Source organism: Boleophthalmus pectinirostris, unplaced genomic scaffold (assembly GCF_026225935.1).
Source record: "Boleophthalmus pectinirostris isolate CB_2022bp ecotype Guang Dong unplaced genomic scaffold, ASM2622593v1 HiC_scaffold_7, whole genome shotgun sequence".
NCBI classification, from domain to species: Eukaryota; Metazoa; Chordata; class Actinopteri; order Gobiiformes; family Gobiidae; genus Boleophthalmus; species Boleophthalmus pectinirostris.
The window spans coordinates 9,532,024-9,593,005 of record NW_026571473.1 but is presented as its reverse complement, the minus strand read 5'-3'; the positions used below and the strand labels follow the sequence as shown (position 1 = coordinate 9,593,005).

Genomic DNA, 60,982 nt, shown 5'->3' with positions numbered 1-60,982 from the left:
TAGAGCAGCAGCAGCATCGCCGTAGTAAAATGCGGCGTTGAGGAGAGAGGAGGCAGAGAGAGAGCGCGCAGACCGAGTATAAGCAGGCAGGAGAGGGACGCGAGGCAGCGGGCAGGCCACGGGACCGGACCATACATGCCTTAACACACACACACTCACACACTCACTCACACACACACACCGGACATGTGCGTGCATTCGCTGTAGCTTTCCCCGTCTTCGCGTCGTCTTGAGTTTGTGCATCGGTTATGAGCTTGCTGGGGGCCTATAAAAAGAAGAGCAGTTATGACGGTTACGAATCTTTGCAGCTGGTCGATAGCGGAGGGGATAGCTTCGGGATCGGCAGAGGCAGCAGCGGAGGCGGGGGCAGCGTTCTCGGGCTCGGAGGCTCCATCGCGGCCACCCTAGGACCGAAAGCAACCCCGCTGAGAGAGGAGGACTGCAGCACCATGGACAGCTCAGGTGAGGAAGAGCGCATCGGGCTATTACGCATCTGGCGGCTTTTACGCACTTAGCTCACTCCACCGCAAAGGGCTTACACTGAGCTAACCGTGGACAATGTAAACGCTAGCTGGTGGTAGAGTGAAAAGAGATAGGCTAGTCATGTATTGCAGCTCCAGGAGTCCCCCCAAGATCCAATTACGCACTACACGGTTTACCCTGGTTAGTTGGATGCTGCCTCTAGATCTCACTGGCTTTACAGGAATACTAATGTGACTACAGGACATTTATTTACATATACTAGGCTACAGAGGAATTCTATTACTAGGTTGTGTACTGAGAGATAGCCTAATAATACACCATACGAGTGGTTCTCAAACTGTGGTGCACGGGCTATGCTGTTGTTTTCAAAGTAGACTTGTGTAATTGTTTATCGATAGACTAAATATACAGTATTAGGGGAAAGAATACCAAGGTAACTACAGGATATTTATCTAGAAACTCATGTATATTAGGCTATAGATTGATTCTGTTACTAGGCTGTACTGAGAGATAGCCTAACAATGATACAAGTGGTTCTCAAACTGTGGTGCACAGGCTATGCTGTTGTGTTCAAAGTAGTCTTATTTAATTGACTAAATATATAGGCAAAAAACAAAACAATTTGAATACAAATGTAGCTACAGGACATTTATTTAGAAATGTATATGTATTATGTAGTCTACAGCATTGTTTCCCAAAGACTGGGTCACAAAAACATTTCTTTTGGGTCGCCTTGTCACGATCTGCATGTAGGTCTGCGATATACAGTTCTGACACTGATATGCGTGTTGCGCTCTCCTCCTGCACTCCGAACTGGAACGTGCTACAAAAGCGCAGACAGGTCCACCTATCTCATTAGAAATATTGAAATGTTAAGACATGTTTTGTACAATTTCTAATATATTTGTACTTATTTTATTGACTATTTTGCTCCAATATTGCTGGTTCAGTTGAATGTTAGATGAGTTATGGATCCTTTTATTGCTGCTTCAATTACTGTAGTTTAAAATTTGAGCAATACTAATTGTTGAGAGAGAAACCATCACTCACTTAACAATAAAACATCCTCATTAATGTTCAGTAATGGTCAAATCCACCTTTAGTTTGTGATTTACAATTAAAGTGTATTGACTTGGAAAATGAAGGTTTGTGACTTTTAAAATATGGACCCCCAGAAAAAAAGTCTGGGAAACACTGGTCTTCAGCTTTATTCTTTTTTCTAGGTTGTATACTGAGAGATCCTGTTTAGTCCTGTATAATTATCAGTCAATACTGTAAACAAAAAACAAAAATATAGAATACCAATTTATATCCAAACACACATGTATTAGTCTACAGATTAATTCTATTGCTAGGCTGTATACTGAGAGATCTATGCAGTTGTGTTCAAAGAAGTCCTGCTTAATCTTCTATAAATAGGCTAAACTAAAAAGGCAAAAACAAAAAAAATTGCAAATATACCAATGTATCTACAGGACATTTTTTTTCACAAACTGAAATATCAGGATACAACCTTATAATAGAATTCAGCGGTGGTGCACGGGCTATGCAGTTATTTTTCTGTTGCTTATTGCTTGTTTGTCCTGGGGGTTAGGGTCATTACTTAATTACACATTTTCTATAAGTAGGCTGAAAATATAGGGAAAATAACATGTGGTTTAATAACGCTATGATTATAGGTCTTTTTATATGGTGATTTTGTCTGTGTAGAAAACATCAAACATTTTCCTTGATGGACCTTGATAACAGAAGCGTAATAAATATTTCAACTATCCTTCTTATGACTGACAGGATTTATAGGATAATGACACTAATAATTTACTCTAAGTAGACAAGAATTTATAGAATCAAATGGTACAAATTTGACAAATGACTGCATCAATGTTATATTTGATGTAATTGTAGCATCACAAACTTCAATTCATTTGAGAGAAGCCATTAAAGTTATAATGGAGTCATCTGTCAAGAGTCTTAGATTAAAATGACATTAATGAATACAGCTCAGGGGTATACATCTGTTTATTATTTTTATCATTTGTTACATAACTTTATTCTTTCAAACAACCTGGTCTGACACTTACAAGCAATTTATATTCTCAGACTTTAACGTTAAATGTGGTTGTTTAGTCTGGGGCGTCCTGGAAAAGTCCTGGTTTAGTCTTAGTTCATTCCCGGTTCAGTCCTGGTTCAGACTTGGTTTAGTTCTGGTGTAGTCCTGGTGTAGTCCTGATGTAGTCTTCCTTCAGTCCTGGTTCAGTCATGGTTCAATCTTGGTTTATTGCCGTTTCAGTCCTGGTTCAGACCTTGTTTAGGCCTATCTTAGTCCTGGTTGTTTCCTGGTTTAGTCCTGGTTTAGTATTAGTTTGGTCCTGGTTTAGTCTTAGTTCATTCCTGGTTCAGTTCTGGTTTAGTCTTGCTTCAGTCCTAGTATAGTCCTGGTTCAGTCCTAGTTTAGTTCTGGTTTAGTCACGGTTAAGTTCTGGTTCAGTCTTATTTTAGTCCTAGTTCAGACCTGGTTTAAGCCTACTTAGTCCTGGTTGCTTCCTGGTTTAGTCCTGGTGTAGTCCTGGTGTAGTCTTGGTTCAGTCATGGTTCAGTCCTGTTTCAGTCCTAGTTCAGAACTGGTTTAGGCCTACTTAGTCCTGGTTGCTTCCTGATTTAGTCCTGATGTAGTCTTGGTTCAGTCATGGTTCAGTCCTGGTTCAGTCCCAGTTCAATCCTGGTTCAGACCTTTTTTGGTCCTATTTAGTCCTGGTTGCTTCCTGGTTTAGTCCCGGTTTAGTACTGGTTTATTCTTGGTTCAGTCCTGGTTTAGTCCTGGTTTAGTCATGGTATAGTCCTGGTTTAATCCTGGTTTAACTGAGACGGGGTTCAGTTCTAGCTTTGTCCTGGTCTTGCCCTGGTCCTGTCCTGATCCATGCAGAACTGATTTAGTCCTGATTCAGTCTTGCACTAGTCCAGCCTTGGTTCAGTCCTGGGTTAGTACTAGGTCAGTCCTGGTTCTGTCTCGTAATGTACCAGAGAGCTTTTACAGACCATGAGCTGTATGTGATTGTCTTGAGTGTTTCAGAGGTTGTACAAATGCTCTTCCTCTATAGGACCCGGCAGCATATGGGAGGGTGAGCTGGGGTCAGTGAATGGGGCAGGAGAGTGGTACAATTAGCAATGCAATGTTTATGTGGTTCTTTTAGGAGGTAAGTCTTGATATCCGTTTTTGCACAGTGAAGGGGTAATGGCTGGCACAAAGAACTACCGGTAATCATCATATTATTATTCATATTTATCATTATTCAGACTAAAGCATTAATATATGTTTATGCTTTGTGCATTTACAGTGTAACATTGTAATTTCAAAATGACTGTGTTTAATCTCAGACTTTAATATGTTACTTTAGTCCTGGTATAGACCTGGTTTAGTCCTGATTTAGTCCTAGTTTGGTTCTGGTATAGTCCTGGTTTAGTCCTGGTCCAATTCTGGTTTAGTTCTGGTTTAGTCCTGGTTTAGCCCTGGTAAAGTCCTGGTCCAGTCCTGACTTAGTCCTGGCTTAGTTCTGGCTTAGTTCTGGTTTAGTCCTGTTTTAGTCCTGGTTTAGTCCTGGTTTAGTCCTGGTTTAAGTCCTGGTTTAGGCCTGGTTTAGTTCTGGCTTAGTTCTGTCTTAGTCCCGGTACAGTCCTGGTTTTGTCCTGGTCCATTCCTATCTTAGTCCTTGCTTAGTCCTCCCTTAGTCCTGGTTTATTTCTGGCTTAGTCCTGGTTTAGTCTCAGTTTAGCCCTGGTCCAGTCCTTGTTTAGTCTTGGTCCGGTCCTATCTTAGTCCTGGCTTAGTTCTGGTTTAGTCCTAGCTTAGTCCTGGTTTAGTCCTGGTCTAGTCTTGGTTTAGTCCTGGTCCAGTCCTGGTTTCGTCCTGGTCCAGTCCTGGTTTAGTCCTGGTCTGGTCCTAGTTTAGTCCTGGCTTAGTCCTGGTCTAGTCCTGGTTTAGCCCTGGTCCAGTTCCTGGTCCAGTCCTGGCTTAGTCCTGGTCTAGCCCTGGTCTAGTCCTGGTCTAGTCCTGCTTTAACCCTTGTCCAGTCCTGGTCCAGTCCCGGTCCAGTCCTGGCTTAGTCCTGGTCTAAGTCCTGGTCCAGTCCTGGTCCAGTCCTGGTTCAGTACTTTGCAGAATAGTTCCATGCAACAATACGCAATATTTTGTCCTATTTCAGTTGCACACGGGTTACATCAATATAAACCTATAAAATTACAAGGTTGTTCGCAAAATTGGTAGATTCTGTAAGAAATTCCTGCTTCATCATAACTCAGACTCTGATCATTCCCACACGGTCTCACACTGCATCACATGAACCTAGTTTGATCGTAACATATGCTGATGTCTTGTTTACAGTCAGGAGTCCATTTTACCTGATCTAGTCCGAGCTGAGCCTCCATAGAGCCTGTGGTAGCGGCTCTTGTCACTGTAGCGAGCTGGAGGCTTCTTGCACACTCCCACATCCATCTGCGCACAGAGAAGCGAGCTGACACACAAGTAAACACGCCGCATAGACTCGAATACGCAAACAAAACAATACAGACAGATGCTCTAAATAAGAATATATTTTAGGATACACCATATGTTTTCAAGTGGGAATATTTTTAAGTTCCTATATTACACAAAATTGAATCTTGTGAGTTTATAATGTCGTTACCTCGTCAAAAACATACCTTGAGTTGTGTTTTGTTTCATTCTGTTTACATTGCTCAGAACGCTCTATTCCACCTTATGATGTCATATATTTCTAAATTTTCAAGTTAACAGCTACCTTTTACCTTTTGATAATTTCAGCTCATGATTCTAGTGAAGGTGTATGGAGTTTAAAAACACCGTGGAGCACTTCCTGTATTACCACATGACATCACAAGGTGGAGTGTTTCCATTTTGAGAGAAGAACTCAGAGTAAAAATGCAGGTTTGCGTGTTAAACATGTGTGAATGAAACAAAACACAACTCGAGGTCTGTTTGTGATGAGGAAACAAAATAATGTAGGTCAGAAAATTGTAAAAAAAAATGGGTACTTTAAGAATTATATTATTAGGTGATTGACAGCTAACTGACAAAGAGGTAAACATGCTGCTGTAGACAAGACTACGCAACCAAAACAATACAGACAAATGCTCAAAATAAGAATATATTTGAGGATACACCATATGTCTTCAAGTGAGAGTCTTAAAAGGTGTGTAACTTTTTGATTAGGGGTCTGTCAATAAATGCTTGTTTCTATGTTTGCGTAGATTGTTCCATAATATGACATTTAACAGCTCTACCATATTTATGTTTGCCTCGCCACAGATCTGACCTGTAACTTGACCTGATTTTGTCTCCATGAAGATAGAAAGGTTTAGTACCATACTGTGAAAACATTCCAGACAAGCAGTGACATTGCTTGAATGTATGGCATTCCACCAGAAAAGTTACACAATGCACCTTTATGCATGATTTTATAAGTTATTGCATGTTGATTCCTGCACAGATTTAGTCGTCAAATTGCTCGTAAAAATGGCATCTGTATTTTTAATTTAAGATCTATTAACTTTACAATATAGAGGTGATCTTGTTTTTAAACTTTGGAATCAATCAAGTGCCACTCAAGTAACGATTTTGCTCTCTGTGTACCACCAGATCTAAAAGGGGGAATAAACCAGGTCTAAACAAGGACTAAACCAGATCTAAACAAGGACTAAACCAGGTCTAAACAAGAACTAAACCAGGTCTAAACAAGAACTAAACCAGGTCTAAACCAGAACTGAACCAGGTCTAAACAAGGACTAAACCAGGTCAAAACAAGGACTAAAGCAGGTTTAAACAAGAACTAAAGCAGGTCAAAACAAGGACTAAACAAGAACTAAACAAGGACTAAACAAGGTCTAAACAAGGATTAAACCAGGTCAAAACAAGGACTAAACCAGGTTTAAACAAGACTAAACCAGGTCTAAACAAGAACTAAAAGAACTAAACAGAACTAAACCAGGTCTAAACCAGAACTGAACCAGGTCTAAACAAGGACTAAACCAGGTCAAAACAAGGACTAAACCAGGTTTAAACAAGAACTAAAGCAGGTCAAAACAAGGACTAAACAAGAACTAAACAAGGACTAAACAAGGTCTAAACAAGGATTAAACCAGGTCAAAACAAGGACTAAACCAGGTTTAAACAAGAACTAAAGCAGGTCTAAACCAGAACTGAACCAGGTCTAAACAAGGAATAAACCAGGTCAAAACAAGGACTAAACCAGGTCTAAACAAGGACTAAACCAGGTCTAAACCAGGACTAAACCAGATCAAAACAAGGACTAAACCAGGTCTAAACAAGGAATATATAAATCATATATATAAAATAAATATGGGATCATTCAACCATGGCTAAAAATATCTTAACAGGGACTAACCTAAAACAGGACATACTGTACATGTGGATCAAATGTCTAGATTAGAGTAGTACTAGAACTATAGAGGAGAGAACATTACTACACATACCACAGTTTAAGAAATACTAAAATGTGAAATGATTATAGTATATCAGTAGATCAGTACATTTTTATGATGCACATAAAAATCAGGGAGAGTTTGTGATCGATAAACTTTTTATACTTAAATATAGGCAGAACACAGAGGTCTGATTTTTGCTTTTTTTTTTTTTTTTTGCTAAAGCTCTATTACTCATTTATTTATTTATTTTTTAACTCAATCTGACCAGAAAGAACTGACTTATCTTAAACTACAACAGATGAGCTGATTTGTGTTTAGTTTTGAGGTTTGAGACTAAGTTAAAACTTTTCTGGCAGTGTTTGCTCATGTGTGCATTGTGTCACCATGGAACTTGTTGAACATTCCACCATAGAGATACATGTAGAACACCCCAACATGTCAGCGCAAAGTATCAGTAGTCTAATAACCCCAAAGACCATGTGCCAAACTCCACCTCTCCTCCTCCTTGGTCCAGTTTGTGTGTGATCGCGCACTTCCTGTCCCCTGAGCAGTATCTATAATTAAACAGATTAGTGTTCGGGTTCTCTCTCTTTTCCGCTTTATGTCTGTGCAGATCACACTTTACTGAGGAGAGCTGTTTGTCATAATGTCTGTCTCAAAACCTCAGGCTGCCCGCAGACTCGCGCTACTCGTTCAACTTCCTGTTTATGGGTGAAATTTTGCCTGATTTCTTTCCTCAACCCAGTTATGTCACTCCACAGACATGCTGCATGGGTGGCTATGGTAGCAAATCTTTATTTTTGACAATATGTTATTTCACTATGAGGTTATGGTTAGGGTTAGGATTAGGTTTAACTAGGTCTTAGTAGAATTATATTGTTGAAAAACAGATTAGAAATTTTGAGGACATTTCACTATTCAAAGATATAATGCTTTGAAGTGTTTCAACGGCAACGATGCTAATGTTTCATCATTCTAAAACCCATGGATTTCTCATTCAATTAGTTTATTGCTTAGGTCAGTGATGTAGCATGTGGTGAATGGTGAATGGTGAATGGTGAACAGTGAAATATTGTGCAATGTAGATCAAATAGATATTATGAGTTTTGCTTTTCACAACTTGTATTGGAATACATGCAATGCATTGAAATGTGGTTTAAATTTTTAAAGTTATAATGACTGTTTGTCTGTCAATGTTATATCTTATACCTCATGCAAAAGATGACGCTGCAGCACCTACACGAGAAAAAATCTTTATGCTTGCTTTCCTCTCATACTATACAATATTCTATAGAAATATTTACTGAATGTGAATTCACCCCAGCAACACTGAAACAGCTCTCTCACTGTCAAGGACAGGACAGTGAAAGTGCTCTCACACAATGTAAAAAGTGACTTCTGCACAAACACAAAGATCTCTACAGGATAATGTGATAATGGATAAAGATAATGAAACTGCCCTTTGGTGTTGAAACAGCCGCTCATGTCAAGGACTTGTGAATTAACTGAAGATTTGTAATCCCAAATATCATCTGAAAGTGAAAGTGTCAAATTTTCAGTTAAAGGTAACCTGGCTCACACCACATTAATGTGTGTGTCACACTCTAAATTGAGTTCTACACATGATCAAAAAGTGGTCAGAAAACGCAAAGTGTCATGACGAGTATTTGAATCATATTGGCTGAAGCGCCACAACAGCAGAACAAACCGAAAAATCAAAGTTTTTTTTAAACCCAACTGAGAGAAAAGCACAGACATCCTCCCTGTTCACAAATGCACAAAGAGCTTTCCTTCACAAACAAACAAAAATAGTCCATATTGTCACTAAAATTGTCTGAAATGTTTGGTTTGTTTGTTGTTTTGGTTTGTTTGGGTGCTTCGCCTTTGGCATCAGCACAAACCTCAGAGATGCTCTGTGATTGTTGCCCACCACCTGTCGGGCCCAATCGCACCATCGGGCACCAAGATGGATTCTCGTGAGTTTGTGAACTCACAAATATCATAGGAATCCATCTTGTCCATATAACACTATTTTCTGATCTATGATGTTGTTTCCTCATCACAAATATACCTGGAGTAATGCTTTGTATTATTCACACATAATTAACTCACAAATCCTACATGTTTAGGCTGAGTTATTCTCTCAAATGGAAAACACTCAAAAGATAGCTGTTATCTTGAAAACAACCACTACATGACATCACAAGGTGGAACAGAGCTTAGAGAGCTTGGAGCTTTGGAGATGCAGACAGACTATTAAACCAGGATTACTCAAACATGTTTGAGTGAAACAAAACAGGTAACAACAGTTTACCATGGCTAAAAGGCTCACAAGAGTCCATTTTGTGTAATATAGGACCTGTAGTTACATAGTGCAAAGTAGAGCCCGACCGATATGGATTTTGTTGTGGCCGATATGAAACCGATATAATGGGAGTTGGAGCTGCCGATAGCCGATATAATCACCGATATATTTCGTGATGTAAAAGTTCACTGTAAATCTTGAATTGATTAAAAAACTTAGGTTTGGCTCTAGTGGATTCTAAATTGGGTTTATTTAGGCAACATTTATTGTTATTTTGACTCTTTACATCATATTTACATACAGTAGATTGGCCTAATGGCATTTTTGCATCACATTCTAGCTACTAGAGATGGGTATTCCAGTTTTTGTTTTTTTGTTTTTTGAGAATCGGCTCTTTTGGCTCGGCTCTCTAAAACAGCTGGCTCTTTCGGCTCCCAAGCGACTCTTGAGATTGTTTTGTTGCAAGCAGGACTAAACCAGAACTGAACCAGGACTGAGTGTCGGGACTCGGTTTCTATCTCTCTCCTGCACTCGAGCCCAAGATTAATCCTGGTTTATTCATTTTATGCTGAACTGCAGCCAAATATGCACTTTTTTTTATCCTATGCACACGCAGATTTCTGAAAGTTTCGTTTTCAGCTGCTGCTGCTGTCAAACTACGGGTCTACATGCGGCATGAAGAGAAAAAGTGAGAAAAAGAGAAAACACGGCTCCCAATAAGAAACATGCTCCCGTTGTTCGCTTCAAAGAGCCGCTTCGATCGCGACCGACCCATAACTCCTAGCTAGTAAATAAACTACCGCTATTAGCCTATAGCCATAAATGCTGCGCACCGCGGTAATTAATTATATGCATAAATATGGATCATTCACACGTCTGTTTACAGCTCATTTACATATCAATGCTGGTCCAGTAACAAATATACGGACAATATAGTCACTTTACAATAGACCAATAGAAAACAGCCTGTTTATGTGCGGGAGCTACAGCAGCTAACCGCTAACAAAACCTAAACTAGCTTCAAAGTCGATGTATTTCCAACACTCACCGCTCATACAGGCTCCTCCTCACATCACAAGTCTGCACTTATAAATGTCCTTTTAATCCAGACTCAAACCGATTGTCCGTAAAAAGAAAATAATCTCAATGTTGCGCACGGCTGCGGGTGTAAACAAACACACGCGAGTGAAGTGACGTCACTCTGGTGGTGTGTTCAGGGACAGTACGGACACAGACAAATTACACCGCAGATAAATACTGATGCGGAGGCACATATTAGGATTTATCTGTCTGTAAATTGGATTAAATGAACAAAATATAGAGAGTCTAAGCTTTATAACGAGGTATAACATGCCCACGTGAAATATCGGCCCATATCAGCAAGCATATCGGCCGATAGCCGATATGTCTCCAGGTGCACATATTGGCCGATAATATCGGCCAGCCGATATATCGGTCGGGCTCTAGTGCAAAGCATTGTGGATAACAGACCAAATGTTTTCAAAGTGTCTCCTTTGCAGTAAATAACACTTTTGTTCACACAGAATGATGAAAAAGCTTTTGTATCTGAAAAGTGGCTGAAATACAACAATTTGAGTGAAGGCCAGGTGACAAGTGATAAAACATGCAATTGACAAAAAAAAAGTTTCAGTTTGAAAACATTCTTTGCAAAATTGCCTCAGAAATATCTCTCTGAAAGGACTTTTTCAAAAAGGTGTTTGGATTTCTAAAGAATTTCAGAAGAATGTGAAAAATCTCGTGAGTCTAACTTCACAGCAGGAAAATGGGTCACGGAAATTACTGCCAAGTGGGACTGTTGCGAGACAGAATTTGCTGCATCATCTTTGCAAAGTTATATTTAAATGCAGTGTGTTGGAGCTATGGAGGGTAGGGCTTTAATATTATGAAAAGGTAGGAGGGGTAAAAGGAAGCTTGAATCAAACTTAAAGGCCTCTTTTGTGATTGCTTTCCATGTATTTGAGCAAAATTAGGCTTACCTCTGTCTGGCATTAAATGTATCCATCTAGCATTCGTTTCATCACTAAAAAAAAATAATAATAAAATAAATAAATACCATGGAGAAACATGCATTCTTACTTTAGGCATCATTGCCTTACCACAGATCTGACCTGTAACACTGAATGTGACCACCCGCTTGTCTCTTTACATGCGAAGCAAAAATATTTCCACAGTACAGATAAATTGTAGCAACTGCTGAGATCAAAATAAGTATAAAATGCGTGCTGTCTACATCTAATCAGGAAGTGTGCGTTAGAATTCTAGTTGTTAGCCTTACTAACATGGCAAAACTCCAATCTGGTCTCTGAAAGTTGTGAAAACCACATATAAACTCATTGTGGTGAATAATTAGGATACTCTGAATGCATAAGGTAAGTGAGGAATAACCTTGGACTAGAGCTCTGCACACGACAGAATTTTCAGTCCCGCTCACGCCCACACCCGCACTGTGCAGTCCCGCTCCCACTCGCACTGACAAAGAATTGTAATTTTCATTCCCGTTCCCGCCCGCATCTGTGATATTTTGTCCTGCTCCCGCCCGCAAGTCCCGCAAGATGAAGACATTCACTTTCTTAAGCTTTATCAAACACAGAGAAGTGGAAAGGAACTGTCTAAAATGTGTGCAAGATTAGACCACATACACAAGTTTAGGCTTCTTAAAACATTCATCATTTGTATATTTTACTTGACACTAATATTTAGGACTACAGTTTATCATCCCACCCACCCGTTCCCACATTGTGCAGTCCCACTCCTGCCTGCGCACGCAATGAGCTTTCAAAATGTGTCCCGCGCTGTACTGGTTTGCGTTTCGAGTGCAGAGTTCTACTTTGGACCACTGCAAACCGTTTATAATCAACTATTCTCCTTTTCTATGTTTTAAATCAGATACAGCGCCTAAGGTGAAATTCACACATCACCACTGGGCTGATGTGGGCTGCTGACTCAGAGACAGCAGCTGGATCTGTTCCAATGAAGGCACACACTTAGAATACACACACACACACACGCACACACGCTGACAAAACCTCATACAGTGACTCATATGTGCTTCATCAAGGAATATAATGAAGAGATATTTTGACAAATTGACTCAGCTCTGCAATTTACAGAATTTTAATCAGTTCCAGATAAAATAGTTTCAACAGTGATCGACTTGGGATTATTAATGGTGAGGTTTACAGCCGGTCCTTTGTCAATTTAAAACATGTGGGTTGGACTTATGGAATAACTACACTATTTTGGAACGCTACTTCTAGGGCTGGGCGATATGGATCAAAAAATATATCTCGATATATTTTGTTATATCTCGATATACGATATATATCTCGATATATGTACAAGAAAAAATAACCCCCTAAAATTGAAAACTGCAAAAACAAATATGCCAAATTCCACAAGGTCTTTTTTTTATTTTATTGAAGTGTAAGAGGTAGGCAGTTCATATGGGAACATTTAAGATTACAAAAAACCCCAATTACATAAATAATAATTTAACTGTAAAATAAAAGAAATAATACATATTTCCTTCTTTTCAATCATAAATAAAACAACTCAACACAAGCTCATCTTTGCATTAACTCTGTTATCCAGACCAGAACCAGAACCACGAGCTCCTTTAGCAGAAGAAGCTCAAGATGTTCCTTATTTTAATAGATCCATGTTATTATCCAGCAGTAAGGAGCTCTGAGGTTTCCCACAATCCACTGCAGATCAAACCCAACGATTCCAAACACTGTTGTACAAGTGACACTGCAGCAGATTATTTATTAAAATCTTTTGCATAAATAAACTTTACATTACTAAACTTTACAATATATATAGCATAACGACTCGAGAGCCACATCAGCCCGTTTGCGCACGTGTTTACATTTTACAGAAACGAAACTTAATTTGCACTTCTGGCTAATTTGCATAAACAGCGCACTCCACGTGCCGCTCATGCGTTTTAGCTTCTTTCGGGCTAAAGGACGAGACTCGGTGGAATGTGAGGATGTGCTGCTGATGGCCTTGAAGCTTTTCACTGGCACCAACTTTCGGTATTCACGGCGGTAGTGAGGAGTGAAGGAGACAAGAGCGCGCAAAATCAGGGAGGCGGGGGCGCGCGGAGGCGACGAGAGAGAAGACAAACAAGCGAAGCGGCCAAATCAAAATTGAATATAAGCATTATATCGATATAAACGATATGTCAGAATTCATATCGAGTTTAAAAAATATCTCGATATGTTTAAAATATCGATATATCGCCCACCCCTAGCTACTTCGGAATATTTTCCATGGACAAGTTTTAGGCCATATGGTAGAAGATTATAGCCAAAAGAACAAGCAGGCCACTGGTCAAATAGGAGTCAGGATTGTGGAGATGCAAGCCAGTTCACAGTAAGAACACAAGGTTTTCAGTGCAAAAAAAGCTTTTATTTTGGTATATTTTTTGGTTAAAAGCTTACATACTGGGGCTTTAAATTGCACAAAGCCCAAAAACTCAAACCCCCAGTGCTGCCTGCGGTGGGGAACAGATGCTACTGGCAGTATTTAGTTGAAATTACCATCAGCAGATTTCACATTAAACTTTAAACGTTCGCATCATACTTTTATAGTTTCTATTTTAGCATTATATGGGCTTTGATAACATGTGCTTATTTCTGTGTCTGTCCTCAGATATGGACGCCAACTACGGAGGGGGGCTGTTGGACATGGTCAAAGGAGGAGCAGGGAAGTTCTTCAGTAACTTCAAGGACAACCTGAAGGACACTCTGAAGGACACGTCCACCAAGGTCATGCACCAGGTCGCCACGTAAGTCACACTTTGTTTTAAATTGTATTGGTCCATTATTTTCTGTGATGTCCCTGCATGCTCCACATATGTATCTCTGTGGTGGAATGTTCCCATATTACCGGTTACCATGGTGACACAATTCAAGAATTAGCAGACATTGGCCACGTTTACATGATGTTTTTTAATTACGAATGAATTGTTCTGAATGAAATAGTTCAAGATTAAAATATTCTCCTTCAAGTTTACATGGACATAATAATTCTGAATTGAGGTTTACATGGAAAGAACGTTAAGTTGGAAGGGTTCTGATTGGACAGAGACACAAGCGTATTTATGTCTAAGGGACAAAAACACACACTTCAGCTGCTACCGGCTTTCTTGTCATCTCTGTTTGTTGTTACGCCACAGACACAAATATGATCCAAACTTTTTTTGCAGTCGTTCCGATGATCATTAAGCAGCAGCTCGAGACTTTTATCTTCATGCTTGACGTCTGTCAGCTGAGAAGGAGAAGGTAAAAGTGTCAGAGAAGGGAGGAAGAAGACAAACTGAGTCAGCAGCTGCTCTACCTCAGCCCACTCCTACATCCCGCTCACAAATCCAAAGAGCAGTGGCTGAAAGTCCGAAGCGAGGACTGGTGGAGCCGGACTGTCTGGATCACATCAGAATGGCGACCCAACAAGCATGTGTTGAAAGACTGGAATTATTTTTAAGAAGATTAAACGTTTACATGATCGAGGAACAAATGAATTCATCCTTAAAGTCAGAATAAACCACCCACTTACATCGGAATTAAGTTTAAATCTAAATAATCATTTTCATTAGGAATTAAGTGTTTGCATGGTCTTTTTAAAGAGGAACAAATTTTTATTCAGACTTAAATTATTTTTATTCGGAATTAAAGCTCTTATGTAAATGTGGCAAATGTCAAAAAAGTTTTAAAATGGTGTGAAAACTCAAGGAAAAAACACAAAATGGATTTAAATAATATTTTCAGAAGCCTGTGATTAACATGTTAATATTAATAAAAGCATGGTCCTGTTTAGGTGTTTTATTTAAAAAAATAATTAACTGAAAAACTGTTAGTTAATTAACTTTGGTTGTTTAACTAGCTTTCACTGTAATTTTATGCGTGAGAGACTTGTTTAACAGCATGAATCATCTCACCTGTAGTTGTAGTTCCAACCAAATCAACTTTTTCTGGTCAGATTGTGTTAAAATAAAGCTCAGATTAAAGTCTATTAAAGCCTCAGACAGAGCAGAGCCTACAGTTAGTATCACACCTCCAGGGAACGTTAATGTCATCAGCTGCAAAGTATCAGTTGTGAATATGTATTACAATGACAGCATTTTGTGCAATCATAAGAAAAAGTCATCTATTGGAGAACGAGATTGAGTCCCCTGCAGCAGAGTTATGATTCAGTGCGAGTATATGTCTGTGTGTGTGTGTGTGTGTTTGTGTGTGTGTGTGTTTGTGTGTTTGTGTATGTGCGAGCCGTGCCAGGGGGAGGTCTCAGACTGGCACAGCTTGGCCGTGTCCGTGTCATGGTGCACACTTCTCTGCACTGAGCCGCACAATGCCCCCTCTGTGCCCTCCTCTCTCCTGTCTGACACACATATGCCATCGCTCACTTCATGTTACAAGCAGCTTTAAAGCACAAGGCAGTGTTACTTAATGGAAAAAGCAAAGCAACAAACAAAATATCCAAAGTCCAATGCCTACTTGCCTCTTTGGATATGTTACTGCTTTGCCTTGATTATTTCACAACGTGGAAATAAACTTGAGTTAGCACAATGGAGATAGCATGCTCAAAAGATTTCATGTTTTTGAAGGTATTTTGGAACTATATCCTCCATTAATTTGTGTCCTTTACCAGTCTATCTTGTGTTGTGGTTTGAGATAATGGGGGAATAGGTTCCTCTGCCTAAACAGGGCTGGGGAATTATAGGGTACTATCATGTCCAGGAAAAAAAAGAAAAAATAGTTAATATGTGCACTATGATAAAAAAAAATCAAATAAATAAATAAATAAGATATTAAAAGGGAGTCAAAAACTTTCTGAGGTGACTGTAGGAGCTGGTCCGAGATGTTGACAGTCAAAAAAGTAATTTTTGCTATTTTGTTAACTTCACATGGTTTTAACGCCAAAATGTTCCTGGTGTCCATTACAGACGACATGTTACGTAAGTCTCAAATCTTTCACCTCCAGTCTGAGTCAAGTCTCAAGTCGAAATCGAGTCTCGAGTCACTGGCCCATAAGTCCAACTCAAGTCTAAGTTGTCTGCTTTGAGCTTCAAGTGATTTCAAGTCTTTAAACAATTTATATGAACTTTAAACAAAATTATACTTGGTCTTGGGATATTTTTATATGCCTATTTATATATGAGTTGTAGAAATGAATTTTTTTCCTTTTTAAAAGTCTTGTCAAGATCTTAGTGTGAATCATTACTGAATTATTAATTCAGATTTATAAGTGCTTAATAAGTTATTTTGCCATGTAGTCTGCACTGAAATTCATATTGTGTGTAGTTCCCTCTGTTTTACTCTTTTGTTCTGTACGGTACTTTATATTACTGTAGTACATTAAACGACACCATATCACAGTACTTCAGTTATATCCAAAGTAAAAAAAACAGAACTGAGAGGGACATGTTCCAGTTTGATGTGTAAAATTAAGCACTGCATGTATCAACTATTTTCTAAAAACATATCTTTTTGTAGTAGAAGCATCAAATCTTCTCAAGTCACAGGGCTCAAGTCCAGTTGGAGTCATTGAGCTTAAAGTCCAAGTCAAGTCCCAAGTCTTAGTCCATTTTATCAAGTCAAGTCTCAAGTCCTAAAAATAGTGACTCAACACTGACTTGAGTCCGAGTCATGACTTGCAAGTCCCCACCTCTGTCATTTACCTTCAAGAAATCACAAAAAATATATATATTCCAATACACTTTTTTCTTCAGGTCCCAGGAGGATATGGAACACCTATAATTGATTAAATGCAAACCAGATATGTTTAACATCCTACTATATCACCATGGAGACAAGCAATAGCAAAGAAGTTACATAGTGTATTTCTAAGGCCTACAAAGTGCCCACATGTATTTTGTGCCCTAATTACTCTGATGATCAAGATTGTGTGGTTTAATATAATATAATCTTTGCCTCATTAGTGAAAAACACATTAATTCATTCAGTATTAATTTGTATTTAAAAAATGTGTTTTGTTAAATTGTAATTGAGTTTTCTTCAAATTTATTTTTCACAGTTCACCATAGAGATCCCTAATTAAAGTAACAGCCAAACCAAATTTCTCAGTCTGTTATAATCTGTTACAATATTATTTTTTTAAGAAATTGCTGAAGCCTTGTTATTATCTTGATTAATTGAGGTATTAACTTGCAAAAACATGTCAAAAGTTGAATTTTTTGCATGTTTATTTCAGTAATATATTGTTTCTTCAAATACAAATGCATCCATAACCTCGATGTAAAAAGTTTTGTATCTAATATGTCAACAAAATGAACTCAGACACCTTTAAATCCCTCACAGCAGAACTCACTTCCTCTGACTCAGCTCCACTTTGTCTCACGACTCCCCCCGTCCCCAAACAAACGCCCAGTCACACCACTTTTAGATTAGTTTTCACCATTTTGCTCCTCCCTGTCTCCTCCTCCTCCTCCCTCTCCATCTCTCTCCCAGTGTCCTGTCTCCTCCTGCGTCTCCTACCCCCTCTATCTGTGTGTCTCTCTTCCAGTGTTTTCTCCCTTTCTCTCTCCTCCACTGTCTTCTCTTCTCTCCCCATCCCTCTCTCTTCTCTTGTGTATCCTGTCCCTCTTTTTCTCCTCTCTCTGTCTCCTCTTGTCCCTTTTCTCTCTCTCTAACTCTCTGTCTGTCTCCTCTTGTCCCTTTTCTCTCTCTCTCTCTGTCTCCTCTTGTCCCTTCTCTCTCTCTCTCTAACTCTCTCTCTCTCTCTCTAACTCTCTCTCTGTCTCCTCGTGTATTCTCTCTCTCTCTCTCTCCTCTTCTGTATTCTCTCTCTCTCTCTGTCTCCTCTTGTGTATTCGCTCTCTCTCTCTTTCTCTCCTCCCGCCTCTCCTCTCTTGTCTTCTCTCTTTTCTCTCCCCATGCCTCCTCCCTCTCTCTCCTCCTTTGTCTTCTCTCTCTCTCTCTCTCTCCTCTTGTGTATTATCCCTCTCTCTCCTCTCTCTCTCTCCTCTTGTGTATTATCCCTCTCTCTCTCTCCTCTTGTGTATTCTCTCTCTCTCTGTTTGTCTCCTCTTGCATTCTCTCTCTCTGTCTCCTCTTGTGTATTCTCTCTCTCTCTGTTTGTCTCTCCTCTTCTGTATTCTCTCTCTCTCTCTGTCTCCTCTTGTGTATTCGCTCTCTCTCTCTTTCTCTCCTCCCACCTCTCCTCTCTTGTCTTCTCTCTTTCTCTCTCCCCCTGCCTCCTCCCTCTCTCTCCTCCTTTGTCTTCTCTCTCTCTCTCTCTCTCTCTCCTCTTGTGTATTATCCCTCTCTCTCCTCTCCTCTTGTGTATTCTCTCTCTCTCTGTTTGTCTCCTCTTGTGTATTCTCTCTCTCTCTCCTCTCCTCTTGTGTATTCTCTCTCTCTCTCTCTGTCTCCTCTTGTGTATTCGCTCTCTCTCTCTTTCTCTCCTCCCGCCTCTCCGTCTCGTCTTCTCTCTTCTCTCTCCCCATGCCTCCCCCTCTCTCTCCTCCTCCCCCTCTCTCTTTCTCTGTTTGTCTCCTCTTGCATTCTCTGTCTGTCTTTCTCTCTCTTTCTCATCTCCCGCCTCTCCTCTTCTCTCTTTCTCTCTCTCTCCATGCCTCCCCTCTCTCTCCTCCCTTGTCTTCTCTCTCTTTCTCTCTCCCCTCATGTGTATTATCCCTCTCTCCTCTCTCTCTCCTCTTGTGTATTCTCTCTTCTTTTCTCTCTCTCTCTTTCTCCCCTCCTCCCTCACCTCCCTTCTCTTCTCTCTCTTTCTCTCTTTCTCCATATGCCCCCTCTCTCTCCTCCCTTTTTCTCTCTTTCCATGCCCCCCCTTTTCTTCTCTCTTTTCTCCTCCCTTGTCTTCTCTCTTTCTCTCTCTCCATGCCCCCCCTCATCTCTCTCTCTCTTTTCTCTCCTCCCTGGTCTTCTGTCTCTTTCTCTCTCCTGGCTGAATTATTCATTAGAGTTCATTGTGCCAAATGGACAGAGCTGTGCTGATACAGAAGGATTCATTTCAGCAGGGCTTCTCTTACTCATAGTGTGATGTCAGTATCAGGCCTTTTCTGTTGCCCTTTAGACATGATTCAGAAACAGGCTGATTCATTCATTGCACTAAAACCATTATATTCTGAAGAAGCTTGTTGTCTCAGTGAATTTGTGCTGAAAAAGACCTCGGAGAAACACGCGTCTTACTTTGAGCAGCATTGTCTCTCCATGGATCTGAATGTGGACACTATCTCGTCTCCATGGAGATAGATAAGTTTAATGCCATACTGTGGAAAATCCTACAGTCAAAGCAAAAAATATTTCCAAGCACATTTAAGCTGAGATGCAATAAAATAGGCAGAAGATTGGAATAACAAAACAATTGTACCAACCGCATGCTGTCCACAGGCAGTCCTGATGTAGTCCTGGTTCTGTCCATATGCGGTGCAAAAGTCCGGCATCTCTGTTTCATCCTCTATGTTTCTTCTGCTCAATAAATAAAGTGTTGACGTATTTTTGACAGGAGAGTCGCATCTGTGAATTCATACTCGTACTGAGGAAAGCGCAGTCTTAAATTTTCATCATCGTAATTTTTCAATTTGTATTCTGATGGATAAAATACACACAATACTTATAGTTTATGTACAACTGGACTCATTTGAGAGTTTATGAATACTTATTTTAAGCTCAGATACAGCCAAATATGCACAGATTTCTATCCTATGAATCCGTGTATCATTCATTCGTTCGCTTTTCAGTATAAAACCAAAAATAAGAAAACGAAAAAAAAAAACAACAGTTTTCTTTATTTTTTGTCTCCAAAACTAAAATGAAAAAAAAAAAAACAAAAAAAAACGGATAACGCTAAATTTTTTTCAGTTTTCAATTTTGTGTTTAAATTAACAATGGAAAAAAAAAAGATAATGACTGTTTCCTGTTTATGTGACTTAAACTGCGATGTCGGACTTTTGCACCGCATACGGACTGAACCAGGCCTAAAACAGGACTAAACCAGGTCCGGGACCAGACGGGAACTAGATGAGGACTTAGATCAGGACCAGACCAGGACTCAGACCAGGACCAGACCAGGACTGAGAATGAGACCAGACCAGGACTGAGACTGGGACCAGACCAGGACTGAGACTGGGACCAGACCAGGACTGAGACTGAGGCCAGACCAGGACTGAGACTGAGACCAGACCAGGACCAGACCAGGACTGAAAACGATTTAGTCCTGGTCCTGTCCGTATGGGGCACAAAAGGCCACAAAAGTTTTTTCATTTTGGTTTTGGAGACAAATAATGAATAGTTTTTTCATTTTCTTATTTATGGTTTTATTTTGAAAAACAAATGAACTAATGATACACGGATTCCTATGCACACGAATATTTTTGAAAGCCTCCTTCTCCATAATTAAGCAGTGCTACCTTACATTTATTTAATTACAGGCGGCTTTATTGCTAAGAAATACCTGCTTGGATTTTTTAAATTTATGTCCACAAAGCAAACACAGCACAAGATATTTTCTACAGTGACAATATCAAATGCCAATATCCCATGAAGTATGAAAATGATTAATCTGATAATTACCCTAATCATGAACTGTAATTATGCAGTCTATTCTGAGGTAGATCTAAAAAGAGGAAGAGGGCCAGAAATGACATAAGACCATGTCAAACTAAGAAATGACTGTGTGAACCACTTTGACAAGCTCCTTCAAATACGACAAAGACAATGAACCTTCTATAATCCTAAATAATAATAAAAATATAAACATAACATGATGACAGATGAGTTCGACCGACAGGTTTCTTTATAATTAATTGGCAGTGGCGTTACCTGGAGGCGACTCACGATTTTCTTAGAAGTTTGGGTGTGGTGTTTTGTGTCATAATCAATCCAGTTTACAGTTCCAGCCAGGACTAAACATGGGTTAGGTCCGGGTCAACTAGGACAAAGCCAGGACTTAAAGGGCCTGTACCTGATTTTATTTTCATGTTTTTGAATTAAATATGTCCTGATATATTGTATAAGCAGCTCTTGAGGTCACATTATATCTGCTGTGTGCTGTCTGATTTAATAAAAGTGCTTTAATGTCCAAGAATCAGGAAGTGCGCAGTTAACATGCTAGTTGTTGTTAGCAATCCTGTGATGGCACAGCTCTGCTCTGGCCTCTCAAAGTTGTGATGGTGTTTATAAACAAAAGATACATTCATATTTGTCTTGGTTTCATCCTGTTCTTACTTAGGCTACATTCAGACTGCAGCCTGAAGTGACCCAAATCCAATTTTTTGCGGCCTGTATCTGATTTTTAATGACAGTCTGAATGACACAGATCGAGTTTTTTTTAAATGCGACCCAGACCACTTGGATATGTGCTCCTAAAACCGATACATATTTGATCTTTTGACATGTGACTTCAGTCTGAACAGCCAGGTCACATTCATCTCACTTACACGTCAGGCTCTGAGTCTCGTCAATGGAGGGAAAGCGAGGTTAGCGAGTTTAATAATATTTGGAGGGATCGCTGTATTCAGGCCAAATTGGAGGGGTTTTATCAGAACCAAGCGTTTTTTTTACAGGCCGTCCTGGCTCCACTGTCAACAAAAAATAAAGAGCTTGTGAGCCAAATACAAGGAGGATAAAGACTCCAACAAACGATGCACCATGGATGTGTAACCTGTACATTTTACGAAGAACTGGACCATATTTTGGGAGACAATCCCAGCGTTTAGGCGACTTCCGTAAACACAGCACACTCTCTGCATGTTATGTCGTCTTATCGTCCAATGTGCATGCAGGACACTTTTGAGTTGTTTAAAGTTCACACTGGAGATCATATACAAGTCGCATTTAATTGGAAATGTGAACGACCTTGCAACAAAAACAGATTTCATAAAAAAAATCCAAATTGAGCATTAAACCCTGCAGTCTGAACGTAGCCTAAGTCCTGCTCAGTCCTGGTTTAGTCCAGTTTTAGCCCTTTTTAAGCCTGTTGTAGCATTGGTTCAGTGCTGGTTGAGTTCTGTGTTATTTTCATTTATTTATTTACGATCAAACAAACAAACAAAAAAAAATCAGTTAATACAATTAACTTCTATTAAAGTTTTGTAAAAAGGACCCCCCCCCAGAACCTGCCTTAGTTTATCATCTTGAAGTGAGACTAAACACATAAACTCCACCCACAACCACACTTGAAATAGAGCTGCTAAACTGGGAAGTGTCTGTGGACTAAAGGAAAGAGTGAGGGGAGATGAGGGGAGGGGTCTGGAGCTGTAGGGAGCAGTGTGATTGGCTGAACAGGTATCTACACTTCAAACTCTGGCCCTGTACTGGATTTTTCCATGTACTCAAGGGTTGCACTGAAATGGCCAAAAATATCTAGGGACAGTAGATAATGGTACCATATACTCAGTTTGATTGCAAAAGTATATTAGTGTTTAGTCCAACTTTAAAAGTCCCATATTACATCATTTATTTTTTGGTCTATGTGATAATGTTGTTTCCTCATCATCAGACATACCTGGTGTTGTGTTTTGTTTCACTGACAAACCCTGCATTTTTAGTCTGATTCCTTCTCTTAAACTGAAAACACTCTGCTCCACCTTGTGACATGCTAATACAGGAAGTGCTCCTCTACGTTTTTAAACTCCATTCACCTTCACTAAAATTTGGATGATTTCAGACCTAGAATTGCAAATCTCAGACTATAAGTCGCTCTGGAGTATAAGTGACACCAGCTAAAAAATTCGTAATGGAAAAAAAAAACACAAGTTGCACTTTTTGGGAGAAATTTATATTATAAAATCAGAGACCAGGAAGTGACATTTCATCTCCAAAGGCAAGTTATAGTATAGACAATAGAACAGAGAACAACACATTAAGAGTTCTTCAGATAACTATAGCACAAACAGAACAAGTTTCCCAAACTCTCCATCTCACTTCAAATCACTAAATCCACTGAAGTCTTCATCCTCGGTGTCACTTCTGACAAAATCCGCGACCTCCGGAGGTAAATGGAACGCCACTTCCTCTTCTCCGTAGCTGTTGTCAGACGCAGCATCAGTTCCAGTTAGAAATATTTCAGCCTTTCTGAACCCCATCCAGTGATCCATCTAGTGACTTCCAGGAAAGTTGCATGGTGCACCAACCCGGTTACTGTGAAGCTGTGTTCTCCATCCCCGCTTTCTGCCAGTCCCTCACAAGTTCCTCTCTCCCTCCAAACTTTCTTTCTGCTGTACGATTACCATTTTCAGCTGCATATTTCACTACTTGCAGCAGGACAGACGCTCTTTCTGCAGGAGACATGCGCAGTAGAGGACGAAGTGACAGAGGTTTAGCAATTTTAGGAGTAGCAGATACTGACACACAAGCCTAGAGCCTCTCGTGGCTGTCAGTGTGAAAATTTTAACTTATAGTCCGAAAAATTCGATAACTTGAAAACTACCACTACATGATATCACAAGGTGGAATCTTTGGAGGTGTAGACAGACTAATAATACAAATCCAGATCAGTTTTTGATGAGGTAACAACATTGTAACATAGTTTAAAGCTCACAAGCTTTACAACTAGAATAAATAAATGAAAATAAAAATGGGATAAATCAATATATTTGAGAACTACTTGAGCCATAATAGTTTTTGTATCCAGTTCTCCAACAGTTTACAGCCAATGTTCATAAGCAGCTCAGCCTCTTTTTGACAGCAGCTCTGTTTCACTGCCTGTTCCCTTCCTCTCATCTGTATTCAAGGCCACAGCCCTCCTGAATAATTAAACTCCTTTGACCTGCTTGTTTGTTTACCTGGACGACGAGAAAATTTTGTCGAGAAACCAATCTGGGGACAACACCTCCCCATGTGCTACACAGACAGAGGGGGGGGCAGATTTCTGAATGACTTTAGTGTCCTTGGAGCCCACCCAGACAAACCACCCCCCGCCCCTTCTCTCATCCTGATACCCACCACACCCCTCCCGACACCAGACACAATCCATCTTAGTCAACGTGTATCCTTGACTGACTTTTATATCGTGTGTCTCCATCTTTTAATATAGGAAAGACACTGCAGTGAATGGAGCAGCCAGCAGGGGGCAGCTGATGTCATCAACATTCTCTGGGGGTGTGAGGCTAACTGTAGGCTCTGCTCTGTCTGAAGTTTCGTTAAAGTTTAATCTGTGCTTTATTTTAACACAATCTGACCAGAAAGATCAGACTTAGCTGCAACTGCAAATGTTGAGCTCACATAAAGTTACATTCACAAGCAAGCGAGCATTGGGCAACAGTTTTTCAGCTAGTCTCTCACTTTTTTGTTGAAAATCAAACCCCAAAACAGGACCATGAAAGCTTTTATTGATCACAAGCTCCTGAAAATGTGCTCTTTAAATCCATTTTGTGTTTTTCTTGAGTTTCAGACTTAATAGCTTTTTGAGTGTGTGCTAATGTATGCATTGTGTCACCATGGTAACTCCTAAACATTCATACCACACTCAGATGTATGACAGTATATTATGGTCCAAGGCAAGAAAAATTATTTGATGAAGGCTTTTTTGCCAAAACGTTATTTAAAAAAGCTTTTGGACATCGACCATCTGAGTGTGCTATGCATTTTTTTTTCCACTTTTTTATTTTGCTGTTCCTTGCATTTGCTTATCTACAAGAACTTTGATGTGCGTTTCTGTTTAATTTGAACCTCTAAACATTCCACCATCAGAGATGCCTGTACACCCCTCAGCGTGCTGTCCCAGCAAATGGGTCAGAATTGAACCAGCAACTCTAAGTTATAGACAACTACCACTATCATCATAACTCCCTAAAAAGCAATATGATGTCAAGTCAGTACTTAAAAAGTCTACATTATTTGCTATACAGAGCCTAAAAATCAGACTTTTAAAACAATAAAAACATCCACAACTTATACATTTACTTAATGCCTTACTGTGGAATATTTCAGGTAAAGCAATGACATCTCCATGGATATATGGCAGACACCATCACTAAACTCATATTACTTTTAATATAAAGCAACAACAACTTTTCAAAAAATAATCCATAACGCTTTCTTGTTATCTTCTTGCACCATGTAATGTTACTGTATTTTGAACTAGTTTAGTACTTGGTTTAGTCCTGGTCATACTTGAAAACATAATATTGGGTACCTTTCCTACTTAAAGGTGCACTGTGTAACTTTTCTGGTGGAGGGTCCGTCAAATGCTTTTCTTCATGAAGACGTTATTGCTTTGTCTGGAATATTTCACAGTATTAAACATTTCTATCTTCATGCAGACCAAACCAGACCAAGTTACAGATCAGCTCTGTGGAGAGGTGACCCCGCCCACAGTCAGAATGTCTGTTTTTCTAGGTATTTTTGAGCAATAAAACCACCTGTAATTGAATAAATGTAAAGTAGAGCCGTTTAATGTCATATCGTGGAACAATACAGGCAGAAAAGTTACACAATGCACCTTTAACTGGTAAAAAAGCTTAGTCATAATATTACTGAACCATGAACGAATGCGGGACACTCTGTTGGTTAGGCCCCATATGTTGTCTTTGATCGTGGCTGGGCAGTGATGTGGACCTCAAAATGGCGGCGTGCACATGGAGCCCAGTCTAACGTTATGTATGCATGACTTCAACCCTGCTGCACCTTCTGGACATTCAAGCACTCATTTCATCAGGGTTCAAAATGTTCAAGAAGTGTGTGGCTATGATACAGACACTAGGGGTTTGTAAATTGGTGTCCATTTTTGTACCAATTAATACATGTCAGTTGTTAAGTTTTGTTATTTCATGTCTAAGGATGCAATAATCAATCTTTCGCAGTTCTGATGCTGATGATACTTTGACTTTGAAGGTGCATTGTGTAACTTTTTGGTGCAGGGTCTGTCACCTTCTTGTTTCTATGGATGTCATTTGTCTGCTTAGAATATCTCACAGTATGACATTGAACAATTCTACTTTTCATTTATTCAATTACAGGTGGTTTTACAGCTCAAAAATAATACAGCTTTATTAATATAAGTTTAAACATTATGAGGCATTCTAGGTCAAACTCAGCCTGTAACCGATATCATGGAACCGATACCTGGGTCCAGCAAATTTATCGATGCTGATATTTGATACCAGTGCCTGTAATCTGTGCATCCCTGCTTATGTCTCCTCCAAGTAAATTGAAAGGAAACATACTTAAATGTGCACCATGTAACTTCTGGTGGAGGGTCGGCCATCTGCTTGTCTCTGTAGAACATTGCAGGAAAAAATTAAGTCAAGCAGGTGCTGGACCTTTTACCAGAAAAGTTGCACAGCACCAAAAAAACAAAAACAAAAAACAAAAAAAAAAACAATTGGTTCACATGTATAAAGAATAAAAAGGAGATAAAAGAATTACTAATGTTAAAATGTTAACTCATTCATATGTCTGTTGTCTCTTGCAGGTACACAAAAGGAGAGCTGGACATCGCATACATCACATCAAGGATTATAGGTAAACATAAACTGTTGTCAGTGTCTTTATGTTGGACACTGGGGAGGGAGGGGTGGGGGGGTCGATTTGGGCCACAGAACTTTTCCAGTGATTCTGATCTGAGAAGCAAAAGGAAAGACACAACTCCCCCTCCTCTCCCGGTCGCTCCGTGGACAGAGAGGAGGCTGGTTAATATGCCCAGGGCATGAAGTTACCTGACCCCTTCCTGATGCGCAGTATTACGTGCAGAGCCTAAGTTCTGCTGTGCGCAAAAGTGAAGCTGTAACGGAATTCTTCACATGTAGCCTAACAAGAAACGATAAAATCCAAGCAAAGCTGTTTGCAGTTTGACATGGAGCAAGAGACGAGAGAATAGAGAGAAAGATGTGATGAAAGAGCGAACAGAACCCACTAAAAATCAGTTCATCCTCAGAGTCCAAACCAACACCTGTCTGTGTGTTAAAGCTGCACTGCCCCTCACAACAGCCACATGTGCAAGATCATTTTAATAAAATAATGGCAATAGGCTTTTATATGGTTTGTGAATTTTTGATGAGTGCAGTGTCAGAAACTTTTGACTCAACTGTTTTAGACATTCTTGGAGACAAAGCTAAAATAATCTTGACAGTTAGTCTGGTCCTGATCAGGTTTGTTTCTGGGTGCTTGTTACTGTAGCAACTCAGCACCACTATGTGGCGTGCCCCCCGGGTAGATCTGACTCATAAACATGTTTTAACTTAACTATGATATGCAGCGGCCTATGCCTTTCATCCCCATGTGATCAAGGATCCATTTCCCAATATAGTTATAACTACACAGCAAATACAGTTTACTCCAAATGGTTCCCAAGTACAGGCCTGTCACGATAATTACTATATCATCGTTCAGTACACCAGAACACTATATTTTGGTGCTGAATATTTACCATGTGTATGTTTTTGGTAATTGTGAATCAATAGTGAGGACGTTTCTGCTACTTTCAAGTAAAAAGTAACATCCAGGACGAATTATAGCTCCATTCTGCCATTTATTTGTTGCAGCTCAGGCCTTATGATTCTGTTTAAAAATTGTTTACTGGGATTATCCTGCTTTGAGTCATTTGCATAAAGTAGTTTCAATATTATAGTTTACATAGTATCACAATATTTCTATGTAGCAATTAGGGATGGGACAAGACTCTTTCTACAAGACATGTCATGAGATTTGGCTCACGAAAACAAGACAAGACGAGATTTTGATACAATTTTAATAAATAAATTGTGCCATTCAGTTCATAATTTTGGCTTCTTTTTTATGTTTTTAATTTGACAGTTTTGGTGTCATTGTAGCACTGATTTTTGGTATCACAGCTTCTCAAGAGGAGTTACTCAGCAAGGTGAATCTTTTTTATCCAAGGCAAATGTAAAAATATGTGAAAAAAAAATCTCACAAGGTCATTTTCTTCATGGTCTTTTGGCAGTTTTGTCTCTCAAAACCTTGTCCCATCCCTAGTAGCAATATATCATGCTTTGTAACTACACAAGAGGAAAAAACGCCAAAAAAAATCCTGTAGATATTGTATGTTTTAGTACAGTTTTTTTTTTATTTTAATTGTTTTTATTGTCTAGTAATAGTGGTGTATTTCGTTATTATAGTGTGAATTGTGTATATGATATTTGGCCAGCATGAGGAGAGTTTGAATGAGAACGCAGAGATCTTTGGGAGTGTATGAGTTGTGCTAACTTATTTTCCGTTACAGTGATGACATACCCAGCCGAGTCAGTTCAGATTGGCTACCAGAACCACGTGGAGGACATCCGCTCCTTCCTGGACAGTCGCCATGCCGACCACTACACCGTCTTCAACCTGTCACAGCGCAACTACCGCGGGGCCAAGTTCTCCAACAGGGTGAGGAAGCAGGAAATGAATGGGACCATATGCAGCTCAGAAATTAAGAATTAGGGAGGTTATACTTTATTCCCAGAGATGGATTAAGTACTCAGTTTTGTTATTTAAGTAAAAGTACAGATACAGAGGCAAAAAGTTTACATGAGTATTACATGAGAAAATCTAAATCTACTTAAGTATTATAACTACCTGTTGTAAAATGTACTGTAAAAGCATTTTTCAGAGATTTTTAGAACAACTTAAGGATGAAATGTTGTGATTTTGATTAAGAATGTGGCTGATTTTAAGTGATTTAGTTGATTTCTTAATTTTTCTAATCCTTTTTGAGTATTTGGTTTGTTCAATATTGGGATGGAAGCTCAAATTAAATGTGCTAAAAATAAGTCTCAGCCAATTCAGCAGGTCTCAAACCATAAAGAAGAGTACTTTTTACTTTTCAGTCCAGATCTAAAATGTAGTGGAGTAGAAAGTACAGATACAGAGGCAAAAAGTTACCGTAAAAGTAAGACATGAGAAAATCTACTTAAGTATTATAAGTATCTGTTAAAAAATGTACTGTAAAAGTAAAAGTATTTTGCAGAGACTATTTAAGGATGAAATGTAGTGATTTTGATTAAGAATTTGGCTGATTTTAAATTATTCAATTGATTTAATATTTCTAGTAATTTGGTTTTCTCAAAGTTGGGATGGAAACTCAAATTAAGTGTTCTAATATAAGTCTCAGCCATTTAAGCAGCACTTTTTACTTTTAAGTCCAGATCTAAAATGTAGTGGAGTAGAAAGTACAGATACACGTTCTCAAATATAGAAGTAAAAAGTATCCAGTGTACAATTTACTTACGTGAAGTACAGATACATAAAATTTGTACTGAAGTATTGTACTTTTACTTTTGTACTTGATACCTTCCACCGTTTATATTCCTTGCTGATCCAAAAAAAATCTCGACAGATTAACAGTGCAGAGGACTTAGAAGGATGTGTGGAGTTGACCACACCAAGACTGCTTCTCTCTGCATGTAGATGTAGAAATGACTCATGCAACAGACTCCTCACATTCCCACATCACTTGTTTAACTTTCCTGTTATTAAGACAGTCACCTCTCTGTCCAACTACTATTTTTATACTTCATCTGCACAGAACTGTTAAGAGACTCTCACTCTCAGATGAAATTTCAAAACATGATACTATCCATATTACACTCTTTTCTGATCTATGTTGTAAATGTTATTTCCTAATCACAAACATACCCGGAATTGTGTTTTGTTTCATTCACACTGCATATTTAGTCCTGCTCTCAAACAGAAAACACTCTGTTCTAACTTACAGGACGTGCTCCACTGTATTTTTAAACTCTATACGCCTTCGCTAGAATAATTGGGATCATTTCAGCACTGGAATTACCAATATCTACTGAACAAAACGTAAAAAGGTAGATGTTAACTATAAAATGACTGCTTCATGACATCACAAGGTGGAACAGAGCATTTTGAGCTTTGGCGATGTAGATAGACTAATAATAAAGTGTTATTCAAATATGTGTGAATGAAACAAAACAACCCCAGGCATGTTTTTGATGTAACATAGTCAATTTTGCATAATATAGGATCTTTAATAAAAATTTTTGGAAAGTGGAATACAAAAACATATATACTAGTACACATGGGTTGCAGAAATGGCTTTTTAAACTCAATATTAAATCACCTAAAACATGAAGCTGAAACCATGAATGCACAATTTTAAGTTGAATAAAGGTTTCTCAATTACAATCATTTATTTCTTCTTTATTGATGTTGTGCATATGTTGAGTTCTTACCTACTACTTGTGTGTGTTCCAGGTCTCCGAGTGTAACTGGCCCTCCAGACAGGCCCCCAGTCTGCACAACCTCTTCGCTGTCTGTAAAAACATGCACAACTGGCTCAAACAAAACCCCAAGAATGTGTGCGTCATCACCTGCTCGGTACGCTACATATGTTAACATTAAAAGTGCACTGTGGAAATTTTCAGAGGTTCATCAGCTGCTTGTTTCTTTGGACATGTCATTACTCAAAAATACCAAACCAGGCCAAGTTACAGGTCAGATCTGTGGAGAGGTGACTCCACTCATTCAGAATCCTTGTTTTTATTGATATTTTTGAGCTATAAATCCACCTGTAATTGAATAAATTCAAGGTAGATCTGTTTAACATCATACTGAAACATTTCAAACAAACCAATAACATCTCCACAGAGAAAAGCATATGACACCAGAAAAGTTACGCCTTTAACTTTAACAAAAACAAGCATATTTTCATCTAGTCAAGTGAAGTTTTGAATATTTGGGTCATGTGCTAGTCCAGTTTTAGCAGTATTCATTGGTATTCAGTGAAGCAGTGATTGCCAATGCTTTGCCTTTGGCTTGGCAAGCTGCTCTGTGTTGCACAATAACTCCTCTCTCTGTAACCTCATGTGACCCGGCAGATGCTGAATTGAACACATATTATACCAAACAACTGACCATTACCAGTTATGATCTTGTGTATTTAAAAGGGCCCATATTACACTATTTTCTGATCTATGTTATAATGTTGTTTCCTCTTCACAAACATACCTGGAGTTGTGTTTTGTTTCATTTCATTCACATGTTTAACACACAAAGCCTGCATATTTATTAAGTAATTTTTTTTCTATTGGAAAACACTGTCTTCCACCTTGTGATGTCATGTGGTGATACAGGAAGTCACTACACAGCTTTGGGAAATTCCTCATTTCAGTTTTCTGCAGCAAGTGACTGGGACCACCTTCAACAGACTTTAAAATCGTAGTTCATTTTAACCTCTGTCGACTTTTAAAAACTCCTTCCAGGGTATTTTACAGTACAATTGTGCATGTTTTTAACACATTTATATCTTTAATCTGCAAATGTTTCATTGTCTTATATCTCTATTCACGGTTTCATGTTATAGTTGATGTGTGAGTGTTTCCCGTTTGTGCTTTTGTTTTATACTGCCTCTTGGCCAGGGCGTCATTGTAAACGAGAAGGTGTTCTCAACTGACTTATCTGGTAAAATATTGAATAAATCAAAACAAATAAATAAATACATAAAATGAAACTACACTGCACCTTTACTACAATCATTTGGATCATTTCAACCCTGGAATTGCCAGTCTCTACTGAACTAAAGTTAAAATGAGCTGTCACTCAAGCATGTGTGAATGAAAACAACTCCAGGTATGTTTTTGAGGAGGTAACAATATTATAACAAATTATCCTAAATCTCATAAGAGTCAATTTTGTGTAATATGGGACGTTTTGTTTTCTTAATTTGCAAAACACAACTAAATAACTTGACATAACAACACTCAGTTCTTATTGTCAATTTAAATACACATTATTTGCAAATTAATTTCAGTTACACACATCCATATTTTCTTGACTTACTCAGGTCACCACATGGTCCTGATAAAGAGGGAGCATACCCACTGTCAGCCATTTCATAACCTTTGGCTGAGGTCATGGGTCAGACCACGTGGAGGGGTGAACTTTTTGGTGTCAGTTGTGTGTTGTTGTTTGTTTTTTTTTTTTTTTTTTTTTTTAAGATTTCTGTATTTTTGATTTATTATTTTTTAAAAAACATTTGAGACTGAAACTTGTAAAATGATCAGTACTTTCTTAATGTTTGACACCTGTACAGACAAATGGACTGACCTGTTGGGCGGTCCTAACCCACAGATGAGGAATAAAAGCATGCAGTTGAATTCATTTGGGAGGCTGTTCTTTCATATTCATTGTAAACAGAACTGGCTGATTTTAAAACTCTTCTGGACTGAAGCTGCAGCAGATATGGAAGAATATCTTTAATTTCTTTTTTACTTGGAACTGCTCTGTTTGCAAGGATATAGATTTTGTTAGTTTAGTTTTTGTTAGTGGCACTAGATGGCGCCAGTGCAACTTTTTGTATGTAACTGCTGTTAAACTCCACAGAAGAAAAATTTGGGCGACGTCTGTGTAGTTGTGTGGATATGGTTTTTGTATTGGATTTAATTTAAGTGACTTACTTTCTGTCTAGTCTTTGAACAGTTTGTCATTTTGTAATTAAGTTATTTTAAGTGCACAACAGTCATCTTCTTTTAATACATTTTCTTCGATGAAAGACACTCTTTGTTATAAGTCTGCCTCCTACTTCGACCACACCGTATCAGCTTTCCCACAGGGTTGTTTATCTTATTTACTGAAAATTTCTGGGTATTGAATCAAGTCAAAGAACAAATGAAAGACTGAAATGAATTTTTAAAAATGTAGACAATCTAATCAAATTAATCTAGTCAAAATAAATAAAGACACTCATTTTAACTAATGTGGGTAGGTACTTTTGTGATATAAGGGTGAATGATGATTTAAGTTTAAAAAAAAAAAAAGTATACAAATAAATAATAATACAGTACAATCCAAAAAAAAGAAAGATTGTTTAAAAAGGTCTGTCTATAACACATTTAGTATGTATAGTGTGTAATGTAATGAATAGGAGTGGGTTTATATAAGTTTTCTTCCTCCCTCTCCTTTTCAAGCAATGGGCTTTTTGGTTGGTTACAATATATATGTAGTATGTATATGATGATTGGCACAAACTCAAAATAAAAACTAATCAATCCGTCAATCATTGTTTACAGTGTAACCTCAAATGCTTCATACATGCCCCTCTCGTTAACATGAACTCTTTCTAACCCTCTTGTGTCTTGTGTATTTTTTAGGATGGGCGTGCTCCTTCAGGTGTTCTGGTGTGTGCCATGTTTTGCTTCTGTCACCTGTTCACCAGCCCCGTCCCAGCCATGCAGCTGCTCAGTGCCAAGAGGCCCGGCTCTGGTCTCTGGCCCTCCCACCGCAGGTTTGTTTCACTACAGGTTTACACTACTGTGGATTTGACAGATAAGACTGTGTTTGTTTAGTTAAGTGCATATGACAGGTTGTTATTAATCTTTATTAAGGACACAAAAAGCACATGGCCCATTGTTAAGAAATACAGAATATACTGCATATTGCATATTATTAAAAAGAAACAATATTATGTAAAAGAGAGACGCATAGAACCAATATTATCTCTATTCCCTCAGAGGTATCAGGAGTGGGCAATTACTTTTTCCATGGGGCCACATGAGAAACAGAAAATATTGTGGAGGGCAGAACCAAAATGTTTAACTCAATTCTGCATAATATTTATTGTATTTCTTTATAAAAAGCAGTAAATATCATTGTTTTGAGGAGCTGGTAAGTCTGATAAGAGTGTATGTTATGACTAAGCAATGAAAAAGTGAGGCTGCCTCAGAAAAATGTCATTCAAAAAACACAGCTAAAATAAAAGCAATGAAGCTTTAGTCCATGCATGAGGTAAAATGGTAAAATATATTTATTTTGTAATTCCAAATTATCTTAAAAGGCCTGGTCAGAGTCAACAAAAGAGCCATATGCGCACTGTACAATGCCCAGGTCTGCTCTGTATAGACATGAGCGCCAGTCATGCCATATTTTGAAGGTAAACCTCACAGAGCTGACCTCAGGACAGACTAAAGCATAAATAACAGCATTAAAAGCATTTACAAGCCTAGAAAATTAATTTCACTGCAACATAGTTAACATAAAGACAAGATTTTCAGTAAAATCTTGTCTGTTTTAAATGTGTGAGCTTATAATTTGACAGTATAATGTGTCATATGATACATAGAGGTAATTGCATTCAGCTTTTACCTAGCAACCATAATGTACACAAGTACCAAAACCTAAATTTTGGTACTTGTCTGAATTACACAATAGTTATGATTAGACTAATAAAAACAGAAGACATCCCTTCTACTTTGTTAACTCAATGTTGATTTAGGATTGAATTTTCAGTGTTGATTTTAGAAGTCAGCACTACTTCCTGTGGTTTTGTACTTTTCTTCTCAACTTGTTTTTCCACAAACTGACACTTAACTGATGTAAAACTATGATAAATATTAACCACAGGTGCTTTCCCACCAAACCAAGTAAGTACCTGAAGAAACCTGTCATATGCACATTATCTGACTTCATAATGCACTCCTATGTATTAAAGGTGCACTATGTAACTTTTCTGGTGGAGGGTCAGTCTGTATTTTTTGTCAAATGTTTCACAATTTGGCATTAAACTTAACTGTCTCCATGGAAACAAGCAGGATGCAACCAGACCGAGATAACGGGTCAGATCTGTGCAGAGGATGGCCTGGTGACTATAGGTGTGCATGTTATAATTGAATGAATGGTGGATAACTTTAAAGCCACACGGTGAAATATTTCAGACAAAGTAATACCACCCCCATGGAGACAAGCTGGTGGCAGACCATCTACCCGAAAAGTTACACAATGCACATTTAAATAATAGGGTATTATGGGCAGTGATACATTTTCTCCGCACTCAGCAGCTGGCCGCACGTTCTTGTATTTACATTTTATTTTATCATCCTGTCAGCCTTTACTGTCGCCGGTGTTTGCCAGCGCTCGAGTAGGGTTTCCAATCGCAATTTTATGGAAATGTGGCAATAAAATCATTCAGAAAAGACCATTAAACTATTAAAATGCTTTCGTACGCTGCGGGGAGTGAATTGTGCTGCGTTGCTCGTGTCTGTGCCAAGTGTAAATGCTGTATATGGGAGCAGAGTCTTTTTCTTTTTTTTCCATCAACCTCCCTTGTAGAAAAGTGACTAATGCTCCCACTTTGTACTCCTCCTCATCAAATAAATATAATAAAATAAAGTGCATATGACAGGTCGGACTGCTCATTTTACTAAAGTACACGTAAGATTGCTTGAAAATTGTATACATTTTTCCCTCATTTGGGCAATTTTCTACACCTTTGCTAGAATCATTTGGATGATTTCAGAGCATTTTGAGCTTTGGGGATGTAGACAGACTAATAATAAAATGTCACTCAAACAACTCCACGTTTGTTTTTGAGGAGGTAACAACATTATAACATGGTTTAAAGCTCACAGGAGTCAATTTTGCGTAATATAGGAGCTTTTCATGTTGGAATGTTATAATTTTCCAAGAAATTACATCATTTCTATTATTGCAATGTGTGCCTGTTCATTCTGTCCCCTGTCCACTGCAGGTATATAGGCTATGTGTGCAGCATGGTGTCAGAGAAGCCCAGTCTCCCTCACTCCAAACCTCTCCTCATCAAAGCGGTCTCCATGAGTCCCGTCCCGTACTTCAACAAGCAACGCACCGGCTGCCGCCCATTTTGTGACGTCCTCATCGGGGAAACCAAGATCTTCACCACAGCACAAGAGTATGAGAAGATGAGGTAAGTCCTGCTTTCAGACTCTGCAAGTTTAAAGTTGGAGATTTTGATTATTACAGGTTTTCTCATTATGACTTGGTGGGGTAGTACCTGTACTAAATATTTATCAGAGTTTTATATCAGTTGTACAAGTGTCAGTTTGTGAAAAAAAGTATTTGAATTTGAATTTATCTCTGTTTGGAGGATAAGCCCCTTGAGATGTCTCACCATCTTGTTTTTTAGGAGGTCCTCATAGTCACAAGAACAGAAGGCAGATACAGTAGGGCAGACAGTCAGCTACATAAATTCAAATAAACATAGAAAAAACAAAACAACAAAATCAACACAACCACACACACATACTCACTCACACTTGACTGTTAGGCACATAATAAATCAAATTTGGACAAAAACTAAGACAGAGTAGCAGCGAGTTCTCAACAGAATACTCCCTCTAACTCTTCTATGTGTCATGACTGAATTTTCCATCCAAAATGTAGAGACAATTAGCATGCACTAAATCATTTTTTTCTAATGACAGTTTAAACCTTAAAATACAAAATAAAAACAAAATAAATGCAATGTAATTTATTTTTATTAGTCTCATCATAACTATTAAATAAAAATAACGATTTATAACAAGTTTTTGCTTTGTTACGGAATTACCTCTATGTATGCATGTCCAACCACAAAGTTCACTTATTTAAAAAAAAATGAAACTCTTTTAGTAAAATCTTGAATATAATTATGTTAAAGGTGCACTGTGTAACTTTTCTGATGGAGGGTCCGAAACCAGCTCGTTTCCATGGAGATTATTATTGCTTTGTCTGGAATCTTCCACAGTATTACATTACATTTATTTATCACCAAGGAGATAATATAATGATTCTCCCAGGCCAAGTTACAGGTCAGATCTGTGTAGAGGCAGCTCTAGTCATATTAAGAATGCAATTTTTCAAGTCTTTTGCGAGAAATAAAAACACATGTAATAATAATACATAATAATAATAGTATGAAAGTGGTGTGAGCGTGAGTGATGGTGGTGGTCGTAGGGGCCGATGGCGCAGATTGGCAGCCTCGCTTCCGTCAGTCTGCCCCAGGGCAGCTGTGGCTACAGTAGTAGCTTACCACCACTGAGTGTGGAGTGACTAAATAATGAACTGTAAAGCACTTTGGGTATCTTGAAAGGCGCTATATAAATGCTATCAATAATAATATAATAATAATAATAAACTAAAAAAAACATAAGATAGATAAGTTGAATGCCTTGTTTTGCTATAATATTACAGACAGAATATCTCCATGGTAGTTGCCCCTCACCACCAGAAAAGTTGCATAGTGCATCTTTAACTTAGTTTTAATGAAATGAGTAGTTTAACCATATATAATGCACTTCAAGTTGTGGTTGAGCTAAATAGTCTAAATAGTTTAAACCTTCATTTAACAAAATAAATGCAGTATCTTTACTAGTCAACATGGAATTACCTCTACGTACGCATATCCAACCAGGAAGTTACATTATAATCACAAAAATACATTTAAAAAAGAGTGAAATGGGTAGTTTAACCATATATGATACACTTTAAAGGTAGATTGCGCAACTTTTCTGGTGGAGGGTCTGTCACACGCTTGTCTCCATGGAGATGATATTGCGTTGCCTGGAATGATCCATGGTATGCCATTAAACACATCCATCTAGCATTTATTCATTTTGGGTGTTTCTTTTGCTCAAAAATAAAATAATTCAATCTGTGAATAGGATTGCCTCTCCACAGATCTGACCCGTAATGTAGCCTGTACTGTAGTTGTCACCCTTGAGATAGAACCTACCGTGGAACATTTTAGACAAAGCAATAACATCTCCATGAAGACAACAAACGAAGGACACTCCACCAGAAAAATAACAGAATTTACCTTTAAATTGTGGTTAATCTGAATATTCTGTTTGATTTGCAGAGAGCACCGGGTCCAGGAGGGCAAAGTGGTGTTTAACCTTGGAGTGAGCGTACAGGGAGATGTGGTGATTGCGGTCTATCACATGAGGTCAACTATAGGAGGACGTCTGCAGGCCAAGGTACAATCGTTATTAATGATTTTACTCTAGAATGGAACAGAACAGAAAAGCATGTCATAAACAGCACACAGTCTGCCAATAATCACGGCTATTATTAAAATGTTTATTCTAACACTGTATGAATCATTAGGCTACAATTAGACTATTTCAGTTGTCAGTGTAATGTAATTCCTTCTTGCAGTACATGTGTAAGGTGAAGTTAAGTTAAATCTTCTGTCATAAGCTTGAAATAAAATCAGTCTGTATATACCCCGAGAGTACATTGAAATTTTGCTGAAAATGTATGATTAAGTGCACTTCCATAAAGCATTTATAGTGAGGTCTGGTCCACTATCATGACATCCACTACATGTCAACACACAATATCAAATTTTAGGGTTAGGATGTGAAGAAACATCACAGTTTTCATGTATTTATTGTGGATACTTAGACCAAATAACTGTAAAATTCTTAATTTGCTTTCACTGACAACCATAGCTTTATAATGTGACTAGCTTTATGAACTTATGAATAAAAGTTTTTGAATGACATACATAGAAAGTGTGGAAATGTGACTAAAACATCCAAATCATTTCTTGGTGTATATATTGGACTGAAATGAGTCTTCTAAAATGGTTAGAATTTGAGCTTTTTTTGTCCTTTCATTGATAATGTGTCCTAAAGCATCACTATTATTGATTAACTGATTACATTTGACATCAATAGTGGAATAAAGAAAATTTGTGTTAAAGTTTGAAAAGATAACAAGACAGTTTAATTCCTCATTTGTCAAGCAGTGCTCCCATTTTGTACCTTTGAAAAGAAAACCTCTGAAACGTGGCCATGTAATATGATTAGGCCTGGTTACCAATGCAGTGATTCTAATCTGCATATTTTTCTTTTGTTTTTCAGACGTCCAACACTCAGATATTCCAAATTCAATTCCACACTGGCTTCATCGCTCCTGGCACCACTGTATTAAAGTTTAACAAGTAAGTTCCCCACCTGTACCTGCATTTCATAACAGAACATAACAGACTCTGGAGGACTTAGACAAACTTTATTGATCCACAAGGGAAATTACTTGGATGCAGTAGCTCACTCATCACAATATAATACAATAACGAAGAGTAAAAAATATGAATGGTAATTAACAATTCTAACAGACTGGTGTCAAATAAGGCATAATTATATAAATGTACATGTACAAGTCAAAATAAAATAGAAAATAAGTAATAAAAATATTTCAGCGCCATGGAGATGTTACTGCTTTGCTTAAAATATTCCACAGAATGGGATTGAACATTTGAACTCTTGCATTTATTCATTTACAGCAGTGTATAATGTTCAAAATACCGTGAAAAAACACACAACCAGACCCCATTATGCAAGTAGTTGCGTAGTCATTTTGGTACAAATAAAAAGAAAAACCACAATTGGCTAGCGTGATCTGCATCGAAGTTGCTGGATCTTTGTTATGGTGAAGTTTACTGCTCCCTTTGGGCAGAAATCAGCAGACTTGTTTCTCTTATTAAGTAAATTTAGACAAATATTGTGATTTCAAATGTCCAAATTATAACACAGATTAACTTTAATGTCATAGATTATAGCTATATAGCAGACACAAGCACAATAGATCATCTTTAAAGGAGCATTGCATAACTTTTCTGGTGGAGAGTCCGTCAAATGCTTTATTACTTCAACTTAAATGTTTCACGGTATGGTATTAAACCTTTCTATCTTCATGGAGACCAAACCGGACCAAGTTAAATTTCTGATGGAAAGGCAACCCTGCTCACAGTCAGAAGGCCTGTTTTTTGCGCTATAAAGCCACCTGTAATTTAATAAATATAAGTAGAACTATTTAATGTCATACTGTGCCACATTCCAAGGTGAGCAGTGACATATCCATAGAAACAAGCAGGTGATGGACCACCAACCAAAAAGTTACACAATGCACTTTTAATATAGCTTTTTTGTTGACAAAGTTTTAATTATTACCCGTGTGTGTGTTGTACAGACCAGAGCTGGATGCCTGTGACGCTCCAGAGAAGTACCCCCAGCTCTTCCATGTAATTCTGGACGTGGAGGTGGAGGGAGTGGACAAACAGAAGGACCTGACCCCGCCTTGGGAGCAATTTCCCTGTAAAGACCTGAGCCCAAACGTGCTCTTCTCCTGCCACCAAGAACACCAAGACGCCCTGGCTATAGCTGGTAATGTAAACTCATGCATTCAGACATGTGTTACTGCTAATCCTCAAACACAGTCCAACTCCAATATATCCACCATAACTTGAATTAAAGATGCACTATGTAACTTTTCTGCTGACACACAAACATCATGGAGAGCTGCCTTCAATAATATCAGGTCTTCATGATGTAAATCCTTTATTATTAGTTCAGGTATGGGTTGAAATATGTTGGGTTCAGGGTTTAGGTTAAGGTTAGACAAGTAGAAACAATTTTTAAGGTTATGATCAAGCAATAATGTATCCATGACAACAAGCAGGTTGCAGATCCTCCACCAGAAAAGTTACATAGTAGACTTTTAAACCTTATTGTCCTTTTCATCATCCCAAAATACAACAAAACAATACAAATTCTTCAAAATATCCTTGTTAAATGCTCAGTTTGCTATTTACGCACAGTTTCGTAGAATATAGAATTATTCATAAACATATTGTGAAATACTGATCCTGATTTTGCTCCTTCAAGATGAAATGGAGGGCTTGGATTTGGAGGGTAAGACTTTAGACTAGAGCCAATAATTTTAGAAAGTGCCATTTAGTGATGAATATAGATCATATTGAATGTATAACAAACCTTTGCACTGTATATAGATAGATGTATATAGATTTAAATACCCTATATTTTCTGTAAATGTTTTCTGGTCTATGTTTAAATAGTATGGATAATTTTATAGAGGCCCTTTTTGTTAATTGGATTGTAGTTTTTGAATGTATTTGTTTGAATCACTCTGCATAAACAATAGGCACTAGGTCTATTTATACGATTGATTGATAGATAGATAGATAGATAGATAGCAGTTACTTTGTCCTGATACTCCTTAGTGAGTAAGTTAATGGGTAACACTTTATACTAACTACACTTTTAACAGCCTTAATAAAGCAAGAAGAATGACTTAATTCATACTGAGTAAATGTTTTATGATTCAGGCTTAGCAATTATTATGACTTGTGTAACTCCTAACCTCAGCCTCTTAATAAAGGAGTTCCTAGGTTGGAATAATTCTAAAAAAACAACGTGTCCATGCTAATTATTAAGGCTAATTAAGGTGTAGTTATTATAAAGTGGTTCCAGTTAATGAAACAGTATGCCACTTTGTTCTAACTTAAATTTTTGACAATTTTCTTATTTTCCTGCAGAGCCAAGTAGACCAAAAGGCAAAGGAGAGGAGAGTGAGCCCTCGGACGATGAAATGCTGTCTCTGTCCAGTCAGAGGAGCAGCACCAGCACAGCCCCCTCCTCCAAACTGGACCCCCCAGCCCCCGCCGAGCCTGCCCCCCCAGAGGACGTGGACCTTCTGGGGCTGGGAGGAGAGGACATCAGTGCCCCCTGCTCCACAGCTCCACCCCCCTCCTCCACCTCTTCTTCTGCTGCAGCCGGGACCACAGACCTGCTCGGAGATCTGTTCGGAGCCACCCCACAGCCCACCAGTGCCACCTCATCTGCCCAGTCCACTCCGCACAGGGCACCCCCCAGCACTGCCTCGCCCTGCCCGTCGCCCGCACCAGGTAGGAGTCTATTAGTGCTGGGAAGTAAACGAATACCTGTATCAAGAATACTTCTTTAGAATGCACATCTTGAATAAAAGTACTCCGGTACAGTTACTCTTTCATTTATCGGTACTCAGAGTTGAATTACTTTTCTAAAATGGTAGGAATACACTGCAGTACTTGATCATAAAATTTAGGGTTCAAACTGCACAGAATCAATGAGGAAAAATAGAAAATATCTAATACACACTAGTAACTTATCCTGACACTACAATTTAAATCCAACTCTGTATCAGAATATGTTACAAAAAACATTTTATTCAATATAATTTTAATAAATACAGTGTCAAAGTATCCCAAAATTTGTGTATGTGTGAATGTTCAGCATTTCATTCCAGGGGCTTAATTTTTTTGACAAATGTCTATTTTTGTCTATATATTATTTCACTATCATGTTAAGGTTAAAGTTATGTTTAGGTTTAGATACAGTTAATTTGGTTAAGTTAGACTTAGACAAATTTTATTGATCCACAAGGGAACTTATCTGGACACAGTAGCTCACACATCACAATATAATATAATAACAAAGAGTAAAAAATATAAATGGTAATAATAAATTCTAAATAAGTCGCAAAAAAGATACCAAGAGACTGGTGTCAAATAAGGCATAATTATGTAAATGTATATGTACAAGTCAAAATAAAATAGAAAAATAAGTAATAAAAAATGTAAGTCTAAGTCTAAGTTTGAGGCTTTGGGACATAGAACTCTATTTCTGCCCTGTAACAAAATGCCAAAAATGTAGGGAGCTCTGTGTCCTGTCTCCCTGATTTCAGAACAGCATGACTGACAGGCGGGTAAACCAATTAGAGAAAGGCATGGGCCGTTCATTTCTCCTGACAGGTTTCCCCAGCGGCTTTGGGAGGACGTGTCAAATGCAGGGGACAAATTTCCCTACGGGGACAGTAAATAAATGTGTACCTTAAACCTAACTTGAAATAAGTGACATATTTTGCACCTAGAGGAGTTGTCTTCCACATTGGAGAGACACATACTACAAATGAGTTGCCTGTCCAGCCAAAACCACACTCTATGACAAACCTTTACAAAGACGAGTGGATCTGGAGCCGTATCCCGTCTCCCTGATTTCAGAGGGCGTAATTGGCAGGCGAGTTAACTAATCAGAGAGGTGCATGCTCCACTGATGTCAAAAACAAACATGGCTACTTATACGTAAAAAATGATTTTTATTTTTTTTTTATAGAAGCAACAATCAAAGCACCAAGCTAAAATAAGTTATATTTTTTGTTTTGAATGATATAAAGAATTTTTGAGAAAGAGATTAGTGACCGTGGTTGGATCGTCTCAAGTTTGGAAGGGGGATTTTCATATTATGTTGTCCCATTCCCACAAACAAATTGGCAGATATGGACTGTCCCAAGTTAGGACGGTGGGTTTTCATGCTCTGTGGTCCGGTGCCAGACACTTTTAATTGCATTTGAACAGAATGTAGGAGGGACTGGCTGGTCGGGCAAACACTGAACAACAAAACATTACCTAACAGTGCACACTTCTTCTTTCTCTTCAGCGTTTGACCCGTTTGGAGCGGGACCCATGCCGAAGCCTCAGGACATGATGGGCTCTCTCTTAGGACCAGGTAACATGGGGCAGCCTGACCCCTTTCTGCATGCTGCTCGCTCTCCGTCGCCCACCCTGCAGCCCCCAGGTCAGGGTAAGGCATGCTACGCTGCTCTGTACTGCTCAAGATTTTATTTATCTTTACTTTTTTTTTTTATTTATAGACTGCATTTATATGTGCAGTGGAGCTCAACAGTGACTACCCAGCCATGGTTCTCAAAGTACATTTCCCATTCATTTTTATCATAGACTTTCCAAACAAATATATGGTAATATTTAAAGTTTGAAAGCTTGCTCAGGGCCAATGAGCTAGGTAATAACCACAAAATCTACAATTTCATTTAAAATATATTTCTCAAACTTTTTGGTCTTCAAACAACCTCATTATGGATTTTAATTAGCACATAGCTGGTTATGTGCCTTTAAAGGTGCGTTGTGTAAGTTTTCTAGTGGAGGATCCATCAAATGCTTTTCTCTATGGAGATGTTATTGCATTGTCTGGAATGTTTCACAGTATGGTATTAAACTTTTCTATTTTCATGGAGACCAAACCAGACCAAGTTACAGGACAGATCTGTGGAGAGGTGACCCCGCTCACAGTCAGAGTGGCTGTTATTTTTAGCCATAAAACCACCTGTAGTTGAATAAATGTGTGATGGAGCTTTTTAATGTCATACTGTGGAACAAGCAGGTGACGAGCCTTCCACCAGAAAAGTTACACAATGCACCTTTAATCGTGCTTTTTGGACTTAAAACAACCATGTTATGCATATAGGTTAGCTCATGGACTTGTTTTGAAAAGTCTGTGGGAAAAATTAATAGAAAATTTATTTCCAGAACCAGAATGGACTTCGAAATGGGTGGAACTGTTGAGCTCCATACATATTGTCAATAGGTTCCTTTCATAACAGTGTTAAATTGTGTTATATTTCAGATAGAGGACAGTTGCCTATATAATGTTTCTCTATGGGTAATTCACTTGATATAAAAATATGACAAGGAAAACCACAAATGTTGAACCTTACATTTTTTTGTCATATATTGGGTTCACAAATTTGCTATTAAACTTCTGACTTTAAAGTGCCCATATTACTCTATTTTCTTATAATGTTGTTTCCTCATCACAAACATACCTTGAGTCATATTTTTATTTATTTATTTCATAATCCAGGATTCCTCAAACACATGTGAATGAAACAAAACACAACTCCAGGTATGTTTTTTGATTAAGTGACAGCATTATAACATAACTTAAAGCTCACAAGAGTCAATGTTGCGTAACGTGGGCCATTTAAGTCCTTTCAACTGCTAAAAATCTTGCCTGTCTACTTAGGAATAGTTCATTGTGGCTGTCAGGGAACGCATTGGACTTCAGTGTTTGTTTCACATGAATAGGCCTGGTAATTACAGTGATATTAAACATAACAACAAGTCTGCAAACAGCATATTATTCTAGCATATAATTCTGACCCTGCTTCACTTTAAACTATAGGCAAGCTGGAATTTTATGATCTCATGTGAATGCAACCTGTTATTAAAAGCATATACAGTAGGAAAGGGCCGGTATTTTAGTGTGTGAGAAGGCATGGCTCTGCAAATATTCTGTTTTGTGTATCTTTGTGCGTTGATGCTTGAGGAGAAACTGGCTTTGCGCATATGGCCTGGTGCATTTTGAACTCTGTGATCTAAGCTTGCATGCGAAATGTCAAACCAAGTCATTATTACAGTCCACAGTAGATCATACATAGACACAAAACATGGTAAGAAACATACACTTAAAATGTTCTCTTTAAAATTTTCACATTATAAATATAACTTTTTCCCATTTTCTTGAAAAATAAAATCTCTAGAATGTTTCAGAGTATGGCATTAAACATGTCTAGGTTCATCGAGACAAGCAGGGTTGCAACCAGGCCAAGTTACAGGTCACATTTGTGGAGAGACAACAACATACGCACTTTTAATTATCTGGAAATACATGGACAAAATTCATTCTGACACCTGTAATTGAATATGCAAGATAGCTCATTTTAATGCCATACTGTGGAACATTCCAGGCAAGACAATGGTAACTCCATAGAGACAAACACATGGTAGATCTTGTACCATAAAAGTTACATCATGCGCTCTTAAATCCATCTTGCATTTTTCGCATGGCTCAGCTTCTCTCCATCTCCTCTCATGGCAGGCCGAGCTGTCATGTGATTGGACTAAGAGGGTTTTGTCATTCACAATGTGCTCCTTCAGTGACCTACTTTTTGATTTTTGAATAGGCCGCAGTTCTCCGGTCCCCCCCACCACCCCCACAGTCAACATACAGCAGCAGAACGCCATGGGGGGCTGGGACTGGAACAGACCTGCCACTACAAGCACAGGTACTCCGTTATATAGCTCCACATAGTGTTGCCAGGATATTCTAATTTCAAACTTGATTTCAATACTAAGCAGTGACTTGATACTTAATACAGATTCTGATGCCACAATGATAACAAAAAACACTCTTTATAGACAATAGATTGTGATTTTCAACATTAAATAACAGCACCATATTTTTCGGACAATAAGGCGCACTTTTTAATGGTATGGGTGGTCCAGTGACTTCCAGGAAAGTTGCATGGTGCAACTTTCCTGGAAGTCACTGGATGGATCAACAAAGCCTGGACTTCAGTGACACACCAAAACCATCCTGTCGGAATTCAGAAAGGCCGGAATAATTCTAATTGGAACTGAGCAACTTATATATGTTTTTTTCTTTTTCATTACGCATTTTTTGGCTGGTGCGACTTATACTCCGGAGCGATTTATAGACTAAAAAATACTGTATTTTGTTTTAAATTACCATGTGGTCTTATATCTGTGTAATTCCTCACTTTCCTAGGTGCTTTTATAGGCCTATTTATATTGTATTAAAGATTAAACTTACCTCTATATGTTTTTAATAATATAACATGCAAAACGTATAATTTTTCATACCAATTTATTATCAGCTTGTTTTAAATTAGACTAGGATATATTAGAGGGACCACCGATGGTTAAATCTGTATTTTTGGAATGTTTGAAATATTTGTCATCTCCCTCTGCTATCTCTGGTCTCTTTTCTTTATATTTGTTTTTTATGTGATTATACTGCTTTATTGTAATAATAAAGCAGTCAAACAGTATTGTAATAAAAAGAAAAAAAAACAAAAAAAACACTGGTTCTATGTTACATGATAAACTATTAGAGTACCTTTATCTGAAAACATTTGTGGTTGTCTCTCTTTTATGGAATATTTTGCACAGTATTAGAACAAAATTAAGTACAGTCGCCAAGGAATTTAACATTTGCATGAAACATATCACTCAGATGCATACATACATAGATTTTTTGAATAAGTATCTGGCATTGTTTAGTAAATCAGGTAATATCCCTCATGTAAAGTATCATCACATTTTGAGTAATACAGTACAGTATTATTACAGTAATATGAGTGATACAGATCATTTGTCCAATTGTTGATCTAGCATCTGTCCAAAATATATTTAACTTTACACAGGACCAGAATGTATTTGTCGTAGTTTGATTTCTTGACTCTGTTCTTATTTTCACTTCTTCAGGAGGAGGATTTGGCATGGGCAGCCGGTCAGCCACCACCAGCCCCACCAGCTCCGTCCACAGCACCCCCACCCACCAGAACAAGCCCAATACTCTGGACCCTTTCGCTGACATCGGCAACCTGGGTACGATATTATTCAATACACAAGTGATTTGGGTGTATTGAAAGCCACTATATAAATCCAGTGTATTATTCTACATTAAAAAAATAGTGTAGTGATGTAGCTTGTGCTTTCTCATCAAGAACACCATAAGCAAAGAGGTCCCATGTTCAGCTCCGGGGTGGCATGGGGCCTTTCTGTGTGGAGTTTGCACCTTTCTTCTGTTTCCCCACCACCTTTGCCTGGTCAGCAAAAAACCACACACTTTTACAATACTTTACAGATGTGTGGGCAGAGTCGACAAGCAAAGCACTGAACTCATATGTATCTGAGGTAAAAGAAGTTCAAGAATACTCAAGAGGAGATTTAGAATAGGCTCTGTGCACAATAGCGCCCGGCAGCCTTAGCGTCACTACTCCCTGTCCAATTTTATTTATGTGTGATTTTTGCTGAGTCATGCTAAAATGAATAATTTTTGAAGATAAGGCGGTGAAAAGAGAGCTATGGGTGGACGTCAATGACAGCACGCTAAAAAATACACAAATAAAACTAATACTTCAACGGAGGAGACTAGAGAGAGAGATGTTTGTGTCTCAGTGCTACCGCTAATGCAAATTTTGAGCCCTAATACATATTAAAACAACACCACAAACTGAAGTAGTATTTATTTGAATATAGTTTCAATAGGTTGTTTATTTGATGTTTTACAATTTTAATAAAATAGGGTGACCAGATTTTCAGAATTCCAAACTGGGACACACCCTGGTTGGGATGGCTGGTAAAAATAAATTTGTGAAAAGAGCCATAATCATAGAAACTTCAATTTTTTTATTTTAATGTATTTATTTTTTGCTTTATGGTAATTCACAACAAACACGGTTTTGTGTATTTTGGTAAAAGAAATGACAATTTCTGCTCCCCTTTACTATTGCCGGGGATCTGATTAGTCAAAAATTGTGATAATCCTGTTTTAGTCCTGGTTTAGACCTAATGTAGTCCTGGTTTAATCTTAGTTTCCTAATTCCTGGTTTTAATCAAATTGGTCAAAAATAGGGACACACTGGGACATTTTTTCTATAACACTGGGACAGTCACTGGTTTGTATAAATGTGCTGGGACAGGGGACACAGGGCTCAACACTGAGACTGTCCTGGGTAAATAGGTACATCTGGTCACCCTATAATAAAAGTATACTGTGTGTTTCAAAAGTTAGTTTTGAAACACAGTGAGCTATCTAGGATGCTGCAGTGCACAGAGCCTATTAGCGTGATTGGACCGTCAATTGTCACTCATTCCAGACCTTTCTGCAGCCGAACAGAATGTACAGGGCACTGGCGGTCAGACAAACACTGCCCTGCATGCAGAATAAGTAAAATCCTTCAGCTGAGGTTGTCCTGACCAAATCTTGCTCATGATCTGAAGATGTGTCCTTGGGTCTGACAGTTTGCTTACCGTTGTAGAAGTTTTACAGGTAGTCCATAGAATATTGATGCCATATGGATGTCTTACTCAGGAGAAGGTTATTAAAAAGGCCAGGGGGACTTGAACGGTCAACACATTGCATTGACATACATGCTGTAGTATTGTCTGCCCAAGCCCGAGTGATGCTTCCACGGAAAGTTTAAAGGTGCACTGTGTAACTTTTCAGCTTGTTTGTATGTAGATGTCATTGCTTTGCTTAGATTGTTTAACAATATGACATTAAACAGACTTTTTAGGTTTTATTTTAGGTTTTATTGCACAAAAATACATAGAAAAGCAGGTATTCTGACTGTGAGCAGGGTTTCCTTTCCACAGATCTGACCTGTAACTTACTCTGGTTTGGTCTCCATGAAGATAGAAAGGTTTAATGCCATATTTTGAAACATTCCAAAGTAATAACATGAAGAACAGCATTTGATGTATCCTTCACCAGAAAAGTTACACAATGCACCTTTAAGTAACTTGTTGTGTTGTGCATCATGAAGGACATATTGAAGAACCCGCTGTGTTGATATGATGTTCTAAGCTTGACCAATATGATCAGTGCACAGTTTATTTATTTTAATTTAGACTTTAGACTTTTATTTACTTTTATTTTATTTATTTATCGTTTGGCACATACCGCAAAAACACAACACAGCACAACACACACACACATTACAGTGTTTGTTATTCTGTTTTTGTTTAACACAGTTGTCTCCAACCTATAGCTCAGGATTTACGTTTCACTTCGATTCCTAACTTTGTGCACGAGTAAATGGATCAGGGTTTCTGTTTTATAGGCATCTGAAGACTTGCCATGGCGCTTATATATACTCAATAAAAGGAGTATTTCTCTGGCATTTTTGTTTTGTAAAGATAGCTTACTGGAGGAAAAACATTAAGATCCCTGCTCTGACACTTACAGTCTTCAGGTTACAGTCGGCAAGTTGCAGAAGACAAATATAGGGACGTTAAAGTATATCATAAAAGTGCATTCTGTAACTTCTAAGGTGGAGGGTCGGCTCTTCGCTTGTCTCCATAGAGATGTTATTCTTTGCCTGTATTATTCCACAGTTGGAGATTTAAGATATCTCCCTTGCATTTGTCCAGTTACAGGTAGATTTATAGCTCGCAAATACCTTAAAAAAAATGTGAATTCTTACCATACAGGCTTGCTTCTCTGTATATCTATTAACCTGTCTTCATTGTGATTACCAAGTTTATTTGCATATTGTGGAATAATCGAGGCAAAACTCAGACAGGCAAGTCTGGTCCACCAAAAAAGTTACACAGTGTATGTTTAAACTTAAACTTCATACTCAGCTATAACTTTTTCGAAATGCCTGTAACTAACTTTCTCCACTTCAGGAGGATCAGGCTTTTCCAGTAAACCCACCACCCCCACCGGCTCCACCCCGTCCTTCCCCCCCATGGGCTCTCCGTCGCGCCCCCCTCCCTCACCACAGCACACCGGAGCCTGGCAGCCTCACACAGGAGCAGGGTTTCCGTCCTGGCAGCCCGGAGGCGGAGGAGCCGGAGCAGGGACTGGATGGCAGCCACAAGCAGCAGGCACTGCCCCCCAGCCTAAACCCAGTCCAAGCCACGCCTCCATGCCCCACACCTCGCCACAAAACAGACCCAACTACAACGTGTTCATGGGTGGAGGGTCGCCCAGTGCAGCGGGCAAAGCACAGGCTAACATGGGTGAGCATGAGCATCAGGTCATGAGAAATTTACAAATTAGAAATTCACAAATATTAAACCTAAGAATTTTTCAAGTCCAGCTACACAAACTTGCTGTATTTATCAAACCCCAAATCTGCATATCAGAAGTAGTCATTTTTGAGTGCCCCTGTCTCAGTTAAATGCTGTGATGTCATCTTTTAACTTACTTTAAAGGCACACTATGTTAAATATTAGAAAGGTAACATAGAGCACACATGCACAAGTGTCCTACTACAATTTCCTAAAAATACTTTAATTTAAAATTTTTAAAAATACCAGTGTATATACATTGATAAAATCAATTTGGGAAATACAACTTTAGTGCAGACTGACATCTTATTCTGTTTTAGAATATGATATAAGAAAAGCTTTTTATTGGCAAATTATTGACTTACATTCATTAAGTGGACTGATTATTACCAGGTCTGTGGGACTAAAAACACACATTGAGATCTCTTTATTGTTTGTCTGTTTCTCCAGGTGCGAAGCCCAAAGTGTCTGAAGCCAACTTTGATGACCTGCTGTCTGGACAGGGCTTCGCAGGGACCAAAGAGAAGAAGGGCCCCAGGACAATAGCAGAGATGAGGAAGGAGGAGATGGCCAAAGAGATGGACCCGGAGAAAATAAAGGTACAGTATGAGGCTTTAATCTGAAGCTAGTTCAGAGTACCATTTATGGTTGGAAAGCTGCAGCAGTTCTCATTAACAAAACACAGTTCTAATACTGTATGGGCTTTGTTATCTGTAGAGAGAGATCTATTGTAGAAGTAACTGTTTTTTGCATTAGAATTAGAAAAGTGGTCCTTATAAATCTGTGATTTTTTAGAGTCAAAAAAGTTTAACATTTTAAAAGAATTCTATATCTATACCTTTATGTAGTAATGTGAGAAACATGCACGCTGCATCGTAAAGCAAAGGTGCAGGGTTTTTTTTTATTAAAGGTAAGGTATTTATTACAATACCTCTTTGTCCTTTTGTACCTTTTTCTAAAAGAAACAAGATATTGTATGTTGTATATCGTATTGCCCTTTAAAACTAAAAAACATTTGTTAAAAAAAAAAAGCATTTGCTACTGTGTGTTCCAAGAAAAAAGTAATTCTCATTAATCCTTCTCTCTTGTGTGTGTGTTTTTCTCTCTTGTGTGTGTCAGATCTTGGACTGGATTGAGGGCAAAGAGCGTAACATTCGTGCTCTGCTGTCCACCATGCACACGGTGCTGTGGGAGGGGGAGACGCGCTGGAAGCCTGTGGGCATGGCCGACCTGGTCACTCCAGAGCAGGTCAAGAAGGTCTACAGAAAGGCCGTGCTTGTGGTGCACCCGGACAAGGTGAGACTAATGTCAGAGTCAGGTTTACTCTTAATCAGTGAACCGAGCTGCAACTGAGGACTGTGTTTCAGGGATTTTGTGCAAATGTGCAAAGCAAGATGATATGTGCTAAAAGTTATATATAGGTCAGCGTGTGAGGAAACAACACATGCCTTTTCAAGCTTTTATATTATGATGTATAATGGTCCAATTTATAGTTTTGTCTTTTGCAGTTTACATTGAATATGTAGCACTTATGGGCATTGCCTTGATTACCTGAGAATCAAAGGATTTAAAAAGAAATACACAGTGAAGGAAAATATACTTTGTGGTTTTATTTTGGAAAATCTTTGAGTGTTGTTACATTTCTCAGTCGTTCTCAATAATTTTAGTGACAGTTAGTAATACCTTATATTTTGTGCCTTATATTTTATTTGAAAGAACTTCACAAACATTATAGCAATTAAAGCAGTACCAAATCTCTTAAAATCATAATCAAATCATAATGCAAGTCAAGAAATATTGCAAAGGAACTTCTTAACACATGATACAAACATGGATAAAACCACAAGGGCCACGATCAAAATAATCACACCCTCCACTAAGTGATGAGTGAAGGATCCAAAAGTGGGAGTCAGCCAATCAAACAAGGAGGAAGAGGTATTCTGCTGCACGGACTGACCCGTCTTATATAAATGATTCACTATATCATTGATGGTAGCGTTATACTCCGGAACAAACGTGCAGCATTCTTGCCCGATGATGGCGCAAGTCCCTCCTTGTGCCGCCAACAGAAAATCCAAAGCAGCTCTGTTTTGCAAAGCGAGCAACCTAACCGACGCTAGTTCACTCGACATCAGCTGTAGGGCCCTTCCTGTTTCGTTGGCAATCGTCTCTATGGCGTGAGACAAGTCCGAAATCTGATCCAGCGCTGACATAACCCCATAGACCGGAAGTAGCGCTCCGAGACTATTTTTGAACGACGATTGGTGATGCGTTCCGAAAATATCCGAAGTTCCTCGCTTTGTTCTCTTTCTTTGCAGCTTTTCTGGGAGTTTATGTGCAATACGCATGGCTGGGACGACATACGCTAGTCCGCATCTGCCTTTATAATCTATGGGAAGGTAGGGGTATGCCAGGTTACCACAAACCCAGTACATCCCAGTGGGCGAGGAGATGGAGCAAGTAGCTGTTCTGTGCACTAGGTTGCTAAGATGCTCCGCTCCAGCTTCTTCTAAACACTGATCTGGAGGTGCATTCACAACGGGGAAATCCTTCGTGTTGTGTTCAGGGTCCCATTTAAAAGTCCGTACGCAGTTAGACTCGCCGACTACAGTCTTGCCGTTATTTTCAAGGCACCATTTTAACGGTTTGGGCAAAAGTTGTATAGGAACAGGTTCAGGAGGTTTCACGCACTTATTGCAGTTGCTATACGAGGAAGAGCAGTTTAACGGACGCATTTTGGGCATTTTGGGGCAGTCGGGGTGGGAGTAAGACTGGGGAGCGTGGACGTGGAGAAGATGACACGTGTCGCAGTCCGAAGCTGGTAAACCCATAAGAGGTAGTCCTTCTGCGGCTGTGTAAGGCATCAGACCGCAAACGTAGCAGCTGGAGTTTGGTCTGATGTGGTTAGCGACTTGCCAGGCCATTGTTAAAAAAATATTAACGTCATTTATAACATCGGTATTGCCCGGTGCAGCTATGGTACTAACCAAAATATTGAGGAGTAAAGAAAGGATTGCGCTTGGAGACATTATGCTAGAAAAACTGGTCCAGATATCCAAACTTCAGAGTATCTTCATCTGTAACAAGAAAATAACAAATTAGAAAAGATGAGCTAAAACTAAATATTTTACGTTATTTAGTGTTGATACAAATAATCCATAAAAATAGCCTTTTTTTTCTTACCAGTTTAAGGTTGTGGTCTCTTGGCAAATGAAAAATAAAAAACATGTCCTGATAAATATAGAGGCTCCAGCCAATCAGAAAACAGAAACACGTTTGGTTTCACCCACCATTCAGTCAATTAGTTTGAAGTAAATCATGCATTACAATAACATTACTGAGTGGTTTAGATGTGATCAACAGAGTAATCACAGAGTAATCACTGAATGTTGAAAAGAGGAAAGACAAACTTTGATACGCATTTGAGTTAGATTTAAATACAAAAAATGTGTAATGCTACTTTATTTTTTTTCCTCTTTTTGTTCAGCTGCCTTCATGGGGAAAAATGTAGATCATTTTCCTTTTATTGTGTGCAGTGCTGTGGCACTTTTGTCCCATCCTTATTAATCAATTAATCAACAGCTTTATTAATCCCAAAGGTCAATTCAGTTCACACATCTCTGGTCGTGCACAATCCATAATTAAATAAAATAAAAATGAAAATCGAATACATACAACACACGCCATACATTCAAACCTCAGCAAATCAGGGACACAGTAGCAAATTTACTTTCCATTTAAGCTTTATGGCAGAAGGAATAAAAGATTTAGCGTAACGGTTGGTCCTTTGTTGTGAGGTGACATATCGTCTCCCAGAGGGCATTTGCACACACTGTGAGAGCAGTACATGATTAGGCTGACTCAGTATGGCCTTAGTCTTTTGGAGTGCCCTATGTCTCCATCTAAACACCACTGATTCTACCACACACTTTTACTATCTTCTCCAGACTGTTCTTATCTTTCACAGATAACCCATAAAACTGACAAATAAAAGAAAAAGTCAGCAAACTTTCGATAAAGAATGATAAAATTTATTTTAAATGTTAGATGACACATTGAAAGAGCTGAGCTTCCTTATCGAGTGAACCCGCTGCTGCCCTCGTTTGATCATTTGCTCAGTGTTCTTATCAAACCTTAGGGAGGAATCAAACACAGTCCCCAAGTACTTGTAAGAGTTCACCATTTCTACTGCTTCCCCGTGGATAAAGCTTGCTATTGGATTATGCACTTTTTTCCAAAAGTCCAAAACAATGTCTTTGGTTTAAGCCGCATTTAAATCCAAATGGTTATTATCACACCATTTAATGAAAGCAGGTAGAGCTTGGCCATGGTCAGAGTTTGCTAGCCTGATTCATCAGCCGGTTTCACTTCATAGAAACCGTCTGACCTTGCAATGTTAGAATTCGTTCGCTCGACGGTAGGTGGGTACTTTTTATCATTTAACCAATCGCTGCTATTTGGGAGTCATGTATGTAATGTGCCTCTAACAGGGCTAACTGGTATATAAAGCTTTACCCAAATTCTGTATGAAGAAGGGCAATAACGTCTTTCCCCTTGATGAAATTCCCCAAACATTCTCTTTGTTCTGGGTTTATATCCTTGATCTCGGGAATCGTTGACCACACAAAATGTATGGCTCTTGGCTGATTGGCTGGTGCCCGAACTTGCACTTCCGGGTTTTTGCAAACCGTCTATTGTATTTTGATTCCTGACCTAGTTGCTGGAGAGAAATGAAACTGAGCGGAGGCACTTGGTGGTGCCAGCCTGGTTAAGAGTTTGCCCCCTGCAGAAGAGAAATTAGGGCAGTATCGTTATGTATCATGTATCTTATGAAGAATGGAGGGAGGAGAGGTGCATATAATTGCTGATAAAAAATATATGAGATTTACCATTACCATTTACCATCAATTTACTGTGTATACTATTATACTAACATGTATTTATTTTTCCTTCTGAACAGGCTACAGGACAGCCCTATGAACAATATGCCAAGATGATTTTCATGGAACTGAATGACGCTTGGTCGGAATTTGAAAGCCAAGGACAGAAACCTCTTTACTGATGAGATCCTCCTCCAGAAGTCTCATCCATTACAGCCACAACCCTGAAACATCTGCCTTTATATGTTCCCCTGCTACAAACCAACTGGCTCTTGGACTACAGTGGACTACAGTGGACTACAGAAGGAAACAATAGCAGCTAAAGTGGATACAAAAACTGATATTGAAGACTATATATAGCTCTAAAGTACTGTAGGTATGTGTGCAACAACTACTTTCCTCCTTCAGTGTCCCAAAACTTGAACCCACCAATCAGAGCAGAGAATATTGGGATTCCTTGGTCATGTGATGCATAATTAAGGAAGTGAGTTGTTAACCATAGCTTTTAACAGTGATCAAAACAGTCATAGGCGTTTCATTTGTAATATTTTTTGTCAGCAAGATAGGTCCAAATGAAACAAACAAACAAGATTTCCTGTTCCTGTCCAGATAATTACATAAAATCCATTGAAAAGGATTTTTATATAAAGGGTTTGAAAGTATGTAGATTCATTTATGGAATTGCAAGTGTCTTACAAATAAATTGTAGTATTAGGCGTCTTTAAATAGGCTATGATGAGAAAATTAAGGGAAAATATTGGGTCAGATTCTGATAAAACTCATTTGACAGTGTCTGAGTGGTACTTCTGGTAAAAAAATAAATAACTTCTAGGGTTTATTATATACACTAAATTGCAAATTAGGGATTATCTTCAAGCATAGGCGGTATAAAGAAGTGCGATGTCACCCACAGCGTTCGGATCCAGTCAAATGAAGCTCATCGAGGGTTGCAGTTAGAATTTGGAGCAGAGTTCCATTTTAGGAATAAGAATTTAGAAAAGAAATAAGAAAATTAAATATATACAATAAAAACACCAGGGTCATGTAGAGCGGGTTAATATGAAGATTTTAAGACTAAAATGACAAGGCTCACTGCAGCAGTTACACAGAGAGGAGTGACAATTTTTCAGTCAATTGGAGCCAAGTCGATGGAGCCGGAAGCTTCACCACATTCATTTCCTATTTGGAACGTGACAGCTAGAGGGTTTTGTATGTCCATTTATATATACAGTCTATGTTTTCTGATACAAACTGAAGTAAAATACCATTGAATTTTCAGGCCTTACAACTTATATTAATGATAAACTCTTTACGCATTTGTCAACTTGGCCTATCTTGTGCGTTATTCATTCTTTGGAGTTTATCTTTATGTTTAGTTAGCAGCCAAACAGCACAGTATACAACTACATAATAACAAGTGACCAACTCTATGAAAGCACATCACAGCTTTGACAGAAATTAATTTATTTTAACTTATTTTTGTCTGCATCTGAACTACTGTTTTTAGTTTCTGTACTTGAATGAAATGTGGAAATGTCATGTGTGATCATAACAATGCTTCCAACACTAAAATACAGATTTATTCACATGTTTTCAACATATCATCAATGCAATAATCATTTGTAAATTGCGAAATATTATAAGAAAGCTGTAAGAGATTATCATGTATTTTTAATTTCTGGCATTTCAATTGTAGTTGTTTTTTTTTTTTTTCAATATCTCACGACTACACTGACACTTTGTTTATTATTTATTATTAATTTAAATCTTTTTTTTTTAAATCAGTAACACAAATAATATCATGTAATGTTATAAGGTTATGGCGACCAGTGACTTGAATTCACAATGTAGGATTACTAACCGAACTGACTGTCTGATTTTATTATGATTTAATATTAAGCATAGCAGTGTTTTTATATCCGTAGGTTTCAGAATGATGACTGTTAGGACCGTTACCATAGTGATTAACAATTTAAAATGAAATATTTTATCTTTTGAATGGGGAAAAAAGTCAGGGAAAAAATTGCATACAACAGAAAACTGAAACCTATGCATATCAATCTGGCATGAAGGGCTAGTAATGAACATAGTGTATTTCAAATGTATTGCACTGTGTAACTTTTTGGATAGGGGTCTGTTAGCTGCTCGTTTCTATGGATACGTCATTGCTCTGCCTGGAATGTTCCACAGTATGACATTAAACAGATCTACCTTATATTTATTCAGTTACAGGTGGTTTTAAAGCTCAAAAAATGCTTAGAAAAACGCATTCTGACTTTGAGCTCCACAGATCTGACCTGTAACTTGGTCTGGTTTAGTCTCTGTAAAAATAGATAGACTTAATGTTATACTGTGAAACATTCCAGACAAAGCAATAACATCTGCACAGAGAAAAGCCTTTGGCGAACACCTCCACCAGAAAAGTTACAGTGCACCTTTAAATATTATCAGCCTATAGAATGCTGCAATATTTGAGGCCCAGTTTTAACTTTTATCACTTTATTTACGTTTTTAGAGCAATACATTTCATCATATTGTCTTTCTGACTGACATTGTTTGGTTACTGTATGGAAATATGAACCAGGAAAGACCATGTTAACAATCTCTGCCCCCTCCTCTCCCCTCTCTTTCTCTGATCTTACTGCTAAGTTAGCCTCTATAGTATAAGGTAGTCCCAGGGTGTGAGTCGATTGTATGGGCGGGGATCCCAGTTAGGAGGGTCCTCTGTACTGTCTGTTATGTGTTTGCCTGTCTGCTGTTCAAGTATTACTAAAATAATGTGTAAAATGTGTTCCTTTCAGTTCTGTTTACAGGATGTACATATGAACAAGTGCAGTGCACACGAATAAAAGGGAAACAGGAAATGCGTTTGAGCTGGTTTGTAGTGAAGTGTTTTGACCACTAGAGGGCAGTATTAGACTATAATTTACAATCAAATTATAACTGCACTTGATATTTTGGGTAGTAGTAGTATAAATATGGTTAGAACTTATCTTAATGCAAAATAAACACAAAATATACATCTTAAGAAAGCCTTTAAAAAGAGGTCATTTAATATTCATTGCTCATATTACGCTCTGATCTATGTTTACCAGGATTTGTGTTTTATTTTATTCACACGTGTTTAACGAGTTCGATTCTCACACAGAAAACACTGTTCCACCTTGTGATGTCACGTGGTTATACAGGAAGTGCTCCACCGTTTTAAACTCCATGCGCCTTCACTTGATGATCATTTGGATGATTTCAGCCCCTGGAATTACCAATCTCTACTGAACATGACTACCACTTCATGAACAGAGCATTTTAAGCTTCGGAGCTTTGCAGACAGCCTAATAATGCAGAGCTGCTCAAACGTGTCAAATAGGAAGTGAACAAGGGAGCGCTTCTGGCTCCATTAACTCTGGCTCCAATTGATTTAACAAAAGTGTTGCCCCTCTCTATGTAACTGCTGCTAAATGAGCTTCATCATTTTGGTGTTAAATGTTCCTATTCCTAATGTAGAACTCAGCTCCAAATTCGTTTCTATAACTGCAAGCATCGTGAGCTGAATGTGGGTGACGTCACACTCCCACTTCTTTATACACTCTATTATTTTCATACACTAACATCTGACTGTTCACCGCATTACCTTGTATCAGTTTTGTTCCTGCCTCAGTATCTCAGGCAATAACTTAAATCAACAGAGACTACAACATTAGTGTCCAGCCTCTCTTGTGAATTGTCGTCACTGATTCTTCTGCAATAAACCCCATTATAACCAGTAACCCCCTGAGAACCTGAGTCTCCTCTCTGCTCTCTTCTCTTTCCCCTACCCCTTCTCTCCCTCCAATATAACCAGTACCTCCCTCTCTCTTCTCTCTCCCCTCTCTCTTTTCTCATTTCTCATCATTATAACCAGTACCCGTCTCTCCAGTCTCCCCTCTCCTTTCTCCCCTCTCCCATAACTGCTTTCATCTGTCAGTTTGGCCTTAATTATTCCCTGGTACTGTTGCTGCAGTACACAGGAGCCTGCCCTGTCAAAGCTGGGACTGTCCAGAAGGAAATATGCCCTAATTGAAAATAAATCTCTCATCCACTGATTCATTGTAAGATACATTTACAGGCTGAGTTTTCCTCTTGTCCTGCTTTAGTGGTGATGACAGCAGTGACGCACTTGAACAGATGAAGCCTATAGGGCTGGTGGAGAGTTGTATTTTCAGGTATCTGATGCATTATGGGTAAATGTCCTGCTGCTGGGCATGTGTAAACATGTTGATCACGATGTCCTCGGATTACTTAAAAACATCACATGGCACATAGAGTTTTAGTACAGCTGTTTTTTGTTGTTTAAAAAAAAATGGTTTTGAAGGTATTTCTAAGGTCACATTTTTAGTGTGAGCGGGGTCACCTCTCCACAGATCTGACCTGTAACTTGGTCTAGCAGCGCAACCTGCTTGTCTAGTAGCATAACCACCAGAAAAGTTTTGTGATGCACTTTTATAGGTGTCATATACATTTTCATACAACTATCTCTAAACTTACAAACTATGGTCCCTCCAATCACCACCAGCGCTCACTCTCGCACTTTCATACTAGGCAAGGCGTGTGAAGTGTCTTGCCTGAGGACACAATGACAGAAATGGGTCTGAGTGGGCGTGCAGCGTCAGCAGTGATGAGGTCGCTGTTGTGGTGAAGAGAGCTGAGCCAAAAGGCAAAGCTCTCAATTTACTAGTTAAGCTACGTTCCTCCCCTCACCTATGGTCATGAGCTTTGGGTAATGACTGAAAGAACAAGATCAGAACAAGAGGATCAAAATGAGTTTCCTCCGCAGGGTGGCTGGGCACTCCATTTGAGATAGGGTGACTAGCTCAGTCACACAGGAGGAGCTTGGAGTAGAGCTGCTGCTCCTCCACATTGAGAGGACCCAGGGGCTATGTCTTTTGCCTGGCCTGGGAACACCTTGGGGTCGGAAGTGTCTAGGGTGAAGAAAGCCTGGGAGTCTCTGCTTAGACTGCTGCCCCGGATAAGTGGAAGAAAATGGATGGATGGGTCCGAGTGGGAATCGATCCTCAAACCTTCAGCGGACCACTGTTCTAACATCTGAGCCACTGTCGCTTCTTATCTAATAATTCATATATTTTATTATGTTTTGATGGATTGTACCAAACGATATGTAATTCTAAGCCTGATTCATTCAAGTTTTGACTCCACAAAATTAGACACAATTTGAAATTTTACATACATTTTTAGTAATATCTAGTTTACTTACCTCTGTATTATTATTTTTTTTTTTATCTCATATGTCAACATAATCAAGCTTGTATGTAAGTGAACTGTATATTTCCCTTCTCTTCTGCAGTGTCTCATCTTTTTCCATCTTTTGGTGAAAACGACTGACTACATCATAGTCTGGACATCTTTAGGCCTCCACCCATTACTCTTCGTCTCTGTAGTCTAGAGCGTGTGTCTGGTGCATGTTCCTGAAAATGCCAGTGTGCCAGGAAGTGTGCAGCCCGCTCCACATCTGGGCCCATTCAGAGACTCCACTGTTTTGGTTGGAGGAATTTTTTCCAGCTGTTAGTCTGGGAAAACAGAGGCCTCAAGAACTCATCTCATTTGTGGGAATTCGTTATTTTTGATTAATTATTTAAAGTAGTGCTTTTATGTTCAGACTGGTGTTAAATTTACTGAAAAGATGATTCAGTGTTCAGATGCATTACTTCTGATCTTTGGTATTTGAGTACAGCACACAGGGGAAGACCAAGGATTGCAATTAACTTCTAATTCTAGACTGTTGTGGTTATTTTCAATTTTAATTTAACACAACTTCGGCTGACCAAAGTGCTTCACTTAAAAGTCAACAAAACAGAAAAAACAGATAACACTATACATGTGAAAACGACAGTAAAACACCAAGATAAAT

The 60,982-nt window shown here is 38.5% G+C and overlaps 1 protein-coding gene across 1 annotated transcript; it reads left to right on the top strand.

The window, feature by feature from the left end:
• The first annotated feature begins 248 nt into the window (after window positions 1–248).
• On the top strand, window positions 249–58,409 carry dnajc6 (DnaJ (Hsp40) homolog, subfamily C, member 6). Its single transcript, XM_055165312.1, has 18 exons — window positions 249–462; window positions 13,922–14,057; window positions 26,666–26,715; window positions 28,433–28,581; window positions 30,418–30,540; window positions 33,312–33,445; window positions 35,684–35,878; window positions 37,811–37,928; window positions 38,820–38,899; window positions 39,928–40,121; window positions 41,294–41,662; window positions 43,233–43,376; window positions 45,556–45,657; window positions 46,880–47,002; window positions 49,811–50,146; window positions 50,648–50,796; window positions 51,317–51,493; window positions 55,158–58,409. Exons 1-18 carry the CDS (start codon window positions 249–251, stop codon window positions 55,257–55,259), a joined length of 2,895 nt encoding a protein of 964 aa, XP_055021287.1. The 3' UTR covers window positions 55,260–58,409.
• Window positions 58,410–60,982: the final 2,573 nt, after the last annotated feature.

Coding starts and splice junctions, on each gene's coding strand:
- dnajc6 (XM_055165312.1), top strand. CDS start 249: ATGAGCTTGCTGGGGGCCTATAAAAAGAAGAGCAGTTATGACGGTTAC. Junction 40,122..41,293: donor AGACGCCCTGGCTATAGCTG/GTAATGTAAACT, acceptor ATTTTCCTGCAG/AGCCAAGTAGACCAAAAGGC. Junction 51,494..55,157: donor TTGTGGTGCACCCGGACAAG/GTGAGACTAATG, acceptor CCTTCTGAACAG/GCTACAGGACAGCCCTATGA.